The 72,089-nt window shown below is 33.5% G+C and overlaps 1 protein-coding gene across 2 annotated transcripts; it reads left to right on the forward strand.

The window, feature by feature from the left end:
• The first annotated feature begins 11,800 nt into the window (after positions 1 to 11,800).
• Positions 11,801 to 52,744, forward strand: LOC126892508 (uncharacterized). Of its 2 annotated transcripts, XM_050662061.1 has the most exons (3): positions 11,801 to 12,155; positions 38,878 to 39,411; positions 39,523 to 52,744. In XM_050662061.1, the coding sequence occupies exons 1-3, from the start codon at positions 11,853 to 11,855 to the stop codon at positions 40,384 to 40,386; spliced, it is 1,701 nt and encodes a 566-aa protein (XP_050518018.1). In that variant the 5' UTR covers positions 11,801 to 11,852; the 3' UTR covers positions 40,387 to 52,744. The 2 variants fall into 2 exon arrangements, with proteins under 2 accessions (XP_050518018.1, XP_050518017.1); XM_050662060.1 differs by having other exon boundaries at positions 38,878 to 52,744.
• The last annotated feature ends 19,345 nt before the right edge of the window (positions 52,745 to 72,089 follow it).

Genomic DNA, 72,089 nt, shown 5'->3' on the forward strand with positions numbered 1-72,089 from the left:
CACTTTAATATGGCGTAGAAAAAATCATCCTCTAAATATTCATCCCTTCGTAAAAACCCCCAACTTTAATTTCTTAATAGCACCCTGTACATTTTTTTATCGTTTTGGATGTGATCTTCTTTCGTCTATTCAACACATTTTTTAAAAATAAAATCGGTTCGTAAGTAATCAAGAAAATATCAGTTTTTAATATGGCGTAGAAAAAAATCATCCCCTAAATATTCATCCCTTAGTTACAACCCCTAACTTTATTTTTTTAATAGCACCCTGTAACTAAGGAATGAATATTTAGGGGATGATTTTTTTCTACGCCATATTAAAGTGTATTACAAATGGAATAGATTAGTTTTTGTCCCATTCGAAAATCCGTATTCGTTTAAAAAATATAGTCTGGGACACATAATTAACAAAAACAAACTGATATTTTTTTGATTATTTACGAACCAATTTTATTTTTAACAAATGTGTTGAATAGACGATAGAAGACCATATCCAAAACTATAAAAAAATGTACAGGGTGCTATTAAGAAAATTAAAGTTAGGGGTTGTAACTAAGGGATAAATATTTAGGGGATGATTTTCCCTACGTCATATTAAAGTATATTACAAATGGAATAGATCAGTTTTTGTCCCATTCGAAAATCTTTATTCGTTTAAAGTTTAAGAGATATAGCCTGGATAAATTAGTCTGGGACACCCTGTATACTGCTGAAGCGGTAGCAATTGAAAAAGCATTATGTTGGTTAAATTTACACAAATTAAATAAAGCAGTCATATTATCAGATTCATTATCGGTCATTAAGGGTATATGCACAATGCAAAAAATGTCGCCTGTCAAAATTTTCAATGTGTTTCTGAAAAAACTGATAAGTATTTTTGAAAAATTTAAACGCAGAATCAAATATTACGTTATTATCGAGGGTCGAAAGCCCCTAAAAACTGCTGTTTATTTTAATAAGCTGCAGAGTTGAAAAAAAGGAAAAATTTAGTGTGACTTTTAGTTTCAAATATCTCATTTAAAAGAAATTACTGGTTATTCTAAGGGACTTTCGAACCTCGGTAATAATGCAATCTTTAATTCTGCTTTCAAACTTTTCAAAAATACTTATAAGTCTTCTCAGGATTCATATATTCTCTTTGAACATTTTGACAGGATTTAACTCAAATATGACTCAACATAAAAGAAATAGTATTCTTTGTGCCATTAAAAATAAAATATATACTAAAGATATTACAGTTATTTGGATAAAAAGTCATACTGGCATCAACAGGGCCGCGTTTAGGTCAAATAACGCCCTAGACAATTCTCTAGTAGCCGCCCTTCAAACAAGTACCATTTTTGCGAAAAAAAAATTCAAGCAGAATTTTTTATTTAAATAAGAATGTTAGGTTCTTCAAATAATGTTTGGAAATGTGTTAAAAATATTCTTTATTTTACATCAGGCGTAATGTTACATATTACTATTTTATGTTTTATTACAAGTATGTTTGAGCGTTTTGACCTGTGCCCAATGCATGCGTTTTAACGCATGATACTTAGAAATTCCCTGTTTGTAGGCGCGCCTACTCGTTCGATTTTAAATGAGAGATGCATTGAAAATATTACTCAAGCACTATGTGTTTATAGCTTTGTTTAACAATAAAAAATTAATTTTTAGCAATGCAAATAATCAAAATCGATATAATTTGACATGAACTTTCAAATGCGGTACGTATAATTGCTATTTTATTTTTTAGTCAAAAGTTATTCGGGTTCAAAAATTGCAATTTTTCGATATTTTGAAAGTTCAACCACGTTTATATTGAAAACTATGCATCATACGAAAAAACTTGTAACAACAATTTTTGCTTACAGTGACTAAAAAAAAAATAGAAAAAAGGTTTGTTTTGCTAAAAATCGCTGTTATGTAATTCCTCAAGATCTTTGTTTATAACAATCTTATCGACATCCGGATCAACTGTTATCCAAAAAATTCGTGTTCTACGGGACAAAATACATAAAAAATCTTGGGTAAGTCCATCTGAATAAAGTAGGCCGTTGTACCCCGTTGAATATTTTTTGTACAGTATTTTTGCCGCCCTAGGCAACTGCCTATATTGCCTAATGGGTAAAGCAGCCCTGGGCATCAAGGAAAATGTACTGGTTGACCAGCTGATGCTGCCCATGTTGGACTAAATGTACCTATCTTCACATTGGATGACTTACAGCAATATTATAATAACACAACTTTAATAAAATGGAAAGAAAAATGGAAAAACCTAGCAGCGAAATCAAATAATCAGTATTATACTATCCATCCTACCTTATTGAGATATTCTCTATATTTTTAAATACGCAATGCCAAAGAAGTCGACAGCGAGAATTACTCGTCTGAAAACCAATCACGGCGCATTCCCAGCTCACTTAGCTCAGTTAAATATTATCCCTTCTGGGGTATGCTTATGCTTATGCGATAATATATCACAATTCATAATGTGACATCAACCATCAACCATATTCTTTTCAAGTGCAATAAACATAAGTAATAAGACATAAGTAATAAACAGATCAGCTATATTCAAAATTATCAGATCTTAAAATTCAAACTCCCATAAACATCACCCATTTACTTTAAGGCCATCGGTACATAATTCGCAAATATTTTACGGGTATCCCTACTTTTTCTGTCTTTACACGGCAAATTACGTGTAGTAAAATTCACACTGGTATGGATACGTAAACATTACTAGCATGTCATTATACTTGAAAATGTCATCACTAATTTAAAGAGATGGATTTTGAATGTTCTTGGATAACTGTTATTTGTATAATTGCAAATTATTAATTCAATTAATAAATGTGATAATTTCTTCACTAACTGTTTATTCAGTGATTGTAATAATTTATATGTACAACAAAAACTAATACTCAATCGAGAAAAGAGGAAAAGTGTTAAAGTGATTTTTTAATAATATATTGTTACTATGGAACGCAACGCTTACAATTTTGAACATCTTTAACAACAAAATACGTGGATCACAGAATATATTATCCTGATGTATTCTCTGCTTAGATCTTCCACAAATAATACACAATAAATAACTTTTTGTTAAGTTCACGTCTTAAATCGATTATTTATCAAATAGACTATATATCAATATTATTTAATCAACAACTCAAAATATTCCCGATGCCATGTCAAATATTTAAAATTGTCACTGACTGTCACTGTCTGACTGACAGTATGCTGACAATATTCTATTCGACTGAGTGCGTTGTATGACAAAGATAGATTTGGAAATATTACCACGGACATTGTGTTCATTTTTTTTGAATCCTAAAAAAACCAATAAATATTTTTGAAAAATTTAAACGCAGAATGAAAGATTATATTATTACCGAGGACCGAAAGTCCCTTATAATAAATTAAAAGGTTATTTTGAATGAGACATTTTAAATTAAATATCACACTAAATTTTCTCTTAGTTTTCACCCCTGTAACTTATTAAAATAAACATTATAGAAGTTCACAGGGACTTTCGGCCCTCGCCAATAACGCAATCTTTCATTCTGCGTTTAAATTTTTCAAAGATACTTGTTAGTTTTCTCAGGATTCGAAAAAAATGAATCCCCATTTGAATAGCATTGCAGCCGAAAATACGTACCCATCCTCTTAATTAGACAGTAGATAGTCCATGTAGTGAGACCGCTCCCGTCTGGAAAAATTTCTGATTCGGTTTCTTTGTGGATTCCTATTAAAAAATGTCCCCTTTAAACAAATATGAAGGGTGCCGGGCGGAATTTTTGGGCAAAAATTGTTTAAACAATTTTTTTAAACAAATACAAAAGATCACGGTTTTTTGCTCTGAAATATATATTTTTAGGTTTTTTGGGTCTTCTAAACAAGAAAGGTATGTTGTAATTTTTCTCAAAATTTGATAGTTTTCGAGTTATAAGCGATTTAAAATCTGAAAAATGCGAAAATACGCATTTTCGAGGCTTAAAACCTCATATTTAAATTAGTATTTTTGAGGTTGCCATATACTTAATTTGAAGGTTAAACATTCAGCTTCAAGATTCTGAAGAGTGATCGCGTCTAACCTTAATTTAAATCGTTGTTTTTTAATTGTTAAATATGCATGTCCATCCGATTTTATTGCCGGTGCGGCGCGCTATATTCCAAAAATCTCCTATTTTCCCCCGAGAAATATTTTTTATAGATTTTTTGGAACATTCTAAATAAAAAAAAATTCTTGACATTTTTCTCAAAAGATAATAGTTTTAAAGTTATTAGCGATTTAAAAACCGAAAATACGTTTTTTGTCATTTTTCGGACTTTCAATCGCTTATAACTTTAAAACTATTAACTTTTGAGAATATGGGTCTGCGTCAACAGGATATCTTAATAAAGTTGAAATCCAAAGGAATAAATGTTTGAGACTCTGTCTCGGTTACTTAAAATCTACTCCTATTACTATTATTGAGATTGAAGCTAAGGAACCACCACTTACTCTACGTAGACAGTTTTGTACAGATCAGTTTGTAGCTATGGCTATCTCAAAAAACGTCAGCTACTTAAGGACTATTCGTAACTTGAATATATTAGATTTAAGCCACAAATATTGGTGTACTAAAAGAACCCCCATATACGTTGAAAGCTATAGGAAATTGACAATGTATGAAGACCAAATGTACAAAAATAAAATACCTCCAATTTACACTAAACCTCCTGAAACTCTCTTTTCCAAGGTAATACAAACAAATTACATGGATTCAAACCTTCCAGGCAGTATTATCAACAAAATAATTAAAGACAGGTGGCCTATGTTTCAATATATTTTTACTGACGGCTCCAAAATTCAAAATAAAACCGGAAGTGCAATATATCACTGGAATTCTGAATACAAAGAATCATGCCGATTGCCTAATGAAGCTTCAATATATACTGCCGAATTATCAATAGTAATACCACTAGTGATTCAATTTTCGCGATAAGTCTGTCGATTTACTTCTAAACGAAACTGAGTTGCTTGAAAACACCACGAGTCCGTAGGACGAGTGGTGTTTTCTTTAAGCAACTCAGTTGAGTTTAGAAATAAAAGACAGACTTATAAGATAAATTAAATTACGAGTGGTATTTTATTAGACTATTTCACGAACAAAGTGATAGGTCAAAAATTCAGTAGAATGAGAGGAAGGAATTTAATAATAATACATTTGATCTAGGTAACCCAAATCTACCCATTTTTTGAATAATTCACAATTAGTCATAATCATGAAATATTTATTATAACTATAAATAATTTGTTATAATTATTTTTTACCTGTAACAATAAATAATTTGTACACGAAAAAAATACATTATTCTCGACTATAATTATTATAAACGGTGCAATTGTAAAAATTTTGAATAGTATGTCCGTTATTAGGTGGATACAATGTATTGTTGCTATTATTCCTTGATGTACTTGGAGTATTCCTAAAAGTATTCACTATGTTCTGATGATGTTTGGCACTAAGATGTAAATACGGTTTCATCGAGTTCGAACTTCCATGTCCAGTAATTTTCATAGCTTGTTGTTCACTAACGCCAGATTGTAGTAACTGACTAACTGCAGTGGCACGATTAGAGTGATTTTGGCATTTTTGTCCATTTGGATATTGTATTAATACCAATAGGACAATTCTTGTACCAATTACTATTATTATATTATTCCACTTGCCATTCACAGTCAGAAAAAGTCTATGATTGGTAATAGTTTCCCTTTTCGATATGTTTCCGGTATAATCTCACAGGACACATTTCAGGATTCTTCAAATTTTGAGTAAGCCATTTATTATCTGCACAGTTTTTATCACCACCTTGGCGGGTTTTCGAGAATATCGGGTTATATGCAATTCTGTTTGTTAAACAGCCTTTGTTGTTAGTCTCTTCCTTGAAAAAATGTAACATGGAAAAACTTGCTTCGTTACCTCTCCAAGCTAATTCTACGGCAGCTATATGAAAAAACTTCTTTTGGAGTCCCTCTGGCGTGTCTTCGTCCCATTGTAAGCACATATTTTTATATTCATCCGAAGTCATAGCGACAGAACTAATTTTCCTTTTATCGGGTACAGTTTGCAACAATTTTCTCTTACTATCACGAGCCGCTCTCGCTTCCTTGAAGGTTATATCTTTGAAGGGATCAATATGTCTCTGATACTCACAGAAATATTTTTCTTGTACCAATTTTGCAGTAGTGTTCCATATGGTTTTAATAACACTCTCCTTGTAATCACTACCATCAATAGCCGGTAAACTGAGAACAAGAAATAATATAATAACAAAACTTGCTGGAACAACTTGGGGTGCTTCTGCAGATACTCTTCGGACCTCTGCTCTAGCTTTGGTTTTTTCAGTGGCAGAATATTGTGCACCAGTATGGTTAAATAGTGCACATACAAACAAAATCGATGTCCAACTTAATCAAACCATGAGATTAATCACTGGAACAATAAAATCAACCCCAGTGAGATGGCTGCCTACTTTGAGCAATATTGCCCCACCAGATCTACGCCGTACAGCAGCATTAGTGAGAGAGTATCAGAAAATTGTAGCCAACATACAATTACCAATCCATCAAGACATACCAGACATCTCAAAAGAGCACCAGCGACTGAGGTCTAGAAATCCTCCAATCAGAACTGCCCGAACAATTGGTGATTCCTATGATATACAAAGGCAATGGTCCACAAGATGGATGCCAACAATAGCAGCAGACTATATTCAGATATCCACCCCAACCCAAGGTTTCATCGGATCGGGTCTGCCCCGGCCCACCTGGACGAGGCTTAATCGCATACGTACCGGACATGGTAAATGTGCTGATTCTCTGTTCAAATGGGGTCGTGCAGAAAGTCCACAGTGTGATTGTGGATCGCTTAGACAGACCATAAGTCATTGTGTTTCAGATTGCCTAAATCGGGCCTACCGTGGAAACCTCCAGGACTTTGTGGAATGCTCCCCAGATGCAATTGAATGGCTATGTAAATTGGACATTAATATTTAGATTCATTCATTATGTTTTGGTGTTTGAATAATATATGTGTATATATGTATATATGTGTATATATGTATATATGTATATATATTATATTTGTGTATTTATCGTACTGAGAAAGTCCATACGCTAAATAAAAATAAACTACCATCAATTTTTCGCATGTTGAAGGCCCAGTCTTTTAGAATGAATGCTAGTCTTTCGTTGTTATTTTCTGCATCTAATTTGTAGTTGCGATCCACACAGAACATCATAAATTGTCTCCATATATAAGATTTAGATTTTCTTGTGTTACTCGGTATATTTTCTTCAATGTTTTGGTTTATAACTTCGTTTGAAGTACCACCGAAACGACCATTTTGACGTATACAGCTACAATACGATCATTTTGACGTATACAGCTACAATAATTTTTTTGGCAAACGTCAAACTTTGCTTTGCGATCGGTATCCATGGTTACGTCGTTGAAAACACGAAGCTTATAGACCAATCAGAATTGAAAGGCAGTTGGTGTTTTCGCGATAACACAAGCTGTCTTTGGTTTGTGATTGGTCAGATTATGTGAAAATTTTAAGATGAGTGAAATAGTCAGCTTTATTACTTGCGTTAAAATATATATAGCCTCTGTTGGTATGGACAATAGGGAACTTGCCCATTTTTTTATTAGATAATAATGTTCAGTTTTGTTTAAAAATGAGATTTCCAAAATTTCACGCTTCAAAAACTCGTAATAACTTAGAAATACATATTTAAAGTCTTCAGCGGTATAAAATAGTTCAAACGGCACGTGACGTCACATAGTTTTGCATTAGTTTTTATTATGGTTATATTTCGCTGTGTCTAGGTACACGCTAACGTGTACGCAAATAAAAAAGTTAGGTAGACGCGAATTAAACTTCATCAAGCCAGTGACGTCATTATTTAGCTTGCGCAGTTACTATATACAATGCGTCCATAAAGTAACGCATAAATTCATTATTTCGTAAACCGGCAATATTAAGGAAAAGTCTCGAAACAGGTCGATTTTTATTTTTAAATTCCGATTTTTTGGCATATATATCATACTAGTGACGTCATCCATCTGGGCATGATGACGAAATCGATGTTTTTTAAATGAGAATAGGGGTCATGTGATAGCTCATTTGAAAGGGTATTCAATTCTCTATTCACTAATATAAACATTAACACATTTATTTATACAAGGTGTTCAAAAAAACATTTTTTAATTAAAATAATTGAGACAAAAAGAAGAATGTATGTAATTTATTTAATTCAAAATACGTTTTACTGTTGTCAGAAAACAGGAAAAAAATGTTTATTTGACAAATAAATATTGTTTTTCGCTTAAATTCAATGTTAAAGCTGCCACCCACCTGTCTCTTGGCAAAATGAACATTTCGTTTAAACGAAAATCAATGTTTATTTGTCAAATAAAATTTTTTTCTCTTTACTGACAGTAGTAAAATTCATTTTGAATTAAAATAAATTACATATATTCTTCTTTTTGTCTCACTTATTTTAATTAAAAAAATGTTTTTTGAACACCCTGTATAAATAATTATGTTAATGTTTATATTATTGGATAGAGAATTGAATACCCTTTCAAATGAGCTATCACGTGACCCCTACTCCCATTTAAAAAAATAATCGATTACGTCATCACGCGCAGATGGATGACGTCACTAGTATGATGTATATGCCAAAAAATCGTAATTTAAATATAAAAATCGACCTGTTTCGGAATTTTTCCTTAAAGTCGCCGGTTTACGAAATAACGAATTTATGCGTTACTTTATGGACGCACTGTATTTTGGTACATGCTATTTTGATATGTTTAGTGTTTGTTTGATGGAAACATATTTGTTAAGGGACGGGAAGCAGAACTATTCAGATGTTTCAAACTTAATTGTAATAAATCAATGTGTATATATAAAAGTATATATTTAGGTTAGCAAAATAATTATATGTATTTAGTTGACATGACATGTAGGTACAAAATATTGTTAAAATAATTTTTATACATAAGTGAATTATTATAATCAACTATTCTAAATGCAAAATAAGCCACAATTTAAGTAAAAAAAATATTTTATTAACGTTTAGACGTCCAAATCGGATGTCATTGTCAAAATACAAAAATTAGTCAGATTAAATAAATTATTGGAAAAATTTTTTACTAAGCAACAACATTTTTGTTTAACTGAATAATATTTTGTATTTTGACAACGACATCCGGTTTAGAAGTCGAAACGTTAATAAAATCAATTTTTTAGTTAAATTGTGGCTTAGTTCCCATTTAGAATAGTTGATTACAAAAATGCCACAAGGATAATAGCTTTAAAACAAGTTAATTATTATTGTGAAAGCTTTAGGTCTTCCTTTTATTTTAATCTTTTACGGTAATACTATTTCATTTATAACTAAAAAAAATATATATTAATTTATAGTCTCTTATCTTTTGCGTACTGTTTTAAAATGTTCTTAAACTCATTAAAAGAACTAAATAATTGTCCGCACTCCGTAGTTACTTTAAAAACAAACACTAAACAAATAAAAAATAAGAAATCACTGACACTCTAACTTTCTTATTTGCGTACACGTTAGCGTATACCTAGACACAACCTTATATTTAGGTATATTCTTCTTCTCATTCTTTAGTTTATTGGCCTCCACCTACTTGGGTATTTGGCAAGCTCATCGTCGTGGAATAAGTCAAAAATATTTATATTCTAATAACATTTATCGTATGTCATTGTAATAATATATACCAGTTTGTTAAAATTGTAGTTTTATACTGTTTTTGAAGGAAAGGAATGAAGGTTTACTATTGAAAATAAAACCATTTTGTAAAAGTACAAATTTTCTATGAATAGGTCAAACGATCAAAAACACTTGTAACGTCACATAAATGTATTTTCTACTGACGTTTATAACGTCTAATTTAAAATTCTGTTTACTTTATTGGAAAAATGTAAATGTAAAACCAAGTGACGTCACGATGCGTTTTGGACCACCTGTTTGAATTTGAATTTTTAATCGTCTTTAGGGGCCAAACGAAAGACAAACAAAACTTTTTTATCTTTGATACATGTTTTAAATTATGTTCTGTTGTGATTTATAACATTTTTTTCGAATTTAAAAATTTATGCAAGTTCCCTATTATATCATTTTCACCCATTGTAGAAGTATTGTGGACAAACTCACTTCTATCCAATCGACAAAAAATCTAAACCACATGGAGATAGAAATTAAGAGTCTATATTATGATATTACTTCCTCGGGCAGTTCAATTATTATTTGTTGGGTTAGAGGACATTCTGGAATATTTGGAAATGAAGAAGTCGACAAATTAGCTAAATCTGCAGCTTTAACCAAACGAAACATAAACAACATACTTCTACCAGTAACCGATATAGATAATATCAGTAAAAACCATTGCAAACAAAATTGGCAACGTGTATATAACCAAAGTACAACGGGAATAAATTTTAGAAATTGCCAACCACTAATTCCCAATGAGAGATGGTTTAACAAGAATCAAATAGGCTATTTATAAAAACAATAAACAGAATGAGGTCAAATCACGCACTAACCCCAGCATACAAACACAGCATAGGTATCAGTGATAACCCATATTGCGCCTGTGGTGGAATGGGAGATCTACAGCACCTCATATTGGAGTGTGGACAGTACAGACAAAATATTAAAGTAATGTATGAAAAGTTAATTGATCTAAATTGTCCTTTACCTGTCAATTTAAACGAAATTCTTTTTCCAAAAAATAAGCAGACGTTACAATGTCCTTACGAATGTAACGTCCCGTAAATTTAAATTTTAAATAGGCTTAGATAATAAAATTAAAAATTGTAAAAATATCACACAAAATTGAAAAATGTATCCATTAATATATTATAACACCCTGTAAATTTAGATAATAAGTAGGCTTAGATATTAACTTAAAATTGTTATTGTAATCCCATACAAAAAAAAAAAAACAAATAGTCTGGCTAATTGACTATGTCAAAGCCATTAATAAAAAAAAAACTTTTGAGAAAAATGTCAAGAAACTTATTTTATTTAGAATATCACAAAGAAACTATAAAAATATTTTTCGGGAGAAAATAGGAGATTTTCGGATAAACATGCATATTTAACAATTAAAAAACAACGATATAAATTAAAGTTAGACACGATCACTCTTCAGAACCTGGAAGCTGAATGTTTATCCTTCAAATTAAGTATCCGGCAACCTCAAAAATGCTAATATAAATATGAGTTTTTAAGCCTCGAAAATGCGTATTTGCGCATTATTCAGATTTTAAATCGCTTATAACTCGAAAACTACCAATTTTTTAGAAAAATTACAAGATACCTTTCTTGTTTAGAATGACCCAAAAAATCTAAAAATATATATTTTAGAGCAAAACAATATGATCTTTTGTATTTGTTTAAAAAAAATAGTTTAAACAATTTCTGCCCAAAAATTCCGCCCGGCACCCTTCAGATTTGTTGAAAGGAAATATTTTTGAATAGGAATCCACAAAGAAACCGAATCAGAAATTTTTTCAGACGGGAGCGGTCTCACCACATGGACTAAGAAAAATATATGAACTAATAAGTACCTTCCTTTTTAAAGTTGGTTATATTTTTTAAAAACCAATATCGTATAATACAATTCTGTGTCTATAGGTCACCTACTCGGTGCTTATCTTACAGATTACGAGTAGATAAATAATATTTTATCAATTTTTCAGTTATCTTTTTTTGTGATTTAGGTAATACTACTAAATCAAAGACATTTTATTTCATAAATTTATTATCGTCATTTGTGTATGTTATTCTATTACTATATAGGACATAATAATATGTCGGTTATAATTCCAGATAATATACTGGATACTTTACTTTGCAGTTTTTGTCATAAATATTTATCGGTGAAACCCGTAAAAATTTATCCAAACAGGCGTATACAGTGCGGAAGATGTGTTGATAAGCAGGAACCAGCACTTCAGAAATCAGAAGGGGTAGAATCCCTATATGGAATAATTGCTGAACACGTTCTATTTAAATGTGTCAACAAATTTGATGGTTGTCGACAATTGTTAACATATTCCGAGGTGCGAGATCATGAACAGGTAAGATTTATGAATATATTGTTTAGTCCAAGTAATGAAGCTTAAAATAGGACAAAACCTCGCAATTTTTACAGAATGGATCGATTTGCTTGAAAATTTGACAATAAGTAGTGGATAGTCCAAGGATCTAAATCTATATGATGCCGAAAGGCGCTTTCACCATGGTGGTGGTTGCCACCCCATTTCGGGGGTGGTAAAAACATTCATTCTAAGCAAAAAACGTCCAATACATTTTTTTTGATAAAATTAATAGTTTTTGATTTATTCGAAATCGAAAATATTAGTTTTATATCGACCATCATCTGTTCGTATTTCATAATGTAAGTAACCTATGCGTCTGATTACTTTTCCAAATACATATCGTTGATCACTGCAGTACTTTCTAGCCTGAACTCTGTCTCCCAAGGCAAATTCCCTACCAGGTGTAGGCCTGTCTGATGGAAAGTAAGTTGTGTGTTTGCAAGGTTTTCTTAACATTGCATGAATATTCGTTCTAATTTCTCGTCCGAACATAAGCTCATACGGGGTGAAACCGTTAACACCTGGTGTACGACGTAAACGTGTTCCTACTTTAAGTAGTTTATCAGTTAAGCTATTGCTCTCCCCCGCTAAGCTGCGCAGGGTCGTTTTTATAGTTTGTACAAATAGTTCTGCTTGACCGTTCGTTGCTGGGTGATATGGAGCAATAGTTCTATAGGTGATACCGCAATTGGATAGAAATTTGTTAAATTCTGCTGAAACAAATTGTCGGCCGTTGTCAGATACCAGCACATATGGATTTCCGAACGTGGCAAATATTTGTCTTAGCGTTTGTATACACCACGAGCTAGTTGTTACCTTTGTAGATATAATTTCCACCCATTTTGTATATGCATCTACCACAATGAATAGTTGATAAGTTGATAACCACAAATTGTCCAGCGAAGTCAATATGGACTCTTTCCCAGGGACCTTTGGGCTCTTCCCAGTGATGTAAATGTGTCTTTGCTGGTTCATTTTGTTCTAAACGGCATGTTCTACATGCTTTTACTTTTTCTTCAATACAGTGGAATCCCGATAAGTCGGCCCCCGATAACCCGGAAGTCCGGCTAACCCGGACCGATTTTTATCAGATAAAAATTTTGATTTTCAATATTTTGTATTTTGACAACGACCCGATTTGGGCGTCGCGAAACGTTAATAAAATTATTTTTCAATTAAATTGTGGCTTATTTCCCATCAAAATAGTTAATTATCAGACAAACCTTTCAACAATAAAAATGTATGTAATATAATATTTGAGAGAGAATGTGTATGTGTGTAATTTGAACTATAAGATAGTAAAAATGACTCATAGCACACGCCGCAGAAACAACAGGCACCTGTCTGTAGTACCTATTCCTTTTTATTTCAAACTGTCTTAGCATTGTTTAGGAAAGACTATTTAAAAAATTCTTTTATAAACAATGGTCTTTAGTTTTCAGTGTTCTTAAATAACATTACATCGTTGTGACTATATTGTGTGTCTTGTATTGTTCGCTTCCGTTCGCCTACGTTTGTGTTTGGTGTTTTTTTTAGTAATTTTGATGTGTAGGTACTGTGCGTATTTATAAATATATTTCATGTTATTTCAATTCTAACGGAGTTTATCTGTAAGTATACCGTATTTTATTAATTTTTACTATATTCTCCGGCTATCTCGGATTTTCGATAACCCGGATCGGCCGCTGTCCCGATTAATCCGAGTTATCGAGGTTCCACTGTATCTTTATCAACGTTTTTCCAGTAGACATGACTGTGTGCTAGTTGTTTCATCTTTAATATACCAATATGTCCCGCGTGCAGTTCGTTAAGAATAAATTTACGAAATATATGTGGTATTACGACCCTTGTTCCTCTTAAAATACAGTCATCTTGTAAAGTAAATTCATTGTCTTTGTATCCATATTGTTTCAGAGATTGACCTGTTCTTAGTGCTTTATAGACCAGGGCGCATCTGTAAAAATATTAGTACATTTGGACGTTGAGAGGTGACTTAAATTTTTTTACAAAAATTACTTGAAAATAACTCAAATAATCATATTTGAGTTATCCTCACTCTCAAAAAAGTCCGAAACATTGTTTAAATAATCAAAATGTCAAAAAATGAAGGAAAAATTCGATTTTTTTCTTCGTTTTTTGATTATAACTTTTAAAGTATTCATTTTCTGGAAAAATTGTACTGACATAAAAGTTGCGTAATTAAATTTACTACAACATAGAATTGGTTAAAAATTTAAAAAATAGTCACCCTTGTTGCAAAATAGCAATAATTGCGAAAAAACAATACAAAAACAAGTATTCGTATTTTACATTTTTCAACCATTTATGCTACACTTAGGACCTTCATATTTCACCAAGAAAAACTTTATGATACAGTAAAACAATACTGTAAATTTCATTAACATCGGTTTAATAGATTTTGCAATCCAGATTTCGCAAAAAAATTCATTTTTTCAAAATGTTACAGGACTGAAAATAAAGCAGATAGCAAGTTGAAATTTTTCTTTCTTATAGAAGTGTACTGTGCCTTTCATTTGCAATTTGCAAAACTAAAATCGATTAACTAACGCGGCGTCAGGATTTTTGTTAAATAAACATTAATTATAGGTGCTACGCGCAGGACAGCGGATAGTTTGCTCTGATTGGGCATTCCAATGACCTTTGATAACGATTGATACATTTTAATTTTTATTACATTTCGATATAAATAAATAAATTTGTTTATTGCAAAATAAAAACCCATACTCTATCCTTTGAAATAACACTTTTTTTAGCAAAAACTTTCTTTGTTTATATATTTTAACTTAGAGAATAAAAGTTTATTATTTTTAAACATATGCAATTGTTTAAACAATATTTCACAAACAATAATAAAATTAGTTTGATTTTTGTGGATTTAAATTATTAAAATACAACAAAATATAGAGTAAGAAAATAATATATTAGATAAAGATTGGAAGAAATTTTGGTGGAAATTAACTTGTGTGAATTGAACACCGCTGTCCTGCGCGTAGCACCAAAAATTAAGGTTTATTTAAAAAATTTCCTGCCGCCGTGGTAATTAATAGATTTTAATTTTGCAAATTGCAAATGAAAGGTACAGTATACTTCTATAAGCAAAAAAAATTCAACTTGCTATCTGCTTTATTTTCAGTTCTGCGACATTTAAAAAAAAATAATTTTTTTTGCGGAAGCTGGATTGCAAAATTTATTTTGCAAAAACTATTAAACTGATCTTAATAAAATTTAAAAAGTTGTTTTACTATATCATATAGTTTTTCTGTGTAAAATATGAAGATCCTAAGTGTAGCATAAATGGTTGAAAAACGTAAAATGCGAATGCTTGTTTTTGTATGTTTTTTTTTCGCAATTATTGCTATTTTTCAACAAGGGTGACTATTTTCTAAATTTTTGACCAATTCTATATTATAGGAAATTTAATTACACAACTTTTCTTAGAAATGAATAGTTTTAAAGTTATAATAAAAAAACCAATAAAAAAATCGAATTTTTGATTCATATTTTGACATTTTAATTATTTAAACAATGTTCCGGAGCATTTTGAGTGGGAGGATAACTCAAATGTTATTATTTGAGTTATTTTCAAGCAATTTCTGCAAAAAAATTTGTGTCACCTCTCAACGTCCATCTCAAAACAGATGCGCCCTGGACTATTAAGTATTTTCTGTAATTCGATATCATTTTCTGTCTCCTTAGCGATTATATCTGGGCTAATTTCTAATATCTGAATTTGCTGTATTTGGTATAAGCTATGTTGATCTACTTCAAACGTATTTGTGTTCTCAACAGAAAACCGCGACAAAAAGTCTGCGTTAGCATTTTTTGTGCTTGTTCTGTAATGTATATCATAATCAAATCCAGATAAAAAATGAGCATAATGAAAAAGTCTCATTGTACTCAGTTCTGGTAGATTATGGTGGGGATGAAAGATTGATGTTAACGGTTTGTGGTCAGTAATCAGAGTAAATTTCCGTCCATAGCAAAAATGAAAAAATTTTTTTATACACCAGTATATCGCAGTCGCTTCCTTATCAATCTGACTGTATTTCTTTTCGGCATTGGTTAAGGTTCTTGACGCAAAAGCTATCAGGTCTTTCTGAGCCGTCTTCAACTATGTGTGAAAGGACTGCTCCAAGTCCTGTTGGTGAAGCATCTCTGGCTATGATTAGAGGTTTTTTCGGATCGAAATGTGTTAATACGTTTTCACTTGCAATTTCCGTTTTAATTCTGTTAAAACTTTCTTCGCATTTTACAGTCCAGATAAACTTGTTATCTTTCTTCAAGAGTTGATTTGGAGGATTTGATATAGACGCAAGATTAGCAATGAAGTTGTAGTAATTAGCCATACCTAGAAAAGTTCGCAATTCGTTTATATTAGAAGACCGTTCCATACCTATTATAGCTTTAGTTTTGTCTTTGTTCTTATGGAGCCCATCTTTATCAATTGTATGTCCTAAATAGTTTATGTTCTTTTTAAAAAATTGGCATTTTTCTTTATTCACCCGTAGGTTATCTCAAAAAGTTTTCGTTTTATCAAAACAACTTTGCTTAACAAAAATGTACCTATTTTTTAACAAAACCTTTTTTTCTAATTTTATTTAAGACTAACCCGTTGTCCTAGGTGAACGACAAACGCGACAACGCGGCACGACGCGACGCGACGTGAAAATGTTAAGTAATGGTTGTATTTGTGTATGGCCTACGTTTTCGGATTAATCAATCTACGACAAGACGCGATGAAGTGCGAACTTGTTTTGTTCGCGACGAGACACGACGCGCGACGCAGTGTGACACTCCATTGCATTTGTCAATTCAAATTATGCTACGCAATAGTTTATTAAATAAATTAAAACTAATAGTAACTATATAGTACCAGTATTTTCTCATTAACATACCTTAAAGTCAGTAATAGTCCTCTCCTCAATAGAAATTGGTTTTTGAAAATTACTTATTGACAGTTGATTACTGAATTTAACAGTAATACAGCAGTTTAAGTGCTTGGTAATAAGCCACAATACTCTTTAAACCAACGTGGATTATTTTTCTTAATTTCGAATGAATATAAATAATGATGAAACTCTCGAAATTTATTTCGCTCTAAATATAATATAAGTGTTTAAATATGAATTTTCTAGTAACACTGCCGTATACTTACCCATATTTAAGAATAGGAATGAATTGACATCGTCACGTTTGTCCTAGGTTGAGCGATGAAAAGCGACGCGATGCGACGCTACATAAGCCACACGTCGCGTGAATTACTGGTCGCATCGTATCGCAACGCATTGCATCGCGTCGCGTCGTTTTCCGTCGCTCACCTAGGACAACGGGTTTAGTAATCAAGCTATACTTTATTATATGGTAGCTCTTCTTCGTCAAATGCTAAATATTGTAGTTTCAAAGTCAAAAGACGGGAAAACTATGCATTTTTCGAGGATAACTTGTTCAAACTAATTTAAAGCAATTAAAAATATCTATTTCCATAAATAAAAAAAGTCTCTAGCTCAAAAATTAAGTGACTTATAATGAAAAGAATGTCAGTCCCTATTTTTTTCAGCAAAAAATTGATCCGACACAACCTCTTAATCACCACCCTAATTTAAATTAGTCATTGACCTTATTTGGTCTTCTTTATTTATGTATTATTAATAGGTTCTAGAAGTTTGACCGGCTTAGAATGATTAGTTAAAAAAGAGTTTTTAAATATGAAATTGTAGCTTATTTAATTTTCAAAAAGATGGGTTCCCAAAAATTTTTTCTACGGTAAAAATTGAGTGAGCTATTGGCAATTAAAACTTGTAATAACATGCAAAAACCACCTTTGCCAACCCTTTTAGTCACCTCTTTTTGTTACTGAGGATTTTAAAAGGATTTAATATTAACAACCTTATAGACCTTGTAAAAACCTACAAAATTCTTTTTTACCAAACTTTCTAAGATGAAAACTAAAAAGTTACGGTTAAAAAATCAATATATTTTTTTGAAAAAAAAGGAGAAATCCAATTGGAAGCATAATAATGTAAGTTACCGGTGTTTCTAGTCATTAGCCTTATTCATTCTTCTTTATTTATGTATTATTAATAGATTCTGGAAGTTTGACTGGCTTAGAATAATTAATTTTTAAAAAGCTGGAGTTAAAAACGAATGACGAATTTTTGTAGTTTGGTAAAAAATGCCATTTTCTTCAGAATAGAAAGATTAGCATCAGAGATACGAAAAAATGTTTAAATATGAAATTGTAGGTTATTTAATTTCAAGAAGTTGGTTTGAAAAAAAATTTTCTACGGCAAAAATTCAGTGAATCGTAAATAAGTATAATATCGAAAAACATTGATTTTTTTGATATAAAACTTACACTTTCGATAACCCATAAATCGAAAACTTGTTAATTTTAGCAAAAAAATGTATAGAACATTTTTTGCTTAGAATGAATGTTTTTATCAACTTTTGCAGTCAAAATATAATAAAAAATTTCCACCCCCGAGATGGGGTGGCAACCACCCCCATGGTAAAAGCGCCTTTCGGCATCATATAGATTTTGATCCTTGGACTACCCACTACTTATTCTCAAATTTTCAAGCAAATCAATTCATTCTGTACAAATTGCGAGGTGAAAAGCTTCGGTTCCTGGACTAGTTACGAGATTATTGATTTCTATTTTTAGACACTTAATTAAACACTTTTATTTAATTAATAAAAACACTTAAATTATATTATTTTAATTACCAACACTATCGTATATCGTATATACGATAGTGTACCACTTTCAATGCTCTGGATAGCAATGGAAAAACAAGGAATAAGCAAAAAAAATATACAAGCAGTACAACAGCTTTACAAAAATATGAAAGTAAACATTAAAACTGGAAACAAATTAACGAGAGAAATTCCTATTAGTAAGGGCCTAAAGCAAGGCTGCTGCATAGCACCTACACTCTTTAAAATATATTTAAATGAGGCACTCTCACTGTGGAGAAGAAAGTGCTGCAATATGGGCATCCCAATCGATGACGATATATTGTACATAATACACTTCGCTGACGACCAAGCCATTCTAGCTGAAGACGAGAGTGATATAGACTATATGCTCAGAAAACTGGAAGAGGAGTACACTAAGTGGGGCCTTACAATTAATATACAAAAAACCGAGTACTTAGTTGTAGGAGAAACACCAGAACGCCTACAAATTGAAATGGGAACTATAAATCCAACAGAAGTCTTCAAATACTTAGGAGTCCAAATATCTTCAAAAGCAGGGAGTAACGACGAAATACATTCCAGGATTGGCCAAGCAAGATCAACCACCAGACAGCTACACGGACTATTGTGGAGTAATAAAATAACAAAAGAAAATAAAAGAAGAATGTATAAAACAATAATAGAAAGTATTGGGTTGTACGGCGCTGAACTCTGGGAAATCAACCAAAGAAACAAGTCAAAAATCAAGGCGATGAAAATGAACTATTGGAGACGATGTTGCCGACTTACTAGACTTGATAGGGTGAGAAACGAAGATATTAGGAGACAACTGGAACTCGATCTAGATATAATAGACACAATCGAAGCCAAAAGACTTAACTGGTATGGACACCTTCAGAGAATGCCTGAAAATAGATGGCCGAAAAAATAGAAAAATGGACTCCGCCAACAAGAAGAAAACGAGGTAGACCAAGACGATCCTGGAGAGAAGATGTCGAAGATGCAATGACCGCCAGAGACTTAAAAACTGAAGATTGCTTCGACAGAAACCGCTGGAAATTAGGATGCGAGAAGCGGCGACAGCTGTAGAAGACTCGTTTATTATATATTATATATTACCAACACTTTTTTTTCTCCTGGAAGCCGTCCGTGCATGCACCCCGGTCGCACTGCAGCCTTTTGACTTATTGTGCTTTCTTCCATTTGTTCTCATGACAATCCAGTCCAATATAGTAGTGCCCCTCACTAGGCTGCAAAGGTCTATTGTGTTAGTGCCATATACTTTCGGACTTGGTCTGCAGTCTCCATATATTGCTTGTCTCTTGCAGTCCAGAGCCTCGCAATCGCACAAAATAATATATGTCTGACTCTATCGGTCTCTCTATTGCATATTCTGCAACTGAGATCTCCATTGTATAGTCCTATCGTGTGTAGGTGTCCTTTTACTAGAAAGTGTCCATTTAGGAAACATGTTGTGATTTTGAGCTGATTCCTGTTCGTTATGAGCAGTTCTTCAGCTCCTTTTGCACATGTTTGAGGTATAAATCGCTTCGCATGCTTTTGCGTGGAAATTGTTTCCCAGTATTCTTTGTGTTGTCTTTGTATCCAGCCTCTTAATCGATCTCTGGGTGTGCTTTTGGGCCCTCCCAGTGCCGGTTCTGGAGCGAAGTATCTTGTTGATGGTCCTTGTCTAGCAAGCTCGTTAGCTTTCTCATTGCCAGCAATTCCTTGATGTCCAGGCACCCAAATGAGTTTTACCTCATTATGTTCCGCCAGGGTGTCAAGTTCTTCGGCGGCATTTACATACAAGCCTTGAGGTTATCCTTGGATTCTTTAGGCTGTCTGAGCAGATATTTATTCTCTTATTATTATAAGTCCTCAATCTGTTTATCCGTGCACAGTGCAGGATTGCATATACCTCTGCCTGAAATACAGGGGTATATTCTCCGTGTGGGATGGAACCGTTAGAGTCCCCATCCTCACTATGTACTCCTGATCCCGAACCATCTTCCGTCTTGGACCCATCTGTATACCAGGTGTGGCCCTCATACTTCAGATGTCTGCCAGGATCTCCCCATACCTCCCTGGAGTGTATTTCTACCTGGAAAGGTATTTGCATTTTATATTTGGGGATTGAATGGTCTGTTATCATCTCCCATATTGGATCCCCGCATATATCCTTGATGCTACAGTGTCCTTTGCCCACTGCAATTTTGCTTTGATTTCCCTGCAGTCTATGTAACCCCATCCTTGCCTTGCCCTTCACTATGATGTGTAAGGGAGGAAGATCTAGTAAGGCTTCCATTGCTGCAGTTGGTGTGCTTCTGATTGCACCTGTTATGCTGAGACGTACCAGCCTTTGTATTTTGCCTAACTTCTCTATTGCATTTCTCTGTTGCAACTTTGGCCACCAGACCAATGCTGTTTACGTTATTGTGGGCTTTACCATCATGTTGTATATCCAATACGTCATGTTCGGTTTAAGTCCCCATGTTCTGCCATGTGTGCGTCTGGTCACCATTAAAGTAACCATCGCTCTTTTGGTTATTCTTTCTAGGTGTTGATTCTAGGTAAGCCTTGAGTCTATTATGACTCCGAGGTATTTAACCTCCCTCTCCACCTTTGGGGAAATCCCTATGAGATTCACAGCTCCTATTCCCTCTAACTTTCTCCTTCTGGTGAAGGGTACTATTTTGGATTTGTGAGGGCTTACGGATAATCCTACCTCACTTGTCCTATCATATTATCCCTGACCGTTTTATTGAACTTGCCCTGTGCCAGAATGACGAAATCGTCTGCATATTCCAGGACATTGTATCTTTTCCAGTTGAGCGTTCCAATCAGTCAGTCCATAACCAGATTCCACACTAATGGAGATAATACACCTCCCTGTGGGCATCCTCTGGCAACCCGTGCTGACATAGTCTCGCCTAGCAGTGTTGAATATACCACGCGGCTTTTAAGCATGCATTCTATCCACCTGCAGCTTATTTCATCCGCTCCTTTCAAACGGATGGCCTTTGTGATTGCATCGAATGAGGTATTGTTGAAGGCTCCCTCCATGTTGAGAAAGGCTCCCAACATCACCTTCTTGTGTTTCAGTATATAATCCACCCTCTGTACTAGATAATGCAGTGCTGTTTCTGTTGATACACCTGGCCTATATGCATATTGGTCTTGTGTTTATTGGTCTTTTAAGCAATATTCCATCCCTAATTTGTCAGTTTTTCCAATGTATTTAGTAAAATGGACATCAGCCTTATTGATCTAAGAGACTTTGTAGTCATCTGTCCACCCTTACCAGTCTTTGGTATGAATGCTACCCTTGTCGACCTCAAAGCAACTGGTACATACCCCAGCGCAACACTTGCGTCAAGTATTGTACACATTTGCTTGTACATTGCTTCTGTACCTTTTTGCAAAAGTACAGGATACATGCCGTCTGTTCCTGGTGATTCATAGGCTTTTAATGAACTTACTGCACATTTTATTTTGTCTGGTGTCACCAGTGGCGACGCGTGACTTTTTCTAAAGTGTTACCAAAACCAGATGCAAAAAATCTTATTTAAAAAAATGAAGATATGGCTAAATGTATATACATATAGCTTCAATAATATCATTTTGTATATCACTTGAAACTCTCGAAAAAACAGTTGATGTTTCTAGATGTTGGCAAAATTTTTGATCTTTTTTGGCAATTAATGTTAACAATTCCCTGTAATTGCCTCGAATGTCAGAGCCGTCGCCCTCAAAATGACCACGAAACTCTAATTCTTGTTCGGCCAAAAAACATACGGTACATATCTATTATAAGTGAGCGAAGGATATACGAGTACTTATCTATTTTTTTAACAAACTCATTATGTTTAGCCATATTTGCTTTAAATGCTTGGTTAAGAGAACTTTTGATTCTTGTTTTGCCAAACTGAATCAAATTGGGTATACATCTTACATGTAGGTAACGGAGAAATTTCATGTCTCTTTTTTAAAACTCTAAAACTATTTAAATCGTAAACCTGGTCCACCCATTTTTCTGTAAAAACCATGGCCAACAATACAGTCCATTTTTCTTGCAACCACATAAGCAAGGATTTTCACTGTACCAACTAAATTTAAAATATCGAGCTAATTTTTTTAATTCTTTTTTTAAATTGTTTAAAATAGGTCTTTCATTTTCAATAATCTCATTTTATTTTTCAATCAGAATTACTTTTCAAGTAGTTGATCGATTACGCAGCGACACTCATCCATGGTGAACTGCACGCACACTTTTTATTATAGGTACTGTTAGCAAATTTAAATCTGGTAACAGCCCTACTGATATACACAGCGCGCTTACGCCCATCGCTCCTTCAAAATTTTCACTAGCCGGTCCCGAGCCGCCCGCGCCCTTGCGACAGCGAGATAACCATTCATTGTCACCACAAATGAGACTGGTAACAGAATAAAGTGCAACTGAGTCACATAAACTCGCCAATATTTTCGTGTGTCTGGCTATTTACTGAATTAGGTAGGTACTATTAACACATAATATAATAATATATTTCTATTGGTAAAAATAAAATAAAATAATAAATGGAATTATTCATCGTCATAAAATACATATTTATTTTCAAGATTTTTAACTGTTACCAATGGTAACAGTGGTTACATGGACGCTTCGCCAGTGGGTGTCACCATCTCTTTTGTTTTTGCAGCTCTCGAGCTTCCCCTATTTCCATATTTCATGATAACTGGTCCCTCAGCGTCTCTTCACTGGTCTGTGTACCAACACTTTAATTCATTATTTATTATTTACAAAACAATTAATACTAAAAACAAATAACTGGAACTAACATATCTAATTTATTTCTACTCTTAAATTACAATTTATTATTTTCAACAACTACACTCATTCGTTCAATTGTTCGTTCAATTGTCTATTAATATACTAGCGCAAAACATCCAGAGTCTTCCAGAATCAAAGGTAAACAGCAATAAAAACAATACCTTCTCGCCATTTTGCAAGTACAGAGGCACTACATAATTTTCGGGCCCCTAAATATAATTTATTTAATAATAATATTAATTAAGTTAATTAGTTAATATTGATATCAAATTTTTTAATTGTTCTAAGACCTTCTTCTTCTTCTTAACGTGCCCTATCAAGTCCTCTTGACGTTGGCGATTAACATGGCGAAACCGTCTCTGTCTCGAGCTATTCTAAATAGTTGTTCTCCTTTCTTTATTCCTGTCCACTCCCGGATATTCTTCAACCAAGAGGCCTGCTTTCTACCAATTCCTCTGCGTCCTTCGATTTTACCCATCATAATAAGTTAAATAATATTATACCGGTCTCCCCTTACTACGTGGCCAAAATATGCCATCTTTCTATATTTGATGTTATCAAGCAGCTCGCGGGTAGCATTTGCTCTCTAGGACTGCCACACTTGTCAGAGTAGCCGTCCATGGTATTTTCAGTGTACGGCTGTGCAGCCACATTTCAAAGGCCTCCAAACGATTAATGGTCGATATTTTTAATATCCATGCTTCGACACCATACAAGAGGACTGACCAAATGTAACATTTAATCATGCGTTTCGAAGTTTAAGTTGCAAGTTATCATTACAAAAGAATGACCTCATTTTTTAAAATGTCGTGCGGGCTATCTCGATTCTACATATTATCCCTTTATCTGGATCTAGTTGTTTAGTAATATGGCAACCAAGATATTTCAAACTGGGTACTTTTTGAATTATATGACCATCAACATAATATAACTGTGAATATTGATGGGCCAAACGGCTAAATACCATGTATTTTTGAAGTTATACTTCTTTAGACGCGATTTCATTGAGGGTGAAATTTTATTAATCTGCGCGCATGCGCACACTGGCAGTATGGAGTTAGTTACTAAATGTTTTAATTTAGGTATGTATGTATCAGTCCAGAAAAGGTGTGGAAAGAATGTATTAGTGTTTTTAAATATATTTTTCTACAAACGTGTTAAAAATGCAATTTATAGCACTCCATAGGAGCGTTAAAAATTAAAGCACCAGTGCTTTAAAAATTTTAAGGCACTGCAGTTAAAAGTGAATTGTCAAATTGTGAAACGTCAAAATATTTATATTTCATTTATTAACATTAATATTAATAATACAACTTGCGCAATTTGAAAAAGGTGGTTTAAAAGGTTTTTTAAAATTTAATTTAAACTGTATTATGTACTACGTTTGTAGAAAAAAACTATTAAAATTTGTTGGAATATACAAAAATAAAAGTAGATGTTATTCTGATTTACGTATTGACAATATAGGCAGTTTTGATGTAATGTCAAGAAAAATATAAAAATGGAATGTCAGTCAAGTTCAAGTAAAAGTTTTTGTAGGTATTGTCCTGTAATTGAGAATGAATAAATTATAATTGTTGATATATAAGACGTTTGTAGAAAAAATATTGTATGATATAGGTACGTGTTAAAAAGTATATTTTTAAGGCACTTATGCCAATTGCAGAATGAGCGAAGCGAATCTTTCACACGAAACTTTCACATACGTGCCTTAAAATTGTACTTTTAACATTTATATCATAAATAGGTAACTATTATTATAATTCTTGTGTATTTGGATTGGACTTGTCTACCTAGGGAATAAGATAATAAGTAATAATATTTAAAGTATTTTATAATTCACTTCGTCTGTGTGTCACTATGTCTGAGAAATCTTGTAGCCCGGATAAACAAAAGGGTATAGCTCAGTGGTAGAGCGTTGGACTGGAGATCAAGGGTAGCCCGGTTAGAATCCTGGTGTTTTCTAATCATTTTAAAATTTTTGGTAACGTTTTAATAAAAATTTTTGGAAAGTAGTAAGTAAAAATTAATTTAATCTTTAAATAAAATACAAATAAACTGTCCGAAAGTATATTTATTTCATTGAAATCATATTTAGAAGTATAACTTCTTACGTGCGTACAAAGTACACACACATTCTTTTTTTTTGGACAGTTAATGCTTAGGCCAAACTCTCTTCCCACTGTGTCAATGGCATTTAAAAGGTGTTGTAATCTATTCATATCATCACTTAAAATACCTTTATCGTCTACATATCTGATTGTATTTATCAGAATTCCATTAACTTTCACACCCCATTCCAAAATATGGAGTGCTTCCTTAAATATTCTATCTGAATATAAATTGAATAACAGTGGGGACAGTGTACAACCCTGTCTGACACCTCTTTGTATTTTGCATATTTCTGTTTATTTTCTTTTTATGCAAGCTGTCGCTGTTTGATGCCAGTATAATTTTTCTATGATTCGTACATCTTGACTATCAACTCCTTAATCCTTTAATATTTTAATTAATTTGTGATGTTGTACTCGGTCAAAGGCCTTCTCATAGTCAATAAATACAGCAAATACGTCTTTCTGCAATAATACATTTAGTGCAAAGAGCGCGATCTGGATTCCAAGTCCATTTCTGAAGCCAAATTGTGTTTCATCCTGGTCTTCTTCACATTTATCTCTGATTCTACTGTGGATGATACGTCGTAGAAAGATTTTCAAAGTGTGGCTCATGTGGTCCTAAGACCACAGTTGACAAATTTGAAAATTTATCTTATTTTATTGCAATACAAATTTTTTGATGATCTTTCCGGGCCCCATTAAAATGCGGGCCCGAGGCAGGTGACGCATTGGCCTATGGTAAAATAGGCCCTGCATAAACAGGTATGTAGTCTACGAGTACCTATTTTGTAACATTACCCCCTCCTCAATTGATGGTTCCTCTTGGAACCTTGCCAAGACTCGAACTGGATGCTGGTATCTGCAACTGGACCCTCTTTTACAACTCCCAATTGTATAAAAGTAGCATGGGACGGTTTTCGATTCGCACCAGTAACTATACGGATTGCAACAGACCAATACCTGGACTTCGGTGTAAAAAATTTTTTACTCCATATTTCGGACAACCCTCTAGTCTAATTGACAACACTCAAGCTTTGACATGGCTAACTTTTGAACGCCGGACTCAAACACGTGCTCTCTCAATTAAATTAATGCATCCCTACATCCCATAAAATAAATAAATTTAATAATAAAATAAATTACCTATAAAATGTATAATAATAATATATGTCTGAATTTCCGATATAAATGAGTCAGCTTAAATAAATTATTAGAAGAATTTTTGTTACCAAGCAACAACATTTTTGTTTAATTAATTAATATTTTTTTATTTTGACAACGGCACCCGATTTGGGCGTCGAAACGTTAATAAAATAACTTCTTTAGTAAACTTGTGGTTTATTTTCCATCAAAAATAGTTAATTACAATAAAATTGTTTTCACTTAATTTTTAAATTATTGTTATTTAAAATATTATTAAAAATAAATTATAAAATAAAATAACCTATTTATTGGTATACTATTTTTTTTTATTTTTTTTTATTTTCTATAAAAATTAAGTTTATTAATAATAAATAAATTCAAATTATTTCTTTATTTATTTTAATTAAATATTAAAAAAAAATAAATTAATTTTTATTTTAAAATAATATATTAATTATTAATCATATTAGAATTATATGATATTAAATATTTTAATTATAAATGTAATAATTTATTTTAATATTTTAAAAGCAAGTAGGTAGGTATTAGGTTTGCTCGTAGAACGATCAGCAACCGTTGCCAACCGTCAGACGCAAGCGCGTTCGTAGTCTACGAACTCGAACTGTTAACTGCGCAGCGCTAACTGTTAACTGCGCATGCGTCTGATGGTTGGCAACGGTTGCTGATCGATTGGATCGTACTACGAACAAACCTTCTTTATTCCCGTATTTATTCCTTCTGATATTGCTTATTGTAGTGTCGTACCTTTAGATAGTGTGAACCAGACCTTAGGGTGATAGCTGACGGGCTGCCTGTTAACCGTCAGCTGTCAACCTAAAAAGGACTAAAGGACACTTGTAAAATATCTGTAAAACGAGAAACGTTGTATTTGATTGTATTTACCCTTTTCGCAAGAATAAAAGTATTTTACCGTAATTATAGTATCTTTTCCAAGATATTACATTATTTGGCGACGAGAAAAATTGTGGAAGTTTGGGTAAAACACAAAATATTGCATTTTTCATATAGCCACTTTACACGATGCAAGTAATTGCGAAATTTATTGCACAAGTTCTTGCAGCAAGAACTTCTGCAATAAATTGCAACTAGCTTTCTGCAATAAAGTGATTACACGGTGCAAGTAATTGCATAAACTGACATGAAATGGACAGAAACTTTGACATACCATAAATTTTAGGTTACGTTGTTTTTATAAATTAAAAATGTAATTTTTTGAGTAGAGTTATCAGATATATTAAATTAAAAATGTTAGATTATAATTTGAGAAAATTATAATATGTATTATGTATAACAAAATCAATTAATACCTAATGCAAGTATACCTATAATACGACATTATTCATTTATAAAAGGAAACAAGTTGTTAAATACAAAAGAAATAGAAAATAGTTTCTTTAATCCCTATGTTGCATAATTAAAGTTATCCACCAGAATAATGTTATCTGTGAAGCGTGAAATTGGTAAAAAGTTCATCTAGTTTTGTCAAAAATTGTTTAGTTTGAAATTTACAATGACAGAATGTTAAAACAAACAGTGTAGCCTTAAAAGTTACTAAAAATATAACCAAATTGCAGAAAAAATTGCATGAAAAATAGGACATGTTCTATTTAGCTGCAACTACTTGCAGCAAGAAATTGCTGCAAGAAGTTGCAGCTTTTCTGTGCAATTCGCGTATGACATGATGCAATTTCTATTGCTGCAAGAAATTGTGCAATAAATTTCGCAATTACTTGCATGGTGTAAAGTGGCTAATAGAGAAAGTTGAATTTAGAATTTGCAAGTCATGTCATTGAACGACATTATTTCAGAAAACGTGGTTTTGCCGATCCAACCGACTGTTACAGTGGTTAGTTAATACTGGGAACATTTCGGCATTAGCAGTTTTCAAACAAGGCGACGATTTCGAAGTGTTGGAAGAACGTCTAGACTAGACCAATTGTTTACCGCAAATATAATAGAGGGTACACGAAAGGTTGCTGTTTTACTTACCTTATTAAGTGAAGAGGTATACAAGATCTTGAGAGACCTATGCAGCCCGGAGAAGCCGAATGTTTTTTGATTCCCCGCAGAAGGATTGTTTTTGATTCGCTAAAACAGGGCCAAGAGTCAGTTAATGATTGGTATTTAAGGGTTGAAAATGCAGCTACACAATGTGATTTTACGGACAAACTAATGTATAGAGTCCAAGATAAGTTTGTAACTGGCATGAGGCCAGGTCAAATATTGGATTGTTTGTGTGAGGAGAGTCCATCTAAAAAGTTTCAAGACATGTTAGAGATAGCGTTGAACAAATAAGCAGCCTTGAAAGAGCAGTCCAGAAATAATGCCGAAGTTAATAAGCTGCAAGTAGTTAAACAAAAAGCAAGTAGTACTTCTAGCTCTAGTAGTAATATTTCGAGGAATGGTGAGAAAAGAGTGGAGAGACATTGTGATAAAGAGGAAGATCCAGAAGACTTAAGGTGTAATTTCTGTAATGAGACCAAGCACAACTTAAGTAAATGTAAGTACCGAACATTTATTTGTAAAAAATGTGGTAAAAAGGGCCACATTATGGCAGCATGCAAATTAGAGCGTAATCATTTGGTGGAAGAGGAAGAAAATGAGAGCATACTTTCATTGTACAATTTAACAGATGTCCAACAAGTTAACTTCATAAGGCCACTATGTATTCCAGTGGTAATAGATGAAAAGGTGTCCACGCAGATGGAATTGGATACTGGAGCAGGTATTTCTTGCATGCCATATAAGTTTTACTTGGATAATTTAAGCTACATTCCTTTGAATAAAACAGGTATTAAATTAAAAACCTACTCTGTAGTATGGTATAACTAGATCCAAACCCAGACATCCAAAGTGAAAGTTATCCTCCAACACCAAATTGTTCTATGTGGTCCACATAATGTTCAGAAAAAAGTCACACCATTTTGAGCGTCGGGTTTGGGGGGGGGGGAGAGAAATCGGTAAACTCGTAGTTTTTTAAGTTTTCCGTCAATATTTCTAAAACTATGCGGTTTAGCATGAACAACCTTCTATATAAAAATGTTCTACATTAAATTTGAAACAAAAAAGGCCCTATGCATAATCCTTCTAAAATGAACGGTTCCAAAGTTACGGAGGTAGTATAGTATAATTGGTCCAAAAAGGCTTAACCCAGACATTAAAAGTAAAAGTTTTCCTCCAACACCAAATTGTTCTGTATGGTGCAGATATTGTTCAGTAAAAAGTTACACCATTTTGAGTGTCCGGTTTTGGGGGGGAGATGGGGGAGAAATCGGTAAATTAGTAGTTTTTTTTTATGTTTTTCGTCAATATTTCTAAAAATATGCTTTAGCGTAAACAATGTTCTATACAAAAATGTTCTACATCAAATTTAAAACCAAAAAGGTCCTATACATAATTGTTATAAAATCAACGATTCCAGAGTTACGGAGGGTGAAAAGTGGAGGTTTTCGATACTTTTTATATTTCTTGGGCAATTTATAATATTTTTACTGACTGAATGAAATTTTCTTTAACAGCATTTGCTATTTCAGTGGCCGATGGTATGTTAGTGATAAGCCCTTGAAGAAACGTCAACTTCACCACCCAAAATAATCATCAATTGCTCAAAAAATATAAAAAGTATCGAAAACCTTCATATTTCACCCTCCGCAACTCTGGAACCGTTGATTTTATAAAATTATGGATAGGACCATTTTTATTTTAAATTTTATGTAGAACGTTTTTGTATAGAACATTGTTTACGCTTAAATATAGTTTTAGAATTTTTGACGAAAAACGTAAAGAAACTACTAATTTACCGACTTCTCCCCCATCTCCTCCCAAACCGGACGCTCAAAATGCTGTAACTTTTTACTGAACAATATGTGGAGACCATATAGAACAATTTGGTCTTGGAGGAAAACTTTTACTTTGGATGTATGGGTTAGGCCTTTTTTTGACCAATTATACTATACTACCTCCGTAACTTTGGAACCGTTCATTTTAGAAGGATTTTGTATAGGGCCTTTTTTATTTCAAATTTAATGTAGAACATTTTTGTATAGAAGGTTGTTCATGCTTAACCGCATAGTTTTAGAAATATTGGCGAAAAACTTAAAAAACTACGAATTTACCGATTTCTCCCCCTCTCCCCCCAAATCCGACGCTCAAAATGGTGTGACTTTTTTCTGGACATTGTGTGGACCATATAGAACAATTTGGTGTTGAAGGATAACTTTCACTTTGGATGTCTGGGTTATGCCATCTTTTGGATCAACTATACTATACTACCACTCTTGCTAGGGAATGAGGTGGAAAAATTCATAGAAAAGAAAATGCGAGTAAAAGTAAACGCTAATGAAGCAAGAAAGCTGGGAGACAAAATATATTTGGTAGAGAACCATATAGAACAATTTGGTCTTGGAGGAAAACTTTTACTTTGGATGTATGGGTTAGGCCTTTTTTTTGACCAATTATACTATACTACCTCCGTAACTTTGGAACCGTTCATTTTAGAAGGATTTTGTATAGGGCCTTTTTTATTTCAAATTTAATGTAGAACATTTTTGTATAGAAGGTTGTTCATGCTTAACCTCATAGTTTTAGAAATATTGACGAAAAACGTAAAAAAACTACGAATTTACCGACTTCTCCCCCCTCTCCCCCCCAAACCCGACGCTCAAAAAGGTGACTTTTTTCTGAACAGTATATAATATGTTATAGTCAAAGTCCGAATTTCAGTCACTCCTAGGTTTGACTAGGCAATCCTCAGGTCTGACTGACGGTCTTAGTCAAAGCCCGAAATAAATTACAGTTTCGGCCTTTGACTAGTCAAACCTAGAAGAGACTGAGGTGGTCAGGCAAAGGTCGAAATTAAATTTTATGAAATCGGGGTTTGACTAGTCAAACCCCGATCATCTGTTAAAATGTCGTAATTTGTTAGATTAAGTTGAAACATTATTTTTTTATTTTAATAAAAAATTAGTGTTTATTCTCACATTTTGAAGCAGTATGGCATTTAGAGTTGCACAATACGTTAGACCTTTTACACTTACATAATTTTGAAGAGCATTTCTTATTGCACTAGCATTCTTAAAAGTCTTGTCCGCCAAATTTAGAATATGTTGTACTAATTTCTCTTAGAGACAGCTTAACGTCTGGAACATCTTCGAAATTAAGAAAATCCTCTTTGCAGTCTCTTAGTTGATTTCTTGAAAAAAGTGTGTTTATTGTTCCGTATTTCGTACCAACTCTATATAAACCGTCAATTGTTTTATCTTGTATGATACCCAAAATATTTCGAGCATCTACTTTGGCTCTATCAAAGCTACAGCTCTAGGTATTGTTACAATTTTTTCGATCGAAATTTGAGGAAATTACACCAAACAAATGTGTGTTACACCATAACAAATGAGAAAATTATTTCATTAAATATTTAAAAATATTAAAATTTTTACACAGAATAAAAATATTTTAAGGAAATAGCTTCCACAGAATTTTATGAGTTTAGTATACATTACCAATATTACCAATAATTTATCTTTTTTTTTAATGAAACGTTATTTGAGCTTGTAATATTGTGAGGCAGGAAATTTTGTGTTGTACGTTTCCCACTCTGAATCTATCAAAATCCGTCTGAGTTGAGCGAACGGAGCTGGATTCTTATTTACACGTAATTTGGTAATTTCTTCAGATGTGGTTTGTTGTATTTGCCAAAAAGAGAGCTCTGACGCATATACGTGCATAATTTGTAATCAGGTGGTACATGTTGTGTGCGCTTGCACACTTGGTGCATACTATGAAGGTTTTGAAAGAAAAGTTACATGCATGCGTTGTGCATAGACAGAAAAGATTAAAATAAATAATGGAAAGCCGATTGAAGGTCTTCATGTGCAGGCTAACGCTATGAAACCATATAGTGAAAAAAATTTTCTCCAATTTCGATCGGAAAAACTGCTCGAAGGCTCGAAATATTTTGGGTATCATACAAGATAAAACAATTATTGACGGTTTATATAGAGTTCGTATAAAATACGGAACAATAAACACACTTTTTTCAAGAAATCAAATAAGAGAATGCAAAGAGAATTTTTCTAATAATTTCGAAGATGTTCCAGACATTAAGCTGTCTCTAAGAGAAATTAGAAAAAAATATTCTAACCTTGGAAGACAAGGCTTTATAAAATGCTACTGCAATAAGAAAACTGTTCTTCAAAATTATTAAGTGTAAAAGGTCTAACTATTGTGCAACTCTAAATGCCATACCTAATACCTCAACTTGTAAGAATAAACACTATTTTTTTATTTTAATTACGACAATATACAAATAATAAATATTAAAATTAAAAACTGACGTTTTATTAAACCTAATCTAACAAATTACGACATTTTAATAGCTGATCGGGGTTTGACTAGTCAAACCCCGATTTCATAAAATTAAATTTCGACCTTTGCCTGACCAACATAGTCTCTCCTAGGTTTGACTAGTCAAAGGCCGAAACTGTAATTTAATTTCGGGTTTTGACTAAGACCATCAGTCAGACCTGAGGATTGCCTAGTCAAACCTAGGATTGCCTGAAATTCGGGCTTTGACTATAACATATAGACCATATAGAACAATTTGGTGTTGGAGGATAACTTTCACTTTGGATGTCTGGGTTATGTCATTTTTGAATCAATTCTATCATACTACTGTTAAAAAATTAGTGTAAAAATTGCTATACAGAATATTTCAAAAATTTGTAATTTTACAATAGTGAAGAAAGCTACGAAAATGTTGTTAGGTCGTGATCTAATTAATAAATTTAACTTGTCATTAAAAAATTCTGAAATTACAATTAATGAAGTAGCTCTTCAAAATAAAAACAATGAATTGAATAAAATGTTGTCAAAATATTCAAAATTATTTCAAAGGGAGTTAGGTACGTACAATGGGGAAAAAGTTACTTTAGAAATAAATGAAAATGTAAAACCAGTTTTCCACAAACCCCATCCATTACCATTTGCTTTTCGTGAAAAGGTGGAGGTGGAACTAAAGCGGTTAGAATCAGAGGGTGCTATTGAACGGGCAGAAAATTCTCTGTGGGGAACACCATTAGTACCAGTTATGAAACCCAATGGCAAAGATATCCGTGTTTGCGCTAACTATAAAATCACAGTAAATAAATATTTAAAAGATTTCAACTATCCATTGAGGACCCCCCGTATTGAGGACATTTTTGTCGCGTTACAGGGTGGACAAACATATTCAAAACTCGATTTTCTTAATGCTTATAATCAGTTAGTACTAGATGATAAAACTAGTGAGTTATTATCGTGGAGCACACCTCTAGGTATATACAGAATAAAGCGGTTACCATATGGTACGAAGACGGCCTGTTCTATTTTTCAAAATGTAATTGAAAAGGTTTTGCAGGGGGTGTCAGTCAGGGCACAGTAAATTTTCTGGACGATGTAGTAGTAACAGGGAAAGACGAAAGAGAGCATTTAGAAAATTTAGAGGAGGTATTAAAGCGACTAGAAAGGGCAGGATTTAGATTAAATGAAAAAAAATGTGAATTTTTCAAAGAAAGCATTCATTATTTGGGACACAAAATATCACAAAAGGGGTTGGAAAAAGACGAAGAAAAGGTTAGGGCAATCATAAATGCTCCTAGACCCAAGAATGTTACAGAGGTTAGGGCTTTTGCGGGGATGATAAATTATTATTCTCGTTTTTGTGAAAATTTACAAGGGAAATTAAAACCGTTATATGAGTTAGTAGGAAAAATAAAAAAAATTAAACGGACAAAACAATGTGAAAATGTTTTTCAATATGCAAAGACTGAGTTAGCTTCACAAAAAATTTTAGTACATTATGACCCAGATAAACCAATTCGTTTAGCATGTGATGCGAGTGATTACGGAATCGGGGGAGTTCTGTCGCATGTGTTACCAGATGGGAGTGAGAGGCCTATATGCTATTTTTCGAGGGTATTAAACAAAGCAGAGCGAAATTACTCTCAAATTATGAAGGAGGCTCTGGCTGTCTACTGGTCAGTATTTAAATTGTACCAATATTTGGCAGGACGGAAGTTCGAAATTTTAAGTGATCACAAACCATTGAAATCGATCTTTGGTGAACATAAAAGCTTACCGAAAATGGCGGCGGGTCGAGTTCAAAGATGGTCTTTGTTTCTAGCTAGTTTTGATTATACTTTTAGGTTTATCAGGGGAGTGGATAACTCAAAAGCAGATGCTTTGTCACGATTGCCTTTACAGGACTATTACGAAAATGATGAGCCTGAATCTGATTATTTAAACATGGTTGAGAGCTTAATACCTATAGATTCAATAAAACTGCGGTCAGAATCAAGAAAAGATCCGATTTTGGGCACAGTGTTCAATTTTATTAGATATGGATTTCCGAAGCATACTGAAAATGAACTTTTGAAACCATTTATAGCCAGGAGGCAGGAGCTTTCTATTGAGCAAGGAATTATAATGTGGGGGTATCGAGCGGTAATTCCTGTTGCACTGAGAGGGCAGTTACTTAAGGAATTACACAGTAATCACGAAGGTATGACTAAGATGAAATCCAGTGCCGGTTCATATTTTTGGTGGCCATCGCTAGACAATGAGATTGAACAAAAGGTAAATAACTGTAAGGTTTGTTGCCAATTGCGGCCAGATCCGCCTAAGGCCAAGTTGATAAAGTCAAAGGAATCTAATTACATCTATGAAAAAATACATGCTGATTTTCTAGGCCTATTAGGGCAAATACGATTTTAGTTATTGTAGACACATATACTAAATGGCCAGAGGTTTTCGTAATGAACACTCCGGATTCGGAAAATACTATTAGTAAGTTTAGGGAATGTTTTTCACGTTTTGGAATACCGCGTATAGTAGAAACGGATAATAGGACACAATTTACATCCGAAAATTTTATTGATTTTTTGAGTAATAACGGAGTTAAGTTTGTAACATGACCCGCTCATCCCTCAACCAAGGGTTTGCAGAAAACTGTGTTAAATCGGTTAAATTAGGATTGAAAAAAGCTCTTTTAGATGAAAAAAATAGAAATGTTCAACTTGAAACTTTGATTTACAGATATTTATTTTCATATCGAAATTCGATACATGCTACTACTGGTATGTCACCTAGCAGTATGATGTTTAAAACTAAAGTACGTACACGTTTAGATTTATTGTCACTAAAAGGGGTTTTATCAAAAGAAAAAGCGGAAAATCAAATTCTAAATTATAAAGGAAAAAGAGAAGATAGCTTTGTAGAAGGGGATAAAGTTTGGTGCAGGGACTATCGAAATCCAAATAGAAAAATATGGGTTGAGAGTGTAATAGACGAAGTTTTAAATGATAGAATTTATTTGTGTAAATTGATTCATGAGAATTTGATTTGGAAGAGACATTTGAATCAAATTCGGCGGAATAAATCAGATATAGTGGAGGATCAGGTTGAAAAAGTTGATAGGGAAGGTCCTGAAAATAAGTGGTTAAGTGGGGAACAGGGACCAAGTGCTATACATTTTCCGAAGCTAGATTTGAATGTCCAACCAAAATTGCTAGTAAACGGATCGATACACGAGCCCTATGCTCAAACAAATGAGAGTAAGGGACAGGAAGAAATTAAAATCGACGAAGATTTAGCTGATCAACCTTATCCTCAGACTGCATCTGAAGTTACAGCTAAAAAGGGTCAGGTTAATATAAGCGAACGACCAAAGCGTAATATTTTAAACCACCCCAGCGCTTGAATTTGTGAGGGGAGGTATTGTAGTGTCGTACCTTTAGATAGTGTGAACCAGACCTTAGGGTGATAGCTGACGGGCTGCCTGTTAACCGTCAGCTGTCAACCTAAAAAGGACACTTGAAAAATATCTGTAAAACGAGAAACGTTGGATTTGATTGTATTTACCCTTTTCGCGGGAATAAAAGTATTTTACCGTAATTATAGTATCATTTCCAAGACATTTCACTTATTCATTTAGTTTACTGTAACCGAGACCTGATGATGCTGTTCTCATTAATAGAGAGCGAAACCGGTCGTCCGAACGGAATAAATTGATTGTGAAAATATCTTTTTCGTACTTCCGGGCCTAAAGTGACAACTTCACTCCCTTGTGACAGGTACTAAAGTGTCACATTTAATCCCTCCGGGATTAAATATTGACGAAACTCCCGGAACGATTAAATCACAAACAAACGAATTTAAGGGATATTTTATTGAAAAATATAATTAATTAGAATGGTAATTAACGTTAATATTCAAATTAATATTGTGACAGTTCGTCATATTGACCAGTCTTTCCTGGGTTAATGCAGCAGGTAACTGACGAGTAACAGATAGGTCCTTTTCATATTGAACTGGTGTTTGTTTCGAAGATCCTGCGGAAACAGGAAGCGAGAATGAGGACTGTGGCATAACTATAGTGGACGAATCGGCGACTTGACCAAATATTTTATCTGAAATTTTTTGTTTATTTTTAATAGACGATTCAATATATCCCTCGGCCACGTTGGAGGATTTCCATCCTCCATGTCTCTTCAGCACGTCTATTGTTGCTCCCGAATCAGCTAACAAAGACGCAGATGTGCGTCTAAAACAATGTCCCGTATAAGACCTCGCATTTTCTAATTTCAAGAAAGCTGCTATTTGCCGTGGAATTGTACCAAACATGTTTTTTCCTACTACTCGCGTAGTACATTCTTTGTTGATGTATTGAACAAAAAATTTTGAATGAGTTGTCCCTGTCTTTCGCAATGCCACATATTTCCGAAATATCGCCACAAAACTGATGGCACTGTTTTCTGAATTTTTGATCACAAAATTTCGGTCAATTTTATTTTTGGTGTTTCTAATCGCAATTAGGAAGGAATCGCCCAAATCTCTCACATCGTCGATTTCTAAATCAACCAACTCTTTTCCACGACAAGCTCCCGCAACGCCCAAAATAAGTGCAACCTACAAAAAAATTGATTTCTTAAAATTTCTGAATATAAACAAATTTCCAAATTTACCTTAAGCATTAAATATTTATCATCCGGAGCCTCCCGTAAGAACTGATCTACCTGCTCAGACGTGAGAATTCTTGACTTCTTTGGCTTAAATCCCTCATTTCTTCTCTTCAAAAAAGCTAATAATTTTGGAAATTTACTTATATCAATATCTTCTCTAATGTTAATAACCGATTTCAGCATTGAGTAATGTGCCCAGAGAGTTGAGGCACAAACCGCTTTTGATTTATCATCGAAGTAGACTAACAGCGCATTTTCAGTAGGTTGTCTCACATTTTTTAAGCGGCACCACTTTTTAAAAGCATCGTACTGCTGCTCGTATAGTTTTCTAGATTTCGGTGGTAACAATTCTTCACCTACTTCGGCTGCTCTTTTATCAATATCAGATACACCTTCTTCACTCATGATACCAATAATTATCAATAACAATGTTTCTTTACAATGACACTAGTAATGACAATGTTTCTAAATTATAACTGTCACAACGCAATGTTACTATGGTAACTTATTTTAAAGACAGTTTATTAAATGAGTTGAAGAGAGAAAAAACTGATTGAAATTATTGAAATAATTAATAAAATCATACCGGAAGTACGAAAAGTATCGTATATACCTTGCGACTGAAGTACATTTAATCCTTCAGGTAAATTATGGCCCTCCCTGCGGTCGGGCCATAAACTTTACCTTCAGGATTAAATGTACTACTTCAGTCCCGCGGTATATAATGTACTATTATTTCATTGCCTAATTACTTATACTTAATACTTATATTAAGTATTTTCTGTCTTTCTATTTGTTTGAAAATTTGAATTACCTACACAAGTGTTTTATAACAAGTGTTTATTGATTTTAAAATTATAATTGTTAAATGTTTTTAGGTATGCTTGGAAAAAAATCATAGGTGTCCAATTTGTTATGAAGAAATGACAAGTTTTCTGATGCTTCAACACTTTCATTTCAAACATAAGAGTGCCATATTGGACTGCCCAACGCTTGTTTTCAACTTGAATGATTATTTAGAAATGCCTCGTGTTTATATATATCAAGAAGATGATAATTTGTTTTTTCTGTATATTAGCTATAGTATGTCGGAAAATTCAATAACATTAGATTTGGTTTGTATGGGTAGCTATAAACTATCTCAAAATATATACCATCAATTTACTCTTAGTAGCGAAAAAAAAGAATTTGATATTGTATTGAACAAAAAACCATGTACAGATGATTTTTTTGTTGTGGATATATCACATATGTCAAACTTTATACATATTGAATTTAAATTAATTGATCGCAATTTAAAGGTCTTGACAACACCAAGTATTAGTAATGTTGTGACGAAACCGGCACCCAAAAATGATCCACCCGGGAGTCAAATTGTAAAATACCGATCAGAATTTACTCCAAGATCAAAGGTTTTGACAGATTCACAGGATAGTAATGCTGTGGGGAAACCTTTAACCAAAAATGATCCAATCGGGGCTCAAATTGTAAAAGATCAATCAGAATTTAATCCAAAATCCAAGGTTTTAACAGATTCAGAGGATAGTAATGCTGTGGGGAAACCTTTCACCAAAACTGATGCAAACGGGGGTCAAATTGTAAAAGATCGATCAGAATTTAATCCAAGGTCCAAGGTTTTGACAGGTTCAGATGTTAGTAATGCTGTGGTGAAAAATGTACCCAAAAATAATCCACACGGGAGACAAATTGAAAATTACCAAGCTGAATTTAATCTAAAATCTAAATGTGTTAAATGCCAAGAGTATTGCATTTTTTCAATATCTAATTGTCCAATTCGTTATTACTACCGTGACAAACGCAATAATTATATATGTTACTATTGTTATAAGTTCTTTAGCGATGGAGATGATGTTAGTCAAAGACAAGCAAGAGAAGTTAGAAAATATTTCGAGAGAGCAATTCTCAGTGAAATAATTAATGGCATGAAGTTTTACAAATGGAATTGTAGTAATTGCAATAGCGATATTCAGGTGTCAGATATGCAGTCACATGAAATAAACTGCAAACGAGGTAGACAATTTAGATGCCCTATAGAAGGTTGTTGTGAAAAAGGAACTGTTAACCAAATGATCGAACATCTCAAAAATCATAATTGTTTGGCATTTTCGTCTCACTTTCAACTACCTTCAAATCATTTAAGATGTTACGTGTTTGTAAAAGAATATATTGTACGTTTAGATTTATCTTTTGCAAAAAATTTTGCAACTGAAAGTATTCAGGTAGTAAGAAAAGCTGGCAATGTTAAGAAAAAAAGATTAACCGCATCTTTTATGTTATTTGACAGCAACAATCAACTTTTGGAAGTCGTCCACGTCCACAGTCAATTTGACGTAAATCCAATATTTGTGAAAGTTATTGTAATTTAGGTAAACTAAATATTGTAGTAGAGCAGCCCAAATGGGGATTTTTGCAGTTACTCGAGCGCGTCGAAAAATCACATAGGGAGAAACCTTGTACCCTGTAAATGTACCTCTACCATATTTATATTGGCGCTTAATACATACTCCATTAAAATGTTATATTTTTTAAGCGTTACCTTGCATTTGTTAGAGGAGTTAATTTTATTTCTTTAATGTGTAGGGGGATCAGTAGAAGCTTAAGTTCAAGTTTTTGGGGTCGCCACCCTTGTCCCCCGGCCGCCATCTTGGAAATGGGGTGCAAAGTGGTTTTGCATTATATCTCGTAAACTACCAACCCTACGGAAAATCTAATTAAACATAAAATGTAGCAAATTAAATTTTCTATAATTTTATTTCTATTACTTTTTATCGTCGAGTGACCAACAAGAAAGATATAAGCAAAAATATGTAAAAAAAATTTAACAAGTTTCCTTTTGGAGGTTCTAACTTTTTTTCAGTTCATTTTAAAATGAAATAACATTATAGCAATTTTGTAGAGGGTTTTTCAGCCAACAATTTCCACTATAAAGTTGTTTCATTCTATTTATTTATATAGGTTTTAGAGCGCTTCAAACTTGACCAGATTCTCGAATGCTCATAGGAATACAATAATAACAAAAGTTAGGCTTACTTTTCTGTCTATATATAATTTTTATTCATACAATTTATTATGATTTTAACATTGCTATGCTATTATTATTTAATTTTATTTATGAAGCTGGTTGCTATCCTCAGCAGTGGTTGCTCTCTACATTTATTCCCCTACCCAAAAAAGTCAATGCAAAAAGATGTGAGGATCACAGACTCATTAGCTTGATGAGTCACACTTTAAAAATATTCTTAAAAATACTACATCAAAGATTATACAAAAAATGTGAATGGGACATCAGTGATTCTCAGTTTGGGTTTAGGCAAGGTTTGGGAACAAGAGAAGCAATAGTAGCAACACAAGTGTTAATCCAAAATTGTTACGATCAGAGGAAGGACGTATTCCTGTGCTTTTTAGACTACGAGAAAGCGTTTGATCGTGTCCAACATCACAAGTTAATGAAGATTCTCAAGAAGTTTGATATAGACCAAAAAGACATAAGATGCATTGAAAACTTGTACTGGTATCAGGTAGCACAATTAATAGACAATTCTATATCCAAATCCATACATATAAGAAGGGGTGTTCGGCAGGGATGTGTGCTTTCCCCTCTTTTATTTAACATTTATTCGGAAGCCATATTTCAAGAGTCTTTGGAAGATGCAGAGATGGGAATCAAAGTGAATGGAGTATTGATCAACAACATACGATATGCTGATGATGCTGTCTTAATTTGCGACAACATAGCAGATCTTCAACAACTTGTCACTATAATCGGAGAATACAGTAATCGAATGGGATTAGAGATTAATACCAAAAAGACCAAATTCATGATCATCTCCAGAAACTTGGATGCATTTGAAAACTCCACCATAACACTGAATACTAAGTCCATTGAGAGAGTAAGCAAATTCAAATACCTAGGAACGTGGCTTTTTGAAGACTGGTCATCGGACAGGGAAGTAAAATGTCGCATTGAGCAAGCTCGACAAGCTTTCGTAAAATTCAGGAAGGTACTGACCTGCTCAGAGTTCGACCTTACACTGAGACTAAGGTTTACTAAATGCTACGTGTGGTCGGTGCTGCTATATGGCATAGAGGGCTGGACCCTCAAAACGAGGGATATAAACAGATTAGAAGCCTTCGAAATGTGGCTTTATCGCCGTATCCTAAAGATATCATGGACGGCGAAAGTCACAAATGTGGATGTCCTTAAAAGAATCAACCAAGAACGTCAGCTTTTCGAAAACATCAAGAAAAGAAAAACGGCGTATTTGGGTCACATCATGCGAAACGAAAAATACCAGTTCCTTCAACTTATAATCCAGGGTAAAATTGAGGGCAAGAGAGGAATAGGACGCAAGAAAATGTCCTGGCTCCGAAACATAAGGCAATGGACAGGGATTAACGACATACAATCTCTGATACACATTGCAAGAAACAGAGAGTTAATGGAAAATGTGATCGCCAAGAAAATGCTATTATTAATCTGTTTTTGTCCTTTCTCCCCACTATAAAACTTATAACTTATAACCCTAAGCATATATAGAAAAGGCCCAAGAAGTTTTTTGAGGACAAATTCGCCTGTTCAGAAGAAGAATGACGTAACCGCAAAATACAAAATTCTTAAGAAGAGCAAAAAACGAATTTTTGATATCAAAATCATAAAGTATGATCAAAATTAGCCATTCACCACACCGTGGCTAGGATCTCGAGATATTAGCGTTTTTTGGGGTGTGCCGCTTGTTTATGAAGTAACATACCTTTTTTCCTATTGTATTTTGACTTAAAATTTTCCAAAAAACTTCTTCATGAGTTATATTTTATTGTTTTGTTGGTTAAAATTATAACCTAAAAAGTTTGTCACTCAACTTTTTTAAGTAAACATGAAACTAACGAAATATGATGACAAAATGTTTAAAAACTAACAACTCCTTTTTTGATCTGTTTAAACATTTTGGAAAAATTTCATTGTTATCTACATACTTTAAAGATGACAGTAAAATTTTCAAAAGGAAATATTTACAGCGACCAAAGATACAGCGAGGTAAATTTGAAAAATCATCAAAATTGATTTTCGGCATTTTTGTATAAAATTTGATTTTTGAACATGTTCCACCAAATCTAGATAAAAATAAACTTCATATTCGGATTCAGCGACCTCGAAAACATAAAAATAGACCAAAATTGGTCATTCACCTTAAATTTGATTTTCGTGGTCGGCATAACGATTGCTACCGCTCGACTAATATAAAGTACATATTTTTTTTATTGTATTCCTATGAGAATTCGAGAATCTGGTTAAGATTGGAGCGCTGTAAAACCTAGATAATAAATAAAATTAAACAACTTAATAGTGAAAATTGCTCATTGAAAAATCCTCTACAAAATCACTATGATGGTATTGTATTGTGAAATGAACGAAAAAAAAGTTATAACCTCCAAAAAGAAACTTCTTATAAAATTTTCTCATATTTTTGTTCAATGGACTAACAGGGGAGTTCGTTAAGGGTGGTCCGAAAAATAATCTGTCTTTAGAAAAACTCGAAATCGTCAGATTAAGATAAAGTAAGTTAAGTACATGTACAACAATGTATATTTAAAAAATCTGACGATTTCAACGGGGTGTAAGTAAATGGGTGAGTCACAAAGTTTTCGAAAAAAGCGAATATTTCGCGAAATGAACATCAGATCGAAAAACTGAAAAATACGTACGTCTTCAATATTTTTGAAAAATCTATCGAATTACACCAAACCCGACCCCCTGGACGTGGAGTGGGGGATACTTTAAAATTTGAAATAGGAGCCTCCTATAAACGAATACGTTGTCGTAATGGGGTAGTTACTCTGAGAAGAGGGTTGGTTCTTAGGAATACACTATTTGTCCATACTTTATTTATTGAACACTACTTATTATTATCAGTAACAAGTTGGTGTGCTTAAAGTAGAACCATCTACGAGTGCATTTTGATTAAGAATGATATTTAATTAACGAATCAATTAGAATGAATCACGGTGCCTTCATGTATAAGTATATAAACAGACTTGTAACATGTAGTTTGTTTATAGTGCCGACTCAGCTTGACCATGACTTACGAAACTATGAATTAGTTGACTATGCATTATTGTCGACTGGTGCTTCTAACAAATCTAGGTCACCTACTAAAATGTAAACAAATGTGTATGTTTTGGTTTTGTTTCTAGTACATTTAAGAATTAAATGAATATGTCTTGATCTCAATTTTGGATGTTGATAAACCTTTACATCCATCCCCTTCGGGAAATTTTCTGACTACATGCAAGGAAGAAAATTGTTGTGCTCCACCAACTGATTACTTTAAAAGATTTATACAAATATATACAAATATAAAATACAAATATAATATATACAAATATACAGCTTATTACCTTATAACAAAAATTGCCATCAAACATCATCTATTCTTACTTATTACTTCCTTATATCTCGCGAAATTCTACACTCAGAAATTGTAATGCATATTTTACCTTTTCCCGATTTAAAATAAAATTATAACTTTAATTCTTACATTTGAACTTACTTTTTAATTATAATTCTTTCACTTTTAAAATAATTATTTGATTTTCTGACCTTTTACATATTCTTCAATTAAAAAAAATTCTCCTTTTTCTTCCTCTTCTTCTTGACTGGTACTTTACTAATACATATTTTCATTTTCTTTATACTTAGTACTTTTAGTGTACTATTAAACATATTTCTTCTTCTTCATATTTCTTCATTAAACTCGTATTTACTTCACATATTCTTCCTTTTCTAACCCTTACCTACTCGGCGGGTTTTTCGCAGCTTTAAATCCTTGTATTTGCTTCCGGTCCTTTCTCCACGTCCTTAGTCGTGGGAAGGTTTGTTCCAAAAAGACAAAATGGATAGTTATGCGCTTAAAAAAAATCTTCTACATTTTGCATCCCTAAATTCCTGTCTGATCCGAACTGCTCAGTCTTGATGAGAGTCGGTTAGCTTCAAAACATGAAATGAGCATGCTAAAATCTTTTGATGTTCATTTTGTACCTTTTTCTTTGACAAGAGTGTGTTTTTTCTGAATTGTCTTTAATTAATTATGCTTCTAATACATTTTAAAAAAATCAATTGTCTACTTAATTCATCATAAAACATAAAAAAAATCATATTTATACTAAAATTCAACCGATACTAAAAACTTGAAATCAAAAATCTTATTGTCGGTACCAAAATTTCAACATTCAATAAAAATTCGAAAGAAAGTGGTAATAAAAATAGACTATATTTTATTAAAAAAATCACGAAAAAATCTATTTACCTATCATTATTCTATCTAGCTAGGACTATTCTTTTTCAATCCTATCTATTTATCTAACATCTAACACCTATCTATCTAACATCTATCTAGCTAACATCTATCTAGGGTTATTTTTCTTAGTTAGGGTTATTTTCTTATCTAGGTTATTTTTCCTATCTAGGTTATTTTTCCTATCTAGGTTATTTTTCCTATATAGGTTATTTTTCCTTATCTAGGTTATTTTTCCTATCTAGGGCCCTATACTATGTGCACGTGTACTACCTATAAAATTAACCTAAAACTTAAGAACGAGAAAAACTTATAAATAAACGCTAAATAAATAATGTGAGTTTTTGCTATTTACTAAATAATAGTTTTTTCTCACTGAGTTCGCGCAATTAATAGTCACTTTACATAATGTCACAACGAAAAAGTCTCTATTTCTCTGATTGAAATACAGTCTTACATGACCTCATTTGACTTAAATAAGTATATTAGCATTTTAGAAATTTAAAGTTGGTTTACATTATAAAAATTTAAAGTAACTTTATATTATATTAATTGTCTATATATTACCTGAAGCAATACAAAGTGTTCTTCTTAAATAGTACTTTCTACTGTACAAAAGTCTCTTCAATTATTCTGTTTTCCATATCTTTGTCATTAAATCTTATTTACCTTAATATTAATGACATGTCTTTCATTATGATAATTTTAAGTCTTATTTGCCAATCTTCTTTTGTCCTTTTCCCTCCAATGGGATTTTCTTGTTAATATATAAACTTCCTTACGTCATTATAACTTATAAGTCTTTATTTTCCTTCTTACACCATTACTTTTACATCATTTCTTCATAAATTCATTGTATAAAAATTCTTGTATATCCTTGTATATAAATAATTTAATTTCTTTTCCGTAGTCATATTTTAAATTTTTTTCCGTCTTTAATGTTTCTTTGTCTTGTCATTGGTAAAGAAATTCTCTAAATCTTGATTCATCGGTCCCATAATATCGGAACTCATATTTTCCGTGAAACTTATTCTGGTCCATTATGTTTGTATTTTCCTTTCTTCTTCTTTAACACTTTTATTTCTTTGCCGTTTCTTATATGTATATTTTCAATAATATTATTTCAATATCGTAATTCCCTTAAAAGTATTTCTAATTCACCTTTCCTAGTGTATAATTTCAGTATTTTTTATATCTTATGTAATGCGTAAAACTCTACTCAGCGAATTACTGATGTATGTATTTCTGACTCGTAATTTTAGAGTCAGGTAATAACAATATAATATACTTTACGCAAAATAAAAGCCTGATATAGCGTTTCCTTCAATTAAAAATATTATGTAATTGTAGACTGCAAATAATGCTTTCATATTCTCTCTATTAGGATTATAAACAAAAATCATTTATTTTCATTAAAAAATAAACTTAGTATCAATAATTATCTGTATGTACAATGAAAAATATAAACTATAAACTAGATTATTGAATATACCTCTAAAATTTAAAAAGAATGAAAACTTGTCCTAATTTATCAATATTCAATAAAAATTAATTCTAATAATTTCCAAAATATTTTTTATATTTTATGCATTTAAGTTATATTAATAAAAAATTTTCGTGTATGTGAGACTGTATGCAATGAAAAAAATAGCTCAAAAGTTACTCACGCGTACACTATTGTCATTGTCCACGATTGTCCATGAAGTCTGGTCCTCTTGACGTTGGGCGTGGCTCCCATGTCTCCAAACCTCGTTCCTTACGTCATCTACCCTGAGGCTACGTCTCTCCAAAACCATCTCATACTCCATCTACCCATTTTTTTTCTCCTCTTCCAATTTTTTGTTGCCATCTTTCTGGTTTCTCCCTACCTCAGAAGTCCAGTTCGTCACTCAGGTCGCCATATAAAAGAATACGTTTTCGTAATGGGGTAGTTACTCTGAGAAGAGGGTTGGTTGTTAGGAATACACTATTTGTCCATACTTTATTTATTGAACACTACTAATTATTATCAGTAACAAGTTGGTGTGCTTAAAGTAGAACCATCTACGAGTGCATTTTGATTAAGAATGATATTTAATTAACGAATCAATTAGAATGAATCACGGTGCCTTCATGTATAAGTATATAAACAAACTTGTAACATGTAGTTTGTATATAGTGCCGACTCAGCTTGACCATGACTTACGAAAATATGAATTAGTTGACTATGCATTATTGTCGACTGGTGCTTCTAACAAATCTAGGTCACCTACTAAAATGTAAACAAATGTGTATGTTTTGGTTTTGTTTCTAGTACATTTAAGAATTAAATGAATATGTCTTGATCTCAATTTTGGATGTTGATAAACCTTTACACTCAATTTTGTATTGCAGATTTGGATTCATCACGTAAAAATAAATAACTATTATTCGAGATCTTTTTTTCTATTTATGGATAGATGGTGCTCCAATTGGAAAAACGATTGTTGGAAATGGAAAACTAAATAAAAAAATGGAGAGTCTCCACTAAAATGGAAAACTTAACTTAAATTTTTTTGGTTTTAGAACCTACTCTTCACAACCAAATAGGTCCTCATAACGCTCGAGTAACTGCAAATTTAGTATACTTACCTCCCCTACTATTTTCTATTATTGTTCATTTTTTGTAAATGTGTATTCGTGCGACGTGCATGAATATGTACATATACAGGGTGATTGATTAGTGGGTGTAAAGCCCAATAGATCTGCTATACTTAGTAATATATAGCAATAAAAGTTAATAAAAAAATTGTAGACAACTTTGAGATTCATATTACAAAATTAGTTAGAATGTTACAGGGCGTTCGATAACCTAGTGGCAGACCAAACTTATGTTTTTTTTAATGGAACACCCTGTATTTTATTTTATATTCGAAAATCTCCTTAACTGTACCATCACAAAAATATAAAGGTTTGTTATGTTATATAGGGTATGTACAAAGTTTTAACCAATTTTATATGAAAATCGTAACAAGTTCAACATCCCTTATTAATAAAAATAAGCACAACAGAAATGGTTTATTGGTGCCATATTTTTTTATTGATTGTCAAAATTTCCAAAAAATGATTAATATTGCTAATTTTCTCTATACCGAAAACAGGGTGAGTCAAAACGCAATTACATTATTTTCTCAGTAATTTTAAATGGAACACCCTGTATTTTATATCACTATTAAAAAATGCCATTGCTGTACTTTAATTTTTATATAACATTCCCTATACCTACCTAAATTTATTAGTTTTCAAAATATTTTTATTTTTAGAGCAAATTAATAACAGGTGTCTAACTTTTTCCAAATTTTAAGAAAGCCATAACCGAATTTGTCGAAAACTGACAGTTTATCATGATAAAACTGTTATTGTGTTATTAAATATAATCCGGTCAACTTAGACATCAAAATGCTTGGCAAATAACAAAAATTGCCGGAGAGCCAAATTTTGGTGGAGAGCTAGGGTATACCATAACAAATAAAGTTTAAACAGTCCCCATCGATCCCATGTGTGCGTCAAAAGTTATTCGGGGTCAAAAGTCAAAATTTGAGATTTTTGGATTTTTTTCGAAAACGGTAAGTTTTATCAAAAAAAAAAACCTCAAACCAAAGTTGTAGATCTTAACATTCTCTACAAAAATTGTCCTTACAATTTTTTTTCTGAGTTACCATTCCTGAGATATCGCGATTTTAAAAGTTACTTTATACATTAAATGCACATATAAGCCACGTATATACGTATGTGGCCATTAAGACAAGTATAAATGCCTATTTGTGTCTCTTTTATATAGTATATTATACTATTCTGAAAATATTTCTTCAAAAGGTAATCAGTCCCAAACTGAATTTCCTCTATCCACGTGGCCTTGAAAAATATTTGGCTATACCATTGTTTAAAAAAGAACAGATTGTCTATTATAGGCAATGGCTACAGTATTGTTCATAATATTATCTGTTTCTTTTAGTGCTAAAGGTTCAGTTCAAGTGAATATAAGTACTTATTACAAGCGTCTACCATTTAGTACCGTTACCGTTATTTGTAGAATTTTATAGTTTTAAAAATGTCTCAGTTTTGCTTTATTTGCAATAAACTTTTAAGTGAAACTAAAACAGTTGTGGTTGATCGTGGAATGCCAAATTTAATCGAGGCTAGTGTCGAGTGAGGTGATGAGTTTATTGAGTATTTAAGAACTCAAAAATCCGTTACAATACACGTGAATTGCAGAAAATCATACATTCGGAAAACTTCAATCGCTGCAGTGAAAAGACAACGTGAGGAGGAACAGGCTAGTACTTCAAAAGTAAGTCCACCTCATACTAGAACGCGAGTAAGTAAATCACATTTTTGTTTTAAAAAATACTGTTTATTTTGTGGCAATGAAGCCAATGAAGAAAGCACAGCATCTTTGAAAAATAATTCGTGACGTGACTACACTAAAATTCAAAGAATCCCTGTTGAAATTAGCTAAAGATCGTTCTGATGATGTTTCGAAGGTTGTTCTTGAACGTATTAATTTTGAGTATGATTTAGTCGCTGCTGATGCAAAATACCATGACAGTTGTTACAAATCTTTCTTAAAACCTAATACTGGTCGTAAAATTGGCCGTCCACAAGATGAAACTGTAAACTCTGCGATGGAGAAAATGTTTCAATTCATAGAAACGAGTGATGATTGCCAGTTTTCGTTGGATGAATTAAGGAATGTTTGTCAAGATGTAGTTTTAGATGACAGAACTATAAAAATACGATTGAAATTGAAGTATGGTAGTAGAATTATTATTACAGAAAAGCCTGGAACCTTCCTCCAACATCAGCATCTGCTTTTCAACATTTGTATCGAGTATATTATCAAGTTCAAACATGGCTAGGCAATGAACTGAATCCAGAAGACTGGGGTTGGAAATTAATAGATAATAAGTTCCAGAAAAACTCCTAACACTATTTTTTGCAATTGCAAAAAAGGTTGTAGTGCCAAATGTGGATGTAAAAAAGTCGGGTTTCTGTGTTCTCTAGTGTGTACCAACTGCCAAGGTCAGTCTTGCTCAAATGTCCAGTTTAGTACAACAGAGGAAGACTCCTGTGATTTTAATGAAGAGACCAATGACTCAGTCACATTTGAACAATTTTTGAACATCCAGAAAGAGGAAGAGGAAGAAGATGAAATCGAAGAAGATGAAATCGAAGAAGACTTGACGGTTGAAGTAGACTTTCAAGAATATGTATCTGATTAAAATATCTAAAGAAATCAAAACAATAGTTAACCGAATAATCAATAGCAATATCAATAATCAATATCAATAATAAGGTAATATCTAGAACTTGACCGGTATTGTTTCCTTAAATTATCCTAAAATTGTCAAAACAGTTAGTGGAGTAGGCCTACAGAGGAAACCACGGTAAAAAAAACGAGCCGAGTACGCTCCTCACAGGTGGTGTGGAAACGTGTGCATATCATGTATAATGTGACTCTTTGAATCGCGATTCAAAGGATTCAAAGGACTATTTTTGTAGAGAATTTTAAGGTCTACAACTTTGGTTTAAGGTTTTTTTTTTGATAAAACTTACCGTTTTCGAAAAAAATCCACAAAATCTCAAATTTTGACCTTTGACCTCGAATAACTTTTGAACCACACATGGGATCGATGGGGACTTTTTAAACTTTATTTGTTATGGTATACCCTAGCTCTCCACCAAAATTTGGCTCTCCGGCAATTTTTGTTATTTGAAATCTCTATATAGACCGGGTTAATAGTTGAGATGAATTTTAATATTGAGGAAATGGTTGATCTGGCAGGATATTTGGGGAGTGCAATAAAAATGCGTTATTATCAATAACAATAATATCATGAACATAAACGGTTCCTTGAAAGACGACAACCTACAACAGCAAGCTTTGAAAGATTAAAGGATCAGCTTAACCGCCCTGATTCAGTTACGTATAAAAACACGAACGTACAAAAAGTACTGTAACAGAGGAAAACGAAATTAATGTGTTGATGGCAGTTACTGAAAATCCACATACAAGTATTCGAAATATTTCCAAAGAAAAGAACAATCTTACTACTCTGTGCAAGAAATTCTTGCAAAAAACAGAATGCACCCTTACCGCATTCAAATGCACCAAGAATTATTTCAGGAATATTTTGAAAAGAGAATATTATTTTGTGAATGGGCCTTAGATAAAATCAATCAGCAGACAGATTTCTTGGATAATGTACTATTTGGAGATGACTAAGTTTCATAAAAACGGTTCAGTCATGGCTAACTTAAAATATGGAAAAATTTAGAAACCTAATTAATAATTTGCTCTGAAAAATTAAAATATCTCGAAAACTAATAAACTTAGACATAGGGAATGTTATATAAAAATTAAAGTACCGTAATGGTACTTTTTAATAGTGATATAAAATATAGGGTGTTCCATTTAAAATTACTGAGAAAATGATGTAATTGCGTTTTGAATCACACTGTATTTGATATATAGAAAATTAGCAATATTAATCATGTTTGAAAATTCTGACCATAAATAAAAAAATATGGCATCAATTAACCATTACTGTTTTGCTTATTTTTATTTGTACAGGGAGTTGAACTGATTTTCTTATAAAATTGGCTATAACTTTGTAAATACCCTGTATAAAATAACAAACCTTTATATTTTTGTTATGGGACAGTTAGGAAGAGTTCAAATATAAAATAAAATACAGGGTGTTCCATTTAAAAAAACCTAAGTTTGGTCTGCCAGTGTGTTACCGAACACCCTGTAACATTCTAATTAATTTTGTAACGTGAAGCTCAAAGTTGGCTACAATTTTTGTTATTAACTTTTATTGCTATCTATTACTATAGCGGATCTATTGAGCTTTACCCTACTAATCAACCACCCTGTATGAATACGTATGTAAATACGATGATGGGCGCGCTAATAACCGGCAAAATAACACAAAATATGAAAAACATAGAGTTGTAAGGATAACAAGTTGTAAAATAAAAATAGATGAAACTAGTACAGGTGGAAACATATGAGGAGGAGTATGTCAACTAAAACTGCCACTGTTAGAGTGGTAGTTGCCAAACTCGTCTGATACGTCTAAAGGTGGGAAACAATTAATATAATGTAAATTTTTAGATTTAGATCGGTAAATTTTCCACCTCTACTAGCTTTATCTCTTTTTATCTCATAACTTAATATGTTTTCCATCTTTTGCATTATTTTGCCATTTCTTAGCGTGCTCATCGCTGTATAAATTTCATATGAGATAGGTGTACTTACTAGACATATTATTATAGTCGTTTAAATTAGAGGAAAAAATTAACAAAATTAATTTTAATTAAATGCATCATTTTTCAGTTAAGTGTATAAGTAGGTATATAATCTGTATTACATATATAAAAAAATTAAAAAGACAAAAATTTTCATTTATTTCGCTGTCTATAAATTAGGCAAAGAAATTTCAGGATTAGCTACAATTGATTGCGATAAAATCCACCAACTGGATCTGGGGTAAAAAGAAAAGCATATTATTTAGAAGCCAGGCAGCCATGCAATTTTGTTCATAATTCATCAAAACATGAGCTTCTTCTTAATCGGAAACTTACCGTTAATAGCATGTCTGTCTAATAGAGAGATATTACAAAGGCAAACGTTAACACCGTGTCAAGACGTAAATAGCGGATAACGGTATATTTGAATACAGGCATCCAGAGCATTATCGTAAAATGTTCAGAGGCGGGGTTTAACGTTATTATGACAGCCAACGTTTGGTATTAAGGCCGGCCGTTGTATGAAAGAGAGGTCCCCAAGTCGCAGTGCAACAGAGAGAAAAGATTCTTTCCCGAGAGATGCTGCCTCTATCGGAGAAATAACGCAATAGATATCTAAGCGAAGCCGCGGACTCCAGACTTTATAGTCAACTGATAGTTTAGTTTCAGTACAGATTGGTATGCAGGTGCGGTCTCGCTAAGATGACTCGAATTCGTTTTATATATGAGGTGCGAACTTTTCATTTTCTAGGAGGTTTAAGGACGGGGTCTCGCTGAAAATTTTACTCGGATAAATACTGTGCTCGTATCTCGTGGTAAAATCTAAACCAAAAGTATTGGAAAAATCTATTTCGCATATTGGTTCATCATAGTTTGTTACCTACTTCTCATGTCCCAATATTATAAAATTATACCAGGGAAGAACAATTATATCACTCAAATTTGTCTAATTGTCTAATTTAGAATGAAAATGTAATTAATGTTTAGAACATTTAATGAAAGCTTATAACCAAGGATGGTACTAAAGATGAGCAATTTGGTCCGTCGGTCTGCCTGACCGCGAATATAACTCCTCCGTCACTGTACCAGGTAGAATAGCGAATGAGGTGTCGAATGAAAGCCTATAATCCAAGGATGGTACTAAAGCTGATAAATTTGACCAAGGCTGTCTGTCCATCTGTCCGCCCGACCGCGAATGTAACTACTCCGTCATTATGCCAGGTAGAATGACAAATGAGGTGTCGAATGAATGGTTATAATCCAACGATGGTACTAAAGATAAGCAATTTGGTCCGTCGGTCTGCCTGACCGCGAATATAACTCCTCCGTCACTGTACCAGGTAGAATGACAAATAAGGTTTTGAATGAAAGCTTATAACCGAGGATGGTACTAAAGATGAAAAATTTGACCAAGGCTGTCGGTCCATTTGTCCGTCCGACCGCGAATGTAACTTCTCCGTCATTATGCCAGGGAAAATGACAAATGAGGTTTCAAATGAACGATTATAATCCAACGATGGTACTAAAGTTGAGCAATTTGGTCCGTCGGTCTGCCTGACCGCGAATATAACTCCTCCGCCACTGTACCAGGTAGAATGACCAATAAGGTGTCGAATGAAAGCTTATAACCAAGGATGGTACTAAAGATGAGAAATTTTACCAAGGCTGCCTGTCCATCTGTCCGTCCGACCGCAAATGTAACTTCTCTCCGTCCTTATGCCAGGGAAAATGACAAATGAGGTTTCGAATGAACGATTATAATCTAACGATGGTACTAAAGATGAGCAATTTGGTCCGTCGGTCTGCCTGATCGCGAATATAACTCCTCCGTTACTGTACCAGGTAGAATGACAAATGAGGTGTCGAATGAAAGCTTATAATCCAAGGATGGTACTAAAGATGAGCAATTTGACCAAGGCTGTCTGTCCGTCGGTCCGTCCGACCGCGAATATAACTCTTCCGTCACTATACCAGGTTGAATGACAAATGAGGTGTCGAATGAAAGCTTATAATCCAAGGATGGTACTAAAGGTGAGAAATTTGACCAAGGACTTCCGGTTTTACAAATGGGACCGGAAATACTGTTTTAAAGTCACCGGAATAGTAAAAGTGATATATTATTCGACGAACCTTCGCAAGGCGAGAACAAATATATACTTCCGGTTTCATGAGTGTCTTTCCGTCTGTCCTCCTACATACAACTCCTCCGTATTAATACAGATATAATGACAAATAATGAGGTTTCGAATAAAAGATTATAACACAAGGATGGTATTAAAGATGAGTAATTTAACATCGGACTTCAGTTTTAGAGTTGCAACCGCAAGTATCTGTTTTAAAGTGACTCAAAGTATGATATGAATGTAAATGAATATGATCCAAAATTAGTAAAATCGTATATGAATCGACGCAAAGTTACACGAAGAGTTAAAATATCGACTTCCAGTTCTACTTTCGATTACTTTGGATGAAAACCTAGGACTTACGAAGTCCAACTACTTGTTAACACATGCCCTTGTGAACATGAACGGAAAGAAATAACACGAGTAGCGTTCATCAGCAAATCATCAACGGCTGATAGCAAAACTCTACGAAACTATATATACGTTATAGTCTAAGATCCGAATATAGGTCGACCTGCACCCATCTGCTTTCCGGATGAGACATTTTTTTATTAAATTTCATACATAGACAAAAACGACTTGCATGGCTTGCCTATCAAATTCGTGTCATAGCTATCCTTAAGGTGGGGTGAGCTTAGAGTTTGAAATAAATATTTCAAGCATATTTTTTTGAATTTTTTTTGAACTTATAATAGAATTCTTAAAATCCCATGGACTGATCGGGTCACAAATGAGGAGGTCCTTACAGAAGAATGGGGAAAAACCGAGAAGTATTAACCACCATCAAATCTCAAAAGTTGGAATACTTTGGACACATTATGCGAAATGAATCCAGATATGCCCTCCTACAAGCCATTCTGCAAGGAAAAATATTTGGAAAGCGAGGTCCAGGAAGAAGAAGAACATCCTGGTTAAAGAACCTCAGAACCTGGTTCAACTCAACATATGTGAAGCTTTCCTGCATTGCTGCAGATAAAATAAAGATGCCATGCCATGGTGATCGCCAACATTCGTCACGGACAGGCACAGCAAGAAGAAGAGGATAGAATTATTTTATTTTTAAATTAAATAAGCATATTCACTATAATCGTTGATTGATATATTGGACGGCCTCTAATATCTCAATCAACGCTATAATTCAATGAATTAAAAAAAAATAAGGAAAAATATTAAAAAATAAGCCAACGCTCAGTGAATAATGTGAAACGAAAAGATCAAAAATATTTTATTAGCTTTATGAGTATTATGAGTTTATCGAGCATAACTCTGTCGAGTTTTTTCAGTTATAACGATTTTTGACTTTTTGGTATTACTCAGAAGTCAAAACAACCAAATTTTTGCTCACGAATGGGTGAAAATCAACATATTTATTATAATAAAAAATAAGCATAAACAAAAAAAATTGTATGTGCAATTTGTATGCACGTTAAAAATTCGGTTAAAATTCCATTCTTATTCCAGTCAAAACACAATAATTAACAAGTCGCTGATGTGGCATTTCGATCATCGACCGAGAAACACATTAAATTTTTATTACTGGTGTTGATAACGTGAACGGTATCAAATTCACATCGTGGGCATCTGTATCTATTTTAAATAATAAAAAATGTGGCAGAGTCTCGAAGAGTTATAACGCCATTGATGATGATGATGACCAAATACTTTTGAAATTACAAAAATGAATAGGTTTTTTTGTATTACAATCAAGATTATCGTTTTCAGGACAAGCAATTATCATCACAAATAGAATGTTTTGAACAGGGTTATTCAAAGCAGAGTGCTGCATGCACGATTTTTGAAAGAACTCACAATTGGAATTCGATATTTGGTAATCGAAATTACAATTCATGCTTAAATTTAATTGCTAATCACTATTTTCGTACCAAAAACCGGTTTAATGGCGATTGCTATAATAGCCCTATCTATACCTATAACCCATCTGCACACTAATGGAACGCAGATTCAGATAGAGCGCGTTAAACAGTCTTGCTACCTGGGAACTATTATAAATAATGAGCAGTAGAGCAAAAAAGTTGAAAATGGTGGAGGTATTTAGCATCAACGGTTCTCCTTTAAAATCAATATGACGGCTAACCCTTCAGCGGAATTCAGTCGCAATTTTAAATTTACACCACTATTGACCTCCCCTAAAGGTTAGAATTATAAAATTTGGGGCAGCTCGGAAACAAGATTCAATTCAATAATTATGCTCCCCACCCCTTTTTAATATATTCCCGCTAACTCGGAAAATATCAACCGCACGAAAAAAATTGTCAAAAAGAAATAATTGTAGGAAATCATATTTGAAACAATTTTAAATATTCGTAAAAAAAATGAAAGAGATCAAAATTCAAAATTATGTAAAAGTTAATTCTATCTACTAAGTTCTATTTTTGTATTATAGGTACCTACATTTTTGTCGTAAAACTCATAATTAACGAGACAATTCAATAGTTATGCTCTAACTCTAACCTCTAACTGTCACTATTTCCCCCCATAACTTGGAAAATATCGACATCATAAAATAGTTATTTTCCTAACTACTGCGGAAAGTGATAATTTCACGCACGAGACGCCGTTGACCCGAACGACGCGATAGCGGAGTTCGGGCAGGCATTCGAGTGCGAGGAACACACTTTCCGCACGAGTTAGGAATAATATTTATTCTAGGGCCGTACGTTTGGAAAAAGCCACAAAAAATAGAGTTATATCAATTTTTATTTAGAAGTGAAAATACACAAATCAATTATTTGACAAGGTTGTCAAAAACAAACTTTCAATATTAGTTTATTGCATGTATTATAATATATTATAATGCAATATTACAAGGTATTTTACTTTCCCGCACGTCGTGCGTGAAAGTGGAACTTTCGGAAACGAAATGCGTGCGTGAATCTTTAGTACCATGGTTGGATTATAACCGTTCACTGTACACTCGTCACCTCATCTGTCATTCTGCCTGGCATAATGACGGGGTAGTTACATTCGCGGTCGGACGGACCGATGGACAGACAGCCTTGGTCTAATTTCTCATCTTTAGTACCATCCTTGGATTATAAGCTTTCATTTGACACCTCATTTGTCATTCTACCTGGTACAGTGACGGAGGAGTTATATTCGCGGTCAGGCACACCGACGGATCAAATTTCTCATCTTTAGTACCATCGTTGGATTATAACCATTCATTCGACACCTCATTTGTCATTCTACCTGGCATATTGACGGAGTAGTTACATTCGCGGTCGGACGGACCGATGGACAGACAGCCTTGGTCTAATTTCTCATCTTTAGTACCATCCTTGGATTATAAGCTTTCATTCGACACCTTATTTGTCATTCTACCTGGTACAGTGATGGAGGAGTTATATTCGTGGTCAAGCAGACCGACGGACCAAATTGCTCATCTGTAGTACCATTGTTGGATTATAACCGTTCATTCGACCCCTCATGTGTCATTCTACCTGGCATAATGACGGAGTAGTTATATGCGCGGTCGGACGTACCGACGGACAGACAGTCTCAATTTCTCATCTTTAGTACCATCCTTGGATTATAAGCATTCATTTGACAACTTTATTCGGCAAAAATATTTCTTGGGGATTTTTTGTCCGATTTTTTGCGGGGATATTTTGTAAAAAAAAATTGTGGGGATTATCTGTCCGGGATTTTTTGTGGGGATTATTTGTCCGGGGATTATTTGTGGGGATTATTTGTGAGGATTATTTGTGGGGATTTTTTGTCCGGGGATAATTTGTGGGGATTTTTTGTCCGGGATTATTTGTCCGGACCCCTAATAAACTCATATTTGTCAAGTACCGAAATTTCCTAAGGAAAGTTTCAAACGGGCCATTACGCTCCTGAATTTTTGATGTTTATTTAATTTTTTTCGTAGCGCCATCTTATACATAATTGCTACATTAACAGAGCTTAGATTCTTACAGATTCCTATACTTTTTGTGTATTATATGTACAAGATTTACGTTTCACATGCCAATTTCTATTAATTCCAGAAATTTATTTTAAAAGTACACCACGCAAAAAGTACTTTATTAATTCACATTTTTTTAACGTTACATCCTTCCGTTACATATAGGCTAGTGCTAAACGGACTTTTATCATGAAATTCATTTAAATACTTGAGTAATTTAGATATAAACGCTCTTATATTTATTGAGAAAAAAGCAAAACTTTCACATTTTTTTATAAACAATACACAACAGGTAGGGTAGCAAAAATATGGCTGTAATTAGCGAGATATATTGTTAGTAGGTTAAGCATTTTTCGGTATACATATATGCTCTAGATTATGAGTGGTGTACTTTATAAAGGTGATGGGATCGCCTATACTTGTAACATTACCAATGGCCGGCCTTAAATGTAGGTATTTTACCTACTTAGTAATATTGTGCTTGGACACAGAAATTTTTTGTATTGTTTGTGAAAGACATGTTACATTTTAAAACGTTTTTATATACTTGGCTTGGTATTTGTCACCATCTCCGCAAATTTTGTAATCGATTTTAAAAATAGTTCTAGGCTACCTAGACACCTGAAATTTTCAGAATAGCTCAGAACTAGCTAACAATGCAATATTTAACTGCTATTATACAGGGTGATTGATTAGCGGAGTAAAGCTCCATAAATGCCTGATATATCAACAGACGAAATCAGGAACGCATTGAGAAAAATGAAAAGAAATATAGCTCCGGGAGAAGACAATATCGTTATAGAAGCGGTAAAAATGGGAGGAGCCAGATTTTTAAACAACATAAAGGAATTGTTCAACTTATGTCTGCACCAAACGGTGCACTTACCATCTTATTACACAAAAAGGGCGATCCAACAGACCTCGAGAATTACCGGCCCATAAGCCTATTAGACCACATCTACAAGTTATTCACAAGAATAATAACAAATAGACTGGAAACAAAATTGGATTTTTACCAACCTCGAGAACAGGCGGGTTTTAGGAAAAACTTTGGCACTAACGACCACCTACCCTGCATAAAAATCTATCGAATACAACCGACCATTGGTCCTGGCAGATTATACATTAAATATTATATATGTTACAGTTCAAGTTGATTATCCAGTTGGAGTTGACTCCAACTAGTTGGAGTCAACTCTAACGGCTGGTTTCAGTAAAAGTTGATTATAAATATAAAATGAAGATTTATATTCAACATTTACTGGTAAAAGTAGACTCCAACTAGGAAAAGTATACTCTTCCCAATGCCATTTAGTAAAAGTTGATTCTGATTCACACAAACAGCCGATTCTAGAAATTAAATGTTACTGAATATTATGTTCAAATTAGTCTAGGCTTTATTGTCGCCCCCGTTAGGTAAATTACTCCGATTCGAATTTTTTGCACGAACTTACTCAAAAAGAGGTCCTTATAACAAATCTACTGGGTGCCAGGCAGTACCTTGATCGATAAATTGTTTAAACAATTTTTTTAGACAAATTCACAAAAATAATTTTTTCACTTCGAACAATTTTTGTTTAGATCATTTGGGTTAGTCTGAGTAAAGAAAGGTATTTTGTGATTTTTCTCTAAAATTGATTGTTGTCGAGTTATACGCGATTTAAAATTTGAAAAATGCGAAAATAGCCATTTTCAAGACTCGGTTAAAATCCATTATTATGAAAGTCAGAAAGTGACCAAATCAAAGTTTATAGCCCCCTCTACAAGATCCAGCAGAAATTTTTGTCACTACAGTAGTCTCTCTTTATAACGATTCCCTATATAACGATAATTCCTCTATAACGATCAAAATACTAAACATTGTTTGGTTCGTCATAAGGACAATGTATTAATTCTTTCTCTATACCGATATCGTTCTCCGATAACTTTTCAATATTCGATGACCTTACGTTTCAAGAAACAACTGATAACCATTTGCGTTTGGCAATAACTAAGATAACTAAACCGTGAGAATTTTTACCAATTAAAGATAACACTTAATTGAAACACAGGGAATAACTGAAAAAGCTCTTGCGTAGGTGTAACTTGATAAAAAGTGATTAGTGAGTGATTCATTTTGTGGCTCCAATTTAGCAAAAATTTGGTGGTTCAAATTTCAATCCAATATGCCGAAAGTTGAGTAATTACACGCTTTTATCGTTCGGGCGGTGTGCCTTAACTGTTTTCACACAGATGTTGTCCTCTATTGACGGTTTCAATTTCGGTTGTATCTCGGTCTGTGAACAGTCAAGATGTTTTCGAAAAAGCGTAAAGTTATCGATAACTCGGGCAATAGAGAAAATTAACCTAAGTTATTTAGTACAGTATGATTATAGAGAGATATATCGTTATAGAGAGAGATGACTGTATTTTATTACTAAGCTTTATCTTTAATTATTAACTATGAGCGCTAAGTGCGTATTAGGCGGCCGTCAATGGTAAGTGCTAAAGAGATGCACCATTCCGCCCGTCCAATGGTGAATCTCACTCGCACTCACATTGACGGCCGCCTCAATATACGCTTAGCGCTCATTGTTGATAATTAAAAATAATATCTTATTAATGAAATAATGACAAAAATTTCTTTAGGATCTTATAGAGGTAGCTTTAATTTTTGATTTTTTTTAGTTTCTGACTTTCATAATATATAATATCGTATGGCATTTTTGCCTTTCGGACAGTTCCGGCGCCAATTACATCTTTAACCCTGTTTCAAGTAATAACTAGTGTCGATGTACACTAGCCGAAGGGGACCGACGGCTTAACGTGCTCTCCGAGGCACGGTGAGACGGCTCGTGTCATTATTGGAAATGAAAATGGTCTTTGGCAGGACCGCAAATAATGATATGTACCACCAGTGGTACATGTAACACAGATTGAGAACCGCTGCTTTACATAATATGAGATAGAGTAGATAAAAATTATTTTTGTGAATTTGGTTAACAAAAATTGGTTAAACAATTTGTCGATCGCGGTACCGCGTGACACCCTGTGTATTTGTTATAAGGATTGTTATACGGATGTATTTATTTGAGTAAGTTTTGTGCAAAAAATTGAATCAGAATAATTTACCTAACGGGGGCGACGTTACAGGCAATACTAATAAGTAGTTGAAACGGTCAAAACAAAGAAACGCACACTCATCAAAAATGCACTTGAGATTCTCGTATAATCAACATTTACTGAATCGATCCAGGAAGAGTCAACTCCAACTAGTAAAAGTTGATTTAAATTTTTAAAATCAACTTTTACTGCTCGTTTCAGTTGGAGTTGACTCCAACTAGTTGGAGTCAACTCTAACTGAGAATCAACTTGAACTGTAACATATATACCATTTTAAACAACTGTGGTATTATAAAAAGTACTCTTTTAAACTTGTGTAAATTTTGGAATTATAATTATTATAACAATTAATACACCTACTAAAAATTCATATTTTATAAGTTAATTATTCTTTCGAAACATGTTGTGTCCTACAGTTGATTCCGGGAATCTTTACCCATGCGTCATCATTTAAAGCATACGAAATAAGTCAATGGTAAGTCGGAAATTGAAATTTACTAAACGCAACAGCAAGTCACCAACTGTCAGTTGCTGTTGCGTTTAGTAAATTTCAATTTCCGACTTATCATCGACTTTTTCGTATGCTTTAAATGATGACGCATGGGTAAAGATTCCCGGACTCAACTGTATATACAGTGATAAGCGCGCTAATAACCAGCAAAATAGCACAAAAGATGGAAAACGTATTAAGTTGTGAGATAAAAAGAAATAAATGTAGTTGAGCTGGGAAGTTTACCTATATTAATCCATAAATCGACATTATATTGATTGTTTCCCACCTTTACACGTATCAGAGGAGTATGTCAACTAAAACTGTCAGTGTGACAGTGGTAGTTGCCAAACTCAAACTTATGCGACCGTCTAAAGGTGGGAAACAATCAACATGGTGTATTCCACGAATATACGACTGTTTTGGATTATCGCGACAACGAATATTTTAGTGTGCAACGTAAGAAATACGAAAGTATTTTGCTCTAATAATTACTCCAATAAACAACAATATAATTTGCAATTTACTTTCGTTCTCCATATATTGCACAGTAAAATATTCGTTGTCGCGATAATCCAAGAGGGTCGTATATTTGTGGACTGGGGTATATAATGTAAATTTATAGATTAATATCGCTAAATTTCCCAGCTCGACTAATTTCATTTCTTTTTATCTCACAACTTAAAACGTTTTTCACCTTTTGTGCTATTTTGCCGGTTCGTTATTAAAGTTCTTATCACTGTATAACAAAACCGTGGTATTATAAAAAGTACTTTTTTTTTGTTATATGGTAATTTTTGGAATTTTAAGCATTTTATATCGTCAAATTATTTTATATTCTCTCCTATAAATAATAAAAACGTTTTATTATAAAAAAAGTTTAAAAAGGGTTCAAGGCAGGTTTTGTTTATATTCGATTCAGAGTTGGACTACCATCTCCATATAGCAACTATTTCAGCATCCTTATGCATCATCAGTGAAGATTATGCAGTCACAACTCTGAAGGGAATATAAACACTCTGCCTCTTTTAAGGCAAAACATCGCGATGCAATGAACCCACCTTTTGAGACGCAAATCAGCGACATCCCTCGTATTACGAGGAAAACAACGAAAAGCCCGAGATACAAAGTTTACTACTTTTTAAACAATTAGAATAATTGAAATAAAAATACAATAAACAATATTTTAAATCTAAGACTTTTCGTTAATAAACTGCTTTCTGGCTGCATCCCATATCTCCGGATTTTACAATATATAATCACGTAGAGACGACGAAAATAGGAGAAAGCAAATAGAGGACACTTAGGCCACGCATTTACCTTCTCTTCGTATAGGAAAAGGACCGAAAGACAGTTTCTAAATACTCAAAAACTGAGTAAAATGAAAGAGATTAAAAAGGGCTCAAGGCAGGTTTTGTTTATATTCGATTCAGAGTTGGACTACCGTCTCCATATAGCAACTATTTCAGCATCCTTATGCATCATCAGTGAAGATTATGCAGTCACAACTCTGAAGGGAATATAAACATTCTGCCTCTTTTAAGGCAAAACATCGCGATGCAATGAACCCACCTTTTGAGACGCAAATCAGCGACATCTCTCGTATTACGAGGAAAACAACGAAAAGCCCCAGATACAAAGTTTACTACTTTTTAAACAATTAGAATAATTGAAATAAAAATACAATAAACAATATTTTAAATCTAAGACTTTTCGTTAATAAACTGCTTTCTGGCTGCATCCCATATCTCCGGATTTTACAATATATAATCACGTAGAGACGACGAAAATAGGAGAAAGCAAATAGAGGACACTTAGGCCACGCATTTACTTCTCTTCGTCTAGGAAAAGGACCGAAAGACAGTTTCTAAATACTCAAAAACTGAGTAAAATGAAAAAGATTAAAAAGGGCTCAAGGCAGGTTTTGTTTATATTCGATTCAGAGTTGGACTACCATCTCCATATAGCAACTATTTCAGCATCCTTATGCATCATCAGTGAAGATTATGCAGTCACAACTCTGAAGGGAATATAAACATTCTGCCTCTTTTAAGGCAAAACATCGCGATGCAATGAACCCACCTTTTGAGACGCAAATCAGCGACATCTCTCGTATTACGAGGAAAACAACGAAAAGCCCCAGATACAAAGTTTACTACTTTTTAAACAATTAGAATAATTGAAATAAAAATACAACAAACAATATTTTAAATCTAAGACTTTTCGTTAATAAACTGCTTTCTGGCTGCATCCCATATCTCCGGATTTTACAATATATAATCACGTAGAGACGACGAAAATAGGAGAAAGCAAATAGAGGACACTTAGGCCACGCATTTACCTTCTCTTCGTCTAGGAAAAGGACCGAAAGACAGTTTCTAAATACTCAAAAACTGAGTAAAATGAAAAAGATTAAAAAGGGCTCAAGGCAGGTTTTGTTTATATTCGATTCAGAGTTGGACTACCATCTCCATATAGCAACTATTTCAGCATCCTTATGCATCATCAGTGAAGATTATGCAGTCACAACTCTGAAGGGAATATAAACATTCTGCCTCTTTTAAGGCAAAACATCGCGATGCAATGAACCCACCTTTTGAGACGCAAATCAGCGACATCTCTCGTATTACGAGGAAAACAACGAAAAGCCCCAGATACAAAGTTTACTACTTTTTAAACAATTAGAATAATTGAAATAAAAATACAATAAACAATATTTTAAATCTAAGACTTTTCGTTAATAAACTGCTTTCTGGCTGCATCCCATATCTCCGGATTTTACAATATATAATCACGTAGAGACGACGAAAATAGGAGAAAGCAAATAGAGGACACTTAGGCCACGCATTTACCTTCTCTTCGTCTAGGAAAAGGACCGAAAGACAGTTTCTAAATACTCAAAAACTGAGTAAAATGAAAAAGATTAAAAAGGGCTCAAGGCAGGTTTTGTTTATATTCGATTCAGAGTTGGACTACCATCTCCATATAGCAACTATTTCAGCATCCTTATGCATCATCAGTGAAGATTATGCAGTCACAACTCTGAAGGGAATATAAACATTCTGCCTCTTTTAAGGCAAAACATCGCGATGCAATGAACCCACCTTTTGAGACGCAAATCAGCGACATCTCTCGTATTACGAGGAAAACAACGAAAAGCCCCAGATACAAAGTTTACTACTTTTTAAACAATTAGAATAATTGAAATAAAAATACAATAAACAATATTTTAAATCTAAGACTTTTCGTTAATAAACTGCGTTCTGGCTGCATCCCATATCTCCGGATTTTACAATATATAATCACGTAGAGACGACGAAAATAGGAGAAAGCAAATAGAGGACACTTAGGCCACGCATTTACCTTCTCTTCGTCTAGGAAAAGGACCGAAAGACAGTTTCTAAATACTCAAAAACTGAGTAAAATGAAAAAGATTAAAAAGGGCTCAAGGCAGGTTTTGTTTATATTCGATTCAGAGTTGGACTACCATCTCCATATAGCAACTATTTCAGCATCCTTATGCATCATCAGTGAAGATTATGCAGTCACAACTCTGAAGGGAATATAAACATTCTGCCTCTTTTAAGGCAAAACATCGCGATGCAATGAACCCACCTTTTGAGACGCAAATCAGCGACATCTCTCGTATTACGAGGAAAACAACGAAAAGCCCCAGATACAAAGTTTACTACTTTTTAAACAATTAGAATAATTGAAATAAAAATACAATAAACAATATTTTAAATCTAAGACTTTTCGTTAATAAACTGCTTTCTGGCTGCATCCCATATCTCCGGATTTTACAATATATAATCACGTAGAGACGACGAAAATAGGAGAAAGCAAATAGAGGACACTTAGGCCACGCATTTACCTTCTCTTCGTCTAGGAAAAGGACCGAAAGACAGTTTCTAAATACTCAAAAACTGAGTAAAATGAAAAAGATTAAAAAGGGCTCAAGGCAGGTTTTGTTTATATTCGATTCAGAGTTGGACTACCATCTCCATATAGCAACTATTTCAGCATCCTTATGCATCATCAGTGAAGATTATGCAGTCACAACTCTGAAGGGAATATAAACATTCTGCCTCTTTTAAGGCAAAACATCGCGATGCAATGAACCCACCTTTTGAGACGCAAATCAGCGACATCTCTCGTATTACGAGGAAAACAACGAAAAGCCCCAGATACAAAGTTTACTACTTTTTAAACAATTAGAATAATTGAAATAAAAATATAATAAACAATATTTTAAATCTAAGACTTTTCGTTAATAAACTGCTTTCTGGCTGCATCCCATATCTCCGGATTTTACAATATATAATCACGTAGAGACGACGAAAATAAGAGAAAGCAAATAGAGGACACTTAGGCCACGCATTTACCTTCTCTTCGTCTAGGAAAAGGACCGAAAGACAGTTTCTAAATACTCAAAAACTGAGTAAAATGAAAAAGATTAAAAAGGGCTCAAGGCAGGTTTTGCTTATATTCGATTCAGAGTTGGACTACCATCTCCATATAGCAACTATTTCAGCATCCTTATGCATCATCAGTGAAGATTATGCAGTCACAACTCTGAAGGGAATATAAACATTCTGCCTCTTTTAAGGCAAAACATCGCGATGCAATGAACCCACCTTTTGAGACGCAAATCAGCGACATCTCTCGTATTACGAGGAAAACAACGAAAAGCCCCAGATACAAAGTTTACTACTTTTTAAACAATTAGAATAATTGAAATAAAAATACAATAAACAATATTTTAAATCTAAGACTTTTCGTTAATAAACTGCTTTCTGGCTGCATCCCATATCTCCGGATTTTACAATATATAATCACGTAGAGACGACGAAAATAAGAGAAAGCAAATAGAGGACACTTAGGCCACGCATTTACCTTCTCTTCGTCTAGGAAAAGGACCGAAAGACAGTTTCTAAATACTCAAAAACTGAGTAAAATGAAAAAGATTAAAAAGGGCTCAAGGCAGGTTTTGCTTATATTCGATTCAGAGTTGGACTACCATCTCCATATAGCAACTATTTCAGCATCCTTATGCATCATCAGTGAAGATTATGCAGTCACAACTCTGAAGGGAATATAAACATTCTGCCTCTTTTAAGGCAAAACATCGCGATGCAATGAACCCACCTTTTGAGACGCAAATCAGCGACATCTCTCGTATTACGAGGAAAACAACGAAAAGCCCCAGATACAAAGTTTACTACTTTTTAAACAATTAGAATAATTGAAATAAAAATACAATAAACAATATTTTAAATCTAAGACTTTTCGTTAATAAACTGCTTTCTGGCTGCATCCCATATCTCCGGATTTTACAATATATAATCACGTAGAGACGACGAAAATAGGAGAAAGCAAATAGAGGACACTTAGGTCACGCATTGACCTTCTCTTCGTCTAGGAAAAGGACCGAAAGACAGTTTCTAAATACTCAAAAACTGAGTAAAATGAAAAAGATTAAAAAGGGCTCAAGGCAGGTTTTGTTTATATTCGATTCAGAGTTGGACTACCATCTCCATATAGCAACTATTTCAGCATCCTTATGCATCATCAGTGAAGATTTTGCAGTCACAACTCTGAAGGGAATATAAACATTCTGCCTCTTTTAAGGCAAAACATCGCGATGCAATGAACCCACCTTTTGAGACGCAGATCAGCGACATCTCTCGTATTACGAGGAAAACAACGAAAAGCCCCAGATACAAAGTTTACTACTTTTTAAACAATTAGAATAATTGAAATAAAAATACAATAAACAATATTTTAAATCTAAGACTTTTCGTTAATAAACTGCTTTCTGGCTGCATCCCATATCTCCGGATTTTACAATATATAATCACGTAGAGACGACGAAAATAGGAGAAAGCAAATAGAGGACACTTAGGCCACGCATTTACCTTCTCTTCGTCTAGGAAAAGGACCGAAAGACAGTTTCTAAATACTCAAAAACTGAGTAAAATGAAAAAGATTAAAAAGGGCTCAAGGCAGGTTTTGCTTATATTCGATTCAGAGTTGGACTACCATCTCCATATAGCAACTATTTCAGCATCCTTATGCATCATCAGTGAAGATTATGCAGTCACAACTCTGAAGGGAATATAAACATTCTGCCTCTTTTAAGGCAAAACATCGCGATGCAATGAACCCACCTTTTGAGACGCAAATCAGCGACATCTCTCGTATTACGAGGAAAACAACGAAAAGCCCCAGATACAAAGTTTACTACTTTTTAAACAATTAGAATAATTGAAATAAAAATACAATAAACAATATTTTAAATCTAAGACTTTTCGTTAATAAACTGCTTTCTGGCTGCATCCCATATCTCCGGATTTTACAATATATAATCACGTAGAGACGACGAAAATAGGAGAAAGCAAATAGAGGACACTTAGGCCACGCATTTACCTTCTCTTCGTCTAGGAAAAGGACCGAAAGACAGTTTCTAAATACTCAAAAACTGAGTAAAATGAAAAAGATTAAAAAGGGCTCAAGGCAGGTTTTGTTTATATTCGATTCAGAGTTGGACTACCATCTCCATATAGCAAGTATTTCAGCATCCTTATGCATCATCAGTGAAGATTATGCAGTCACAACTCTGAAGGGAATATAAACATTCTGCCTCTTTTAAGGCAAAACATCGCGATGCAATGAACCCACCTTTTGAGACGCAAATCAGCGACATCTCTCGTATTACGAGGAAAACAACGAAAAGCCCCAGATACAAAGTTTACTACTTTTTAAACAATTAGAATAATTGAAATAAAAATACAATAAACAATATTTTAAATCTAAGACTTTTCGTTAATAAACTGCTTTCTGGCTGCATCCCATATCTCCGGATTTTACAATATATAATCACGTAGAGACGACGAAAATAGGAGAAAGCAAATAGAGGACACTTAGGCCACGCATTTACCTTCTCTTCGTCTAGGAAAAGGACCGAAAGACAGTTTCTAAATACTCAAAAACTGAGTAAAATGAAAAAGATTAAAAAGGGCTCAAGGCAGGTTTTGTTTATATTCGATTCAGAGTTGGACTACCATCTCCATATAGCAACTATTTCAGCATCCTTATGCATCATCAGTGAAGATTATGCAGTCACAACTCTGAAGGGAATATAAACATTCTGCCTCTTTTAAGGCAAAACATCGCGATGCAATGAACCCACCTTTTGAGACGCAAATCAGCGACATCTCTCGTATTACGAGGAAAACAACGAAAAGCCCCAGATACAAAGTTTACTACTTTTTAAACAATTAGAATAATTGAAATAAAAATACAATAAACAATATTTTAAATCTAAGACTTTTCGTTAATAAACTGCGTTCTGGCTGCATCCCATATCTCCGGATTTTACAATATATAATCACGTAGAGACGACGAAAATAGGAGAAAGCAAATAGAGGACACTTAGGCCACGCATTTACCTTCTCTTCGTCTAGGAAAAGGACCGAAAGACAGTTTCTAAATACTCAAAAACTGAGTAAAATGAAAAAGATTAAAAAGGGCTCAAGGCAGGTTTTGTTTATATTCGATTCAGAGTTGGACTACCATCTCCATATAGCAACTATTTCAGCATCCTTATGCATCATCAGTGAAGATTATGCAGTCACAACTCTGAAGGGAATATAAACATTCTGCCTCTTTTAAGGCAAAACATCGCGATGCAATGAACCCACCTTTTGAGACGCAAATCAGCGACATCTCTCGTATTACGAGGAAAACAACGAAAAGCCCCAGATACAAAGTTTACTACTTTTTAAACAATTAGAATAATTGAAATAAAAATACAATAAACAATATTTTAAATCTAAGAATTTTCGTTAATAAACTGCTTTCTGGCTGCATCCCATATCTCCGGATTTTACAATATATAATCACGTAGAGACGACGAAAATAGGAGAAAGCAAATAGAGGACACTTAGGCCACGCATTTACCTTATCTTCGTCTAGGAAAAGGACCGAAAGACAGTTTCTAAATACTCAAAAACTGAGTAAAATGAAAAAGATTAAAAAGGGCTCAAGGCAGGTTTTGTTTATATTCGATTCAGAGTTGGACTACCATCTCCATATAGCAACTATTTCAGCATCCTTATGCATCATCAGTGAAGATTATGCAGTCACAACTCTGAAGGGAATATAAACATTCTGCCTCTTTTAAGGCAAAACATCGCGATGCAATGAACCCACCTTTTGAGACGCAAATCAGCGACATCTCTCGTATTACGAGGAAAACAACGAAAAGCCCCAGATACAAAGTTTACTACTTTTTAAACAATTAGAATAATTGAAATAAAAATATAATAAACAATATTTTAAATCTAAGACTTTTCGTTAATAAACTGCTTTCTGGCTGCATCCCATATCTCCGGATTTTACAATATATAATCACGTAGAGACGACGAAAATAAGAGAAAGCAAATAGAGGACACTTAGGCCACGCATTTACCTTCTCTTCGTCTAGGAAAAGGACCGAAAGACAGTTTCTAAATACTCAAAAACTGAGTAAAATGAAAAAGATTAAAAAGGGCTCAAGGCAGGTTTTGCTTATATTCGATTCAGAGTTGGACTACCATCTCCATATAGCAACTATTTCAGCATCCTTATGCATCATCAGTGAAGATTATGCAGTCACAACTCTGAAGGGAATATAAACATTCTGCCTCTTTTAAGGCAAAACATCGCGATGCAATGAACCCACCTTTTGAGACGCAAATCAGCGACATCTCTCGTATTACGAGGAAAACAACGAAAAGCCCCAGATACAAAGTTTACTACTTTTTAAACAATTAGAATAATTGAAATAAAAATACAATAAACAATATTTTAAATCTAAGACTTTTCGTTAATAAACTGCTTTCTGGCTGCATCCCATATCTCCGGATTTTACAATATATAATCACGTAGAGACGACGAAAATAGGAGAAAGCAAATAGAGGACACTTAGGCCACGCATTTACCTTCTCTTCGTCTAGGAAAAGGACCGAAAGACAGTTTCTAAATACTCAAAAACTGAGTAAAATGAAAAAGATTAAAAAGGGCTCAAGGCAGGTTTTGTTTATATTCGATTCAGAGTTGGACTACCATCTCCATATAGCAACTATTTCAGCATCCTTATGCATCATCAGTGAAGATTATGCAGTCACAACTCTGAAGGGAATATAAACATTCTGCCTCTTTTAAGGCAAAACATCGCGATGCAATGAACCCACCTTTTGAGACGCAAATCAGCGACATCTCTCGTATTACGAGGAAAACAACGAAAAGCCCCAGATACAAAGTTTACTACTTTTTAAACAATTAGAATAATTGAAATAAAAATACAATAAACAATATTTTAAATCTAAGACTTTTCGTTAATAAACTGCTTTCTGGCTGCATCCCATATCTCCGGATTTTACAATATATAATCACGTAGAGACGACGAAAATAGGAGAAAGCAAATAGAGGACACTTAGGCCACGCATTTACCTTCTCTTCGTCTAGGAAAAGGACCGAAAGACAGTTTCTAAATACTCAAAAACTGAGTAAAATGAAAAAGATTAAAAAGGGCTCAAGGCAGGTTTTGTTTATATTCGATTCAGAGTTGGACTACCATCTCCATATAGCAACTATTTCAGCATCCTTATGCATCATCAGTGAAGATTATGCAGTCACAACTCTGAAGGGAATATAAACATTCTGCCTCTTTTAAGGCAAAACATCGCGATGCAATGAACCCACCTTTTGAGACGCAAATCAGCGACATCTCTCGTATTACGAGGAAAACAACGAAAAGGCCCAGATACAAAGTTTACTACTTTTTAAACAATTAGAATAATTGAAATAAAAATACAAT

The sequence above is a fragment of the Diabrotica virgifera genome, chromosome 9 (genome assembly GCF_917563875.1).
Source record: "Diabrotica virgifera virgifera chromosome 9, PGI_DIABVI_V3a".
NCBI classification, from domain to species: Eukaryota; Metazoa; Arthropoda; class Insecta; order Coleoptera; family Chrysomelidae; genus Diabrotica; species Diabrotica virgifera.

Bases quoted from the DNA above. Each gene is read 5' to 3' on its own strand.
- LOC126892508 (XM_050662060.1), top strand. From the start codon at position 11,853: ATGTTATTCTATTACTATATAGGACATAATAATATGTCGGTTATAATT. The intron at 12,156-38,877 runs GTAAGATTTATG...AAATGTTTTTAG, and splicing joins AGGTGCGAGATCATGAACAG to GTATGCTTGGAAAAAAATCA.